Below are 72,089 nucleotides of genomic sequence, written 5' to 3'. Positions count from 1 at the left end.
GACACCATAACCTGGCCGAGCCTGGCCAGCTATCAGGACAGAGCATTCGGCTGCTATGAAGCGGCCTTCCAAGTTGGCCTCCGCTTCCCTCTCCATCCGGCCGTGGAGAGGATCTTGGACGGATACCAACTGGGTATCTGGCAACTTGTACCCAACTCCTGGATTAATATTCTGGGGTACGTTGCTGCTTGTGAGATGGTGCAGGTGGAGGCGAGATTTGAAGCGTTCGCCCACATGCACTATCTGAGCAGGGCGCCTGCTAGGGGCGGTGAGGGCTGGTACACTTTGACCACTTGCAAGGGGTACATGATGGCTGTTGGCAAAGAGAACAAGTGGAAATACTGGAGGACTAAGTTTTACATAGTCAAGTCTGCCGATAGCCGCCTGAACCAAAAGTACAACAGGTGGAATAAGAATCCACCTCTCCTAGCAGGCAGGAGCGCATTGCCGCCTATTCCCAGGCGGGTAAAGGAGGAGATCATGGACGCGGGGTTGTTTACCGTGTCCGTGTGGACGAATGATGAGGGGGATAAGGAGGTCACCCCTCAATGCTATCTCCCTTTGTACAAGTGGTTTGAAGAAGGAACATTCTTAGCCGCCTGTGGGCTAAGTTTTGAAATGCCGAGAGGTAGTCGACCGTCTGTTTTATATGCAATTTACTTTTGCTTTTCAGTACTTGTTTAATGGTGCTAACACTTGTTCATTTTTGCAGACAAAGCAATGGAGAAGCTCTCGGCCATAAGGAAGCCGGCTGTATCTGCTGCTCGATACAGGTCGAATATCCTTAACAGGGCAGAAGCAACCACCCACACCAAAGTGGATGAGCAGAAAACTGGCGGCACCCCCAAGGTAGGAAATTGTTATACTTTCATTTCTGACCAATATTAAATTTGCCCGCATGATTTCTAACTTGCGTTTATCTTGTGTTGATGTAGGGTACGCCTTCCAAATCTCCTTCAAAACCATCCGACCCTAAGGTCCAAAAGACAAGGGCGGGTGATGTGAGCGCATCCAGCAAGGGCGGCCGGAAGCACATTGCTCACAAGCCCAAGAAGGGCCCAGACGCCTCTTCTCTCGAAGCTGAAAAGGAGATCTGCAAACCGGATGCCCAGAGGGCATCAAAGGGTGGCTTCAAGCAACCCACCGCTGCTGTCGGCTCAGCAGGAGAGAGAAGGAGTCTGGGGAAAGAGGAGGAACCGAAGGACGACGGTAAAAACCATTCGTCTTTGTTGTTCTTCCATTTAGATATACTTGTGTTATTTTTCTAACTTTCTTTCCTTCTCAGTTCCTGTGAAGAGGCCGACTGTAATCCAGATGGCCAAGTCCATGCTGAGGGCGGTTGATCCTGACGACAAGGCGTCTGTCAGAGGAGTCGGCACCCTGGACTTGGATGGCATCTTGGGGAACCTCTGCGAGGTATGAGTCTTAACTTAAGCAATTCTTTTTTTTTTTTTTTTTTTTTTGTGCTCAAGTCTTTATCCGCCTGGTTTTAACCATTCGGCTCTTTTTGCAGGTCATGCTGCGCGTCCAAGGGCTCAGGCAACCCCTCAAGGAGAAGTCCAAAGAGGTAACAGCCGCTAAGGCTCGGGCCGAGTTCGCCTTGGATCGAGCTCAATTTGATATTGCTCAAAATGAGTTTCTGACGCTTGATATGATGTATTCGCAGGCGGAAGCCAATATGCAGGTGAAGAAGGACCTGGACTCGGCCCGCCTGCGCATCACTTCCCTTAAGAAAGAAATTACAAATCTTAAGGAGAAGCTCGAGCCTCTTCAGGATGCCAAAGAAGAGGCCGAGAGAGCCAAGCAGAAGGTGGGCCGCCTGGAGCAGCGCCTCAGCAACCAGGAGCATCAGCTGAAGTCCAAGTTTGAGTCCGTGGCTGAGCAAGAGAGAGAGGCTCTTGTTAAGCAAATGATGAGCGACTATGATGCCATCATGCGGGACACTTGGGCGGCTGTGCAGCCGGACTCAGACTATCAGACTTGGAAATCCAAGTTTGATGAAGCCAACAAAGCATTCGACGCTCGCCTTATTAAAGAGGCTGAGAATGCTGCGGCCGAGGAAGGCTCTAGGTCCAACTCTTCTGGGGAGTCGTCCTCTGGTGGCGAGGAGGAAGATCAGGCGGAGGACCAAGAGAAGAATGAGGAAGAGCAGCCGAAGGACAATAGGCCGGCTGCCAATGAAGAGGCTCTCCCCTGATCACTTAAGCTTTTTATGTTTTTTGCGGCCGAATGGCCATGTACTTTGCTTTTCCGGCCTGCGTGCCGAGTATGGATGTATCTTTACCGACCAAGGGGTCGGGTATTCTAACAATTTCTCTGGCTTTGCCAGAAAACAATCTTAACCAGTCGTCTGATGGCGATTGGTCTTTTAAATTTAAATCATTCGGCCATTTGGCTGAAGTTATTCATATTGTTGTCCTTTGTATTTTTGAATTTTTCATTGCATGTTTTTGGCTAAGTATTATAACCTGTATACCATACGAATGTTCTTGCCCCTGGACGGATGTCGAGTGGTTTTGGTTTATTGGATTGATTGACTTAGAAATTATTGATACTTAGAAGAGTATGTATGGTTTCCAAGTCAATCAATCACTATGGTGATTGCCCCAAACCACTCGGCAGACGTCCATCCAGAATAAGCAACTTAAAGTTTTCATTCGGCCATTGGCTCGAACAAAACTCAAATTTCCAACTTAGCAAATTTTGCTAGAGGAAAACTTCCGCCTGTTTTGCCCCGTGAGCTAAAAACAGGCGCATCCGGCCATAGGCCTCTTTGAGATAAGATAAGTTTATAACTTAGCAAATGTTCTTTTAAAAAGAATTGTTCGCCTGTCTTGCCCCAAAAGCAAAGAACAGGCGTCATCCGGCAAAAAGCCTTATTAGGTGCTTAAGCATTTAACTTAACTCGTATATTAACAAGAATGTTTTGCCGGTTTTGCCCCTGGGCAAAAACAGGCGCATCCGGCTTAATGCCTCATTAGTCTCTACTTATGAAACAGTGACCATTTTCGAGCTGTGCTAGAACAGTTAGAAAATTCAGGCCTTTTAGATTTCACTTTCGATTAAAACAAATGACTGCGAATGCTGCCTTAGCATTCGATAGGGCCGCTTGTTATATTTGTAGAGCAATGTGCCACCCAAATGGGAGATGCTTCTCCTCGACGAATTCGCCCGAATGGACGTCGCCGGTTATCTAACTCATGTTGGAGCAGACGATCATACTCATGTTGGAGCAGACTGTGACCATTCGGTCTCTTTTTGTTTATTAATATCCGGCCATTGGCCTCATCATTATTTTGTCTGGCCTTTGGCCTCTTAAATGGTTGAGTAAATATTTGTTGAGTGTCAATATTAACTTAGTGAATTTCGTAGGAACGACTGTTCTAAAACAATCGGCTCCTTCAGAAGGATTGGGGCGTCTGCTGTTGGTACAAACGCTTTCGAAACGCATTGTCCGTCTGTATTTTGTACAGGCGACACTAGGAAACTTAAAAAAGACAAGTTGGGAAATGAAGGCATATTCCAGGTGGTAGGTGCCGTCTCTTACTTCCTCATAGATTCGGTAGGGGCCTTCCCAATTTGGGGTTAGCTTCCCCTGCTCATTCGCCCTACCGACTGCCTCCATTTTCCGTAGCACAAAGTCCCCCACTTTGAGAGGACGCTTGTGTACTCTTTTGTTGTAAGCCCGAGTCATTCTCAGACGGTATATCTCATGACTCAAGGCAACATTGCCCCTGCGCTCTGGAAGTGAGTCCAATGCTAGGCGCATGTCCTCCCAGTTCGCCTGTTCATCATACAGCATGATTCGAAGAGTCGGCTCATAGTGCTCAATGGGCAGAACAGCTTCTGCTCCATACACCATAAGGAATGGGGTTTCTCCAGTTGCCCCTTTATTAGCAGTCGTTCTGATGGACCAGAGGACGTGTGGTAATTCATCCGCCCAAAGGCCACCAGCCCGCTCAACTTTCTTTTTAATCCCGTCTGAGATTAACTTGTTGAAGGCTTCGACCTGGCCGTTTGCTTGCGGTCGGCCGACTGATGCAAAGAAGCTTGAGACCCCCTGGTCTCCCAGCCAAGTCTTGAGCTGAGGCGTCTCAAATTGAGGACCATTGTCAAAAACCATAGACATGGGCACCCCGAAACGAGTGATTATGTTCCTCCAGATGAAGGAAATGACGTCTTTAGTCTTGATGTTTTTGACTGCCTCCGCCTCTATCCACTTGGTAAAGTAATCCACAGCCACCAATATATAGCGCTTGCCGCTTGGTGCAGTTGTATATGGGCCCAGAATGTCCATACCCCATTTGGCAAAAGGTATTGGGCTGTGGATGGCCGTCAGGTCTGTAGCCGGACGATGGATGAGCTTGCCAAATTTTTGGCACTTGTCACATTTTTTCACCATTTCCATGGCATCCGACTCCAGAGTTGGCCAGAAGTAAAGCCGCCCGGCCTTGGCCGCGAGGGATCTGCCGCCTATATGGGAGGCGCAGAATCCCGAATGCAACTCTTCGAGGACTTCCTTACCCTTCTCAGGGGTAACACACTTCAACAGGGGTTTCAAAAAGCCAGCCCTGAAGAGTTTGCCTTGTCGCAACTCGAAGTTAGCTGCTCGTTTTTTCAGAACAGCCGCCTCCTGTGGTGAGTCAGGGAGCGTGTCGTCTGCAAGATAGGCCCGGATGCTGTCCATCCAGGTTGAGCTTCGGTCAAGAATTCCAATGGGGTCTTCCTCAGATATACTTCTTTTTTCCATGACCTCCCAGAAAACTGACCGAGGCGTTTCACAGGAGGCGGATGATGCCAGTTTGGACAGAGCATCCGCTTGATTGTTTGAAGACCTGGGCACTTGAGTTAGATGAAATTCTTTAAGTGACCCAACTTCATTCTTGACCGCTTGCAAATATTTTATCATGGCCGGATGAGTGGCCTCGTACGTTCCATTAACCTGGAGTACGACTAGTTGAGAATCAGAGCAGGCGGATATCTTCTTTGCCCCTGCCGCCTTGCAGTACCGGATGCTGGCCAGCAGGGCCTCATACTCGGCCTCATTGTTAGAGACCTGAAACTTGAACCGTAGTGCGTATTCGTACTTATCTCCTTCAGGAGACTGACAGATAATCCCTGCACCACAGTCGCTCACAGTGGAGCTCCCATCCACATACACTTTCCAAACTTGGTCTGTATTGTCCGGTACAACTGGCCTTGTCATTTTGACAATAAAGTCAGCGAATGCTTGTCCCTTTATTGCCTTCCTTGGTTCATAAGTGATTTCTAGTCCTTGCATTTCAATCGCCCATTTGAGCATTCGTCCAGAAGACTAAGGTTGTGAGTGGCTGTTTGATCGGTTGGTCAGTATAGACCTCTACCGCATGCGCCAAGAAGTAGGGTTTAAGCTTCTTGATGGCCATGTAAAGGGCAAGGCCGAATTTCTCAACCATGGGGTACCGAAGCTCCGCGTTTCTCAGAACATGGCTAATGAAATACATCGGGAGCTGGATGCCGTCTCTTTCAGCTAAGAGAACGGCACTGAGGGCATGATCAGAGACGGCTAAGTACATGAAGAGTTTCTCTTTGGGCAAAGGGCTGACAAGCTTCGGCAAAGAGTGCAGATGAGTTTTCAGCTTTTGAAAGGCCGCCTCTGCATCATCCCCCCATTTAAAGTTTGTCTTCTTTTTGATTGCCTGGAAAAAGTAGAGGCACTTGTCGCCTGACCGACTGAGGAATCTCCCCAGGGCCGCCAGACAACCTGTTAGTTTTTGAACTTCCTTCACAGTACGGGGCGACTGCATGTCGATTACCGCCTGTATTTTCTCAGGGTTGGCCTCTATTCCCCTTTGGTCAATAAAAAATCCGAGAAACTTCCCAGACTCAACACCAAAGACACACTTTTTTGGGTTAAGCATGACCTTGTGCCGCCTGAGTGTGGCGAATGTTTCTCGGAGATCAGCAAGATGATCCGCCTGTAGTTTGGATTTGACTATCATGTCATCAATATACGCCTCTACATTCCTTTCGATTTGATTAATGAAGACCGTATTAATCATTCGTTGGAAAGTAGCAGGCGCATTCTTCAAACCAAACGAGATCACCGTATAACAGAACAACCCCTGATTAGTGACGAATGCCGTCTTTTCTTGATCTTTTTTCCACAGGGGGATCTGATGGAAACCTGAATAGGAGTCCATGAAACTCATCAGGGCATGTCCGGCTGTTGAGTCGATCAGACTATCGATCTTAGGCAATGGATAGCTATCCTTTGGACATGCCTTGTTGAGGTCTGTGTAGTCAACACACATTCGCCAAGTTCCATTCGGCTTTTTTACTAACACAACGTTAGCTACCCACTTAGGGAAATTGCACGGCCGAATGAACTTGGCGTCTAACAGCTTTTTTACTTCGGCAGCTGCCGCCTGACTTCTTTCTTCGCCGTGGTTTCTTTTCTTTTGCCGGATGGGCTTCTTTTTAGGATCCACGGCGAGTTTGTGGACAGCGAGATCCGGGCTGATGCCTAGCATCTCCTCCACTTCAAAGGTAAAGATGTCTTTGAATTCCCTCAGTAGCTGGTGAAGGCTTTCACCCAGCTTTGCAAAGGCAATCGTCCCCACCTTAACAGTCCGCTCTGGACGGCTGTCGTCCAGAGGGATATTAATGTGTTCACCAGCAGGCTGGGGACGAAGATCATCCGACCGTTCCCCGGTCAGTGATTGCTATTGCTTCTCTTTTTTGACCACCACCAGCTGATCAGTCTTTCTTTTCTTTCCGGCTGGTGGGGCCGACTGATCTTCCTCGACATCGTCGAGGTCGATTGTTTGCTTGCCTCGACCGGATGCTACGGCCGCGGGCTTGACATCCGAGAGGTAACACTCTCGAGCCGTCTTTTGGTCCCCATTAAGGGAACCGACTGTGCCATCATCCTTCTCATACTTGACTAGCATGAGAGCGGGGATGATGACGGCCTTACACTCATTAAGAGTGGGTCGGCCAAAGATAAGGTTGTAAGCTGTGAGCTCTTCAACCACTAGGAAACGGATGGTCATGTGCCGATCGTCTCCCCTGCTTCCCAGGCGGACAGGTAGATCAATTCGTCCGACTGGGTGCACAAGTCCTCCCCCAAACCCAACAAGGGTGTGGGAGACCTCCATCATGCTATCCGGTTTGTATTTGAGATTGGATAAGCATTTGAGGCTGATGAGGTCAGAGGAGCTTCCTGTGTCAATTAGAATTCGGCCAACCAGCTGGTTGGCGACCTTGCACTCAATGACAACAGGGTCATCATGCGGCTGACGGACTTTGCCTCTGTCCTGCTCGGTGATGACAACTTTAGGGAAGATGGATGCGCTTGCTGCATCCCCCTCCTCAACAGAGTTGACCATCTTTCTCAGATGGTCCTTGGTACCCCGAATGGTCGGGCCACCACCGGCAAATCTGCCTGCTATGGTGTACACCGGTTCTTCATCAGTTTCGGCACTCACAACAGGCTGGGGAGTCTTTTTCTTGGACTGCCCCGGATTTGCTTTTGAAGTTACTTTGGACTTCACATAGGACTTTAGCTGTCCTTTGTCGGCCAGACGGTCGAGCTCCCGCTTGAGACTAAAGAAGTCGTTCGTGTCATGGCCAACATCCTCATGGAAATGGCAATGCTTGTTTTTGTTCCGATTTTCAGCGGAACCTTTCATAGGAGTCGGCTTTTCAAGAGTCAGCCGATCCTTAATTTCCAAGATGATGGAGCAGCAGTCCTTGTGGAATTCGTACCTTGGGACGTACGGTTTCCACTCCTTTTTCTTCTTCTGGGCCGGTTGATCAGAGTTATCAATGGTCCAGACTTGCTTTTTTCTTTTTGCTCTCTTCTGGCTTGGGAGCCGGCTGAGCAGGCCGACTCTCCTTCTGTCGGTCGGACTTCTTATGGTCCGACTGCTTATTGGAGGAGCAGAGTTCAGTCGCCTGTATGTAGGCTTCCGCCTCTCGCAAGGCTCCTTGCATAGTAAAGATTTGTTTGCGGACGAGTTCTTTGAAAGCGACCTCATCAGACAGCCCATGAATCTGGATTCGGACCAGATTGAACCGCCTGACGTAGGAATGCAAGCCTTCTCTATCTCCCTGCTGTACATTGCCCAAGTCAAGACTTGTCTTTTTGGCAGGGATGTTCATAGAGAAGTTTGAAGCAAACAAGAACGTAAGCGTCTTGAAGCTATTTATGCAACCAGCCGACAGATTGACAAACCACTGCTGGGCTATGCCCTTCAGGGTGGCTGGAAAGCAACGACACCATGCGGCATCATCCAACCCCTGTAAATACATGAGGTGGGTGTATGCTAGCAGGTGGTCTTCTGGGTTGGAGGTCCCGTCATAGGCTCCAACCAGAACGTTTTTAACTTTAGCCGGCTGTACGGCTTCAGTTATTTCCCTGGAGAAAGCAGAGGGTTGATCTCCAAGGTGTTGCAGCCTAAGCTGCCAGTCCATCGGCTGATAGCCGTATGCCGCTTGTCCTCCATAGAGGGTAGGTTGCATGTAAGGTAAAACTGGCGCCTGGTACAATGGCTGTGCCATGTACTAGGCGGACTGAATCATATGAGGCCTAGACTGAACCCGTTAGCTGCTTGCTGGGGTCTCATGTACAGACTGGGAACACCTCACAGAGGTATTCCGAAAGCTATCATGATAAGTCGACGTTGAAGCCGACTCTGATTGCTGGGTTCTCCTCTCCTCAATGTATTGCCGAGCGTCAGAGAACGTTTTCTTGCTACCATCCGGCTGTATGTGCCGGATGGGTTTTCTTGCACCCGTTTCTGGGAAACGGAGCCGAGTAAGGTCAAATTGGGGCCTGACCTTCTCCTTAGGAGCAGGATGAGGAGTCGGCTGACGGTCCCTGACCGACTTCTGTTTGCCAGCTTGGACTGGCTTCTTGGCCGACTGCTCCTTTCTAGGAGCAGGCAACTTCTTTGAGGCGAGCTGCTTGATTTCACCCCTGAGGCTGCTCAGGAGTGACATTAGCTCATCCCGAGTGACGGGAGTTGATCCTGCCGCATGGCCCTGCCTGGTCATGGTGGCGCTCCCGCCTCTCCTTACTGCGGATGCGCTTAGAGATGAGGGATCCATTTGGATCCACATAGGTTTCGACGTCAGCGTCGTCCCCTAAGTCATGATCCGTTTGGACCTCTACGTCTTCTGGAGGCCGATTGGCCTCTTGGTTCGGTACAGGTACTTGTGAAGCCATTTCAGAGGTACTCTCCCCACAGACGGCGCCAAATGTTTCGGGGGTTTTTGTCCCTTGGGAAAGTTACAACACTGAAACTGGATTCAACTGAGGATGCCTGTACTTGCAAAGCAAACGGACCGCCGGATGGTCGGGGGTCCGCCTCCGAAGATTAAGTTAGTAAACGTTCGGTAATAAAACGTGCGGAAATAAAGTTATCTGCTCGGATTCCAAGCTCAGGTAAAGTGTGATAAGTGACGTATTGTCTCGTATTGCGTGTAAAAATTCTCTCCCTGTCATATATGCCAGAATGTCCCTATTTATAGGGTCCTTTTGAAAAGTGTGCCCCTCCTAGGATCTGGTGACCTAGGAATTAGGTCATGCCGTTTTGCGGCGCCTCGGGATTTGGGCCTTTGAAGGCCGCCATCCCAGGGCCAATGCCTGAGTGACACGTGTCACTGAGCCCAAAAGGATTCTGAGGCACCTTTTGAGTGACACGTGTCGCCACCTGAATGGTCCCTGCTGGATCTTCAGTCCGCGTAGGACAGAGAAGAGTCCACCCTCCACGTGTCATCATTCCATAGGCCCGGATGACACCTATATGGAGGACACGTGGCGCTTTCTGATTGGGCCACCTGGCCGGGTATAAAATACCCAAATCAAATATAAACAAGGCCCTTCAAAAACCAAGTTAAAATAAAATATAAAAATGATAATTATGTTAGTCCAAAATAAATCCTTAATTAATTAAAACTATAAGTCCAAGAAATCATAACAAGTAACTCTATGCACTCATCCCGACCATTATGTTCTTCATGCTTCGAGTACATATATAAAGCCAAAAAATAATAAAACATGTTTTTTTTAAATAAATTTTTATTTCCTAGAATGTATGAAGTAAAAAGGAAGAAGATGAAAATTTTGGTATGATTTGATTTTCTTTTGAAAAAACGAATTTAAAACGATGTGGTTTGGTTCGGTTCCAATAGTAATATGGTGCGGTGTTTTTTGAAAAATCCCAAAACCGAATTAATTTGGTTTGATTTTGGTTTGGGCTATAAACCACACCGCAAATCGAACATTCACCCCTAGATACTGGCGGCAGTGGCCAGCCGGTGGGAAGTGGTGGTGACGGTCGGCCACCTTGAGGTGTGTGCGTGTGTGAGTAAAATAATAGGGAATGGGGAAACTTAAGGGAGAGAGAAAATAAGAGGAGAGAGAGAGAGAGTTTACCTTTGGGTATTCTCCACCTTAGGTAAGATCTAACTTTCTCATAAGATGACTATTTATAGTTTTATACCCCTAATCTTAAATTCCCTTTCTACCCTTAATGATCCATTCTCCTATTTAAGCTATTCATTTGACTTATTTAAAATTTCATTGACTTTGAAACTTTCTTTCATAAAATAATATGCCTTAAAGTTTCTAAAAAATAAAATAAAATATTTTTGAAACCATTTAATAAATAAAATCGACCTTTAATTAAAATAAATCCTCTTTAAATTAATAAAATACCATAAATAAATCATTTTGAATTATTTAAATATGTTATAAAATAATGATTTATATCAAAATACATATAAAACTATGGGGTATTACATGAAAATCCTTGAGATTTTGGGTATTTATATCACTTTAAAAAAAAAATCATTATTTACAAATTTGCTAAAACTAAATTATTTATATTTTATTTTAAAATCTCATTTGTTGGATCTTTAAAATTCTCTTTATTCCCATAAAGCTAGTCCAATTTTTCAAATCATGTTTACACGATTTTTGAAACACTTTATCTCCCTAATTAATTGCTTATATTAATTTAAACATACTAGTTTAATAATTAAATAATTAATTCATTAAATAAAATAAATAATTTTATTTTATAAATAAGATATATAACTTATGTACGTAAAATATAGTAAAAATATATAATGTATGATGAGGATAAAGACATAAGGACGACAAAAAAAAGGAAAAAAAAAATGCTCCTTAATTAATTCTCTTAAGTATGCAGCTTTGTATGACCGAAGAGATGAATGAGCAGCTTTGTATTAAACCGACTCCGGAAGAAATCAAGTCTGCCTTGTTCCAAATGCACCCTAACAAAACCCCGGGACCTGATGGTATGCATGCTTTATTTTTTCAAAAATTCTGGCATATTGTTGGTAATGATATAATTGGTTTTGTGAAGTGTTGGTGGAGAGGTGATGTGGGGTTGAATGATATAAATAAAACATGTGTGGTTCTTATTCCGAAATGTGATGACCCTAAACGCATTACGGAATTCAGACCTATTAGCTGTTGCAATGTTATTTACAAAATAATCTCAAATGTAATGTCCAATAAGGTAAAACCTTTCCTGGAAAATATTATTTCTATCAATCAGAGTGCTTTTGTCCCGAAAAGGTTAATCACGGATAATGCTCTAGTTGCTTTTGAGATATTCCATGCTATGAAGAGAGAAGGTGAAGGAAAAGACGGCACTGTTGCTCTGAAACTTGATATGAGCAAAGCTTATGATAGAGTGGAGTGGGGCTCTCTGGAGAGAGTTATGATGAAAATGGGTTTTTGTGATGGGTGGGTTCGGAGAATTTTGGATTGCCTCTCAAGTGTCTCATTTGCTTTCAAAATAAATGGGAAAATTTCTGGGTCGGTTATACCTTCCAGGGGCCTTCGATAGGGGGATCCGATATCTCCATATCTTTTTCTCATTGTAGCAGATGCCTTCTCGACATTACTGTCAAAAGCGGCTAATGATCGTTTGATTCATGGTGCGAGAATTTGTAGGGATGCCTCCAGAGTGTCACATTTATTTTTTGCCGATGATAGCCTTCTTTTTGCTAAAGCTACTTGTAGGGAATAGTTTCAAGCCTTTAAAATCCCACTAGCTTGAACCCCACTGTGATCATACACTAAAGTACGGTGGCGTCCAAAAGGGAAGAAGATAGAGCAAAAGAGTCGCCAACAAGTTTTTAAAGAACTTGTAAACCATTCACGAGGTGAAGGTTACACCCCTTAACGATCCAAGAGATCGTCAACTCCATAAGGTCATGAACCAAATAAGGGTTCGGGGATGATGGTACAAATCCAACCTAAAAGGGATTGAACCTGCCCTAATATTAGGCCTCTACTTTATTCTGCTCGTATTCATGTGCGCTTCCTGACTAACATACAATCAATATGATTAACCCTAAACCTGTTTAATCTATGTTGGTTGAATATTAATGCACAAATAAACTATTATTGGCGATCACTTGAATTATAATCACAATTAACCTAACAAGATTATTAATTATCTTATTAAGCGCGGTTACAAGTACAAATTCCCTTTAAACATGCATAAAAAGGTGTGATCAAGAAATAACAATAAATAATAATACATATCAAGCAACATAATAAATAATCAACATCATTAATAATAATAATATCAATCATAATCATAATCATGATCATGTTAAAGCATAGCAAGATCCTAGGCATGATACTAACAAGATTAATAACAAACCCTAGCATGTCACTAAGCAATAAAAATCAAATCTTTAGCCCTAAAATGATACTAACATGAATTAAAATTAGAAAGAAGATAGGAAGCATCGTACTTTTAATCATACTTGATATTAAAGTTACCCTAGACATGATATATACTAGGAATTAAAATAACACTCTAAGCATGATTTCTACATCATAAATCAATTAAACCATTAAAGTACTTACTTGGATGCCTCGTACCTCTTTCCTCAGAAATTAAAACTTTCACATCTAGGGCGAAGGCAACTTCGAATATGGCTAGGTGTTTCTAAGTCTTGCGAATGCGGAATTATTTATTTGAGAAAAGGCTAGTTTAGAAAAAGAGAGAGAGAGAATAATCAAGAAAATCTTGATGAGAGTTGGTGATTGAAAAAGGGAGTTTTTGATACGATATTTATAGAGAAAATCATCCAAAAAAAGATAATTTAACAAAACAGAGTCTGAAGATCGCAAAAACACATTGGCGCCAGCCCTGGCTAGTTGGCGCCAGCACCAGTGGCTAGCGCCAGGCGCCAATGGCTAGCGCCTGGCGCCAATCCTGGTTCCAGGCGCCAAGGCCTGGGGTTGGACGCCAAAGTGGTTTTCAACGCGTTTTCGAAAATCTGATAAATTTCCTGTACTGGAAGATAAAATAATATAATTCCAATCGAAAATGCTATTTGATCTTGATTAAAACTCTGAAGAGTCCTAATTGAATTAGGAATGATAAGAACCTTCTAGAATGTTCTAGAAGACTAAAACCATTCCTAATTGCATTAGGAATGATAAATTATATTAGGCCCTCCCCTAGATCATTAGGCCGTACATAAAGCTCAAACCGGGCCCAGTTTAGTAAATTGGCCATAACTTCCTCAATATTCATCGGAATTGGGCTTATAATATATCGTTAGAAAAGTCTTTGCAAACCCCATCCAACTACACCACTATTGGACCCATATCATGGACCAACCAAACTGGATTGGCTGTTTTCTTAAAATAAAGTTTTCAAAAACAGGGAGAAGAGAAAAGAAATAAAACTTTCCGCAACGCTAGACCTTTCCACACTTTCGTTTCATTCGAGTATGATTCGACGTGAAAGGCACTCATCACTGGGTTTGGTTTTGGGGAGACACAAATGGGTGTCTACACTACTGTTAGTGAATGCTCGGTGATAGCTGACATTATCAGCAGATATGAGAGAGCATCCGGTCAAAGTGTCAATCTGACAAAAACAGATGTTGTTTTTAGCAAAATTGTGAGTGAAGATCGTCGGGGGGAGATTGTTGGTATTTTGGGGGTGAGGGAAGTAGAGAGACATGAAAAATACTTAGGTTTACCAACGATTATTGGTAAATCTAAGAAAGCTATTTTTGCCAGTTTAAAAGAGAGAATTTGGTGGAAAATTCAAGGGTGGAAGGAAAAGCTCCTCTCTAGACCCGGGAAGGAAATTCTAATTAAGGCAGTAGCTCAGGCAATCCCGACTTATATGATGAGTATCTTTAGGATTCCGGAGACTTTGATTGATGAGATCCACGCTCTATTAGCCCGGTTTTGGTGGGGTTCATCGGACACCTCTAGGAAGATGCATTGGCATAATTGGGACTTTATGTGTAAACCGAAATCCCAAGGAGGTATGGGTTTCCGAGATCTCAAGGTTTTTAATCAAGCCTTGTTGGCCAAACAAATGTGGAGATTGTACAATTCACCGAATCCTTTGCTCTATGCTATCCTCAAGGCTCGGAATTTCAAGCATAGCTCTATTCTTGAAGCTTACAGAGGGTATGAACCTAGTTATTCTTGGAGGAGTTTGTGGGGGGCAAAGTCTCTGCTAATCGAGGGGCTAAAGTGGAAAATAGGGAATGGAAAAGATATTCGTGTGTGGCTTGATTCGTGGATCCCTGGAGATACTATCCCTGCTCATGGTACTTATTTCGATCCTGATCTTCGTGTTGCATCTCTCATAGACCAGCAATGTGGTGAGTGGAATACAGAGGCTATCCAACAGCTTTTTCCCAACGAGGTTAGTGCACTCATTCTTCAGATTCCTCTATCAACTAATTTGCCAAATGATACGAGGTATTGGGGTCATACAAAGAATGGTGTCTTTAGTGTTAGAACAACTTATTGGCTTGGGAAATTGGGGGTGGCTCCTTCTGGTAACACAGCAGGTAACTACATTGATGAGAGGGTATGGTGTATTACTTGGAATGCTGGTGGTCCACCAAAACTAGGACACTTTGTTTAGCGCTCTTGTAAAGGGAGTATGGCAGTCAAGAAAGAATTATATAGAAGGCAGATGGCTCCTGATAAGGTATGTGGGGGATGCGGATCAGAGGTCGAGTCTATTGGCCATGTCCTTTTTTATTGTAGAGTGATATACAATGTTTGGCGGAAGTATGAGCTTGACTCCATAATCGCAGACTCGCCAAGACATGCATCTTTCCCTGAGTGGCTGCTTTGGATATCTGAAAAGGTGGTGGACAAGAGGAAGCTACTGACCATCTTAACCATCGCGTGGGCTCTGTGGTTCTGCAGAAATAAAAGGGTACATGACAATGCTATGATTGACGCTGAATTTATTACAGCGGGCTTCCTTCGAATGGTTCATGATTACAACATCTACGCTGCCAAAGTTCACCAACATCCTGTTGTGACTCGTGCTGCTGCTGTAAGCAGGTGGGTACGCCCATCTGATGGTGTCATCAAAATTAATGTGGATGCCCACATTGGCTCGAATGTGAGTGGGGGGTTGGGGGTGGTTGCTAGAAATGGGGAAGGCAACATACTTTGGGCTGCTGTCAAGAAAACCCCTGCCAATTGGGATGTGGAAATGGCAGAGGCATCTGTTGTAAGATTCGGGTGTCAAATGACAAAACGTTTGGGTGTTCAACACATATGGGTCGAATGCGATGCTGAGCGTGTGGTTCATAATATCAACCTGGCAAAATCTGGCCTTTCTCCTTTGTGGCTTGTCTATGATGATGTAGATCGTCTTGCTAAGTCCTTTCATGTCTTTAAAATTTCTCATGTACGTAGAGCAGGAAACACGGTTGCCCATCTTGTTGCTCGATGGGATACCCGTGGTAATGATGAACTTGTATGTTTGAGTAACTTTCCGCAAAGCATTTTAGCTCTTGCGAACCTCGACCTGGAATAAAATTCCTGCTAACGTCTTCCCTCAAAAAAGTGTGTAGATAACTATATTAAATTTCATTGACTTAATTTAGGGTTGTTAACTTGATATTAAATAAGAGAACTGAATTTCTAATGGTTAAAAAATTTGGACTATTTATTTACATATGTGACACTCTATTTTTTAATTCTAAAATTACAATAACGATATAAACTCTTACATGAACAAAGTATATTAAAATTATATATTAATTAACAAATTACGTGAAACTAAAAAAAACTTTAATATTAAATAATTATTGATAAATGCTATATTAACAAACTTGACTTTACTTTATTAAATATTAGATTAAACCCCGTGCAATGCACGGATATTAAATAATTATATATATAATGACAATATAATTATTTAAAATAATATAAATATAACGAACTAATTCAGTTGATATTAAAATGCATGGAATATATTAAACGATAAAAACAAATGAGATAAAATATTTAATTACTTGTATGTAATAATTTAATTTATTAAATAATGATTTATTTGATGCTAGATTACTTAATACTTACAAAAAATTAAGTGGGAAATTAAAATATTATCTAGGATCCCACTCCTATAATAATAATAATAATAATAATAATAATAATAATAATAATAATAATAATAATAATAATAATGGATTATAATAATAATAATAATAATAATAATAATAATAATAATAATAATAATAATAATAATAATAATAATAATAATAATCCATTATTATTATTATTATTATTATTATTATTATTATTATTATTATTATTATTATTATTATTATTATTATTATTATTATTATTATTATTATGTTTCATGTGCGATGTTCGGGTAGTTTATTGAATTTAAGATAATTTCTTTATTTGAATTATGTAGTAGACATGTAATGACAACTAAAAATAATATTGTGAAAATGTGTGGTTTATAAAATTATTAAAATAAAATAGCAAAGTAAACTTGAAATATTAGAAAATTCTAAAAATTAGCCAAAATAATTTAAAAAATTGTTTAAATCTTGTTTGGTTAATCCAAAATCGAAACTTTAGGCTAGAGTTGACCGACTCGAAATGACCCGTGACCCGACCCGATTGACAGGTCTACACCAATTTAATTGTGAATTATTTTATTTCAATTGATTAGAATAAATTATAAAAGAATATTGTACGTTTTGACTACGTAGTACTTTTTTTTGCTCCAAAAAAATTATAACAAATTTATATGATATATTATTTAATTGTAGTCTATGTAGCGCAATATTTGGTGTAAAGTTGAAATGCAAGGTGTTGCTATCTCGTGGTTTAGCCAAACTTATAATTTATTTTTGTATTTATTTTTTATCGGAAATAAAACTCTAAACCAACGATTTTATCCTTTAAATCTATCCAAATTTTAATGAAAATAAAATTCTAAACTTAGATTTTTTATCCTATAAAATTTATCCATGTTTTTATTCTAATAAAAAAATACAATTTTTTATTTATAAAAAATATATCCAAATAAATCTTATGTGTCATACTATTTTAAATGTTGTCTACGTGTCGCGACACTTGGCGAAAAGTTAGACAACCATGTGTTACTGTCTTGTGACCTGACTAAAAGTTTAGCTTTATATATTAGTTATATGATATGATATAATTATGGGACTCAAAATATTACGGAGTAGAATACTTAAGAGAAATTATTTTTTAAGGATAAATTAAGACAAGAAAATGGGATACCAACAAGAAATATAAGGTGAGAAAATTAAGATGAATGAATAGAGTAATTAATATTATCACTAATATTAGTTTAATTTAATTCAACTCTATTGAATCAAGTTTAAGATTCATTCATCCTAAAAAACAAGAGCTAATTGTCCTAATTAATGGGTTTGATATAAAACCTAACAAGTACATATGATAGTAAATTAGATGTGACTATTTTAATTAATTCTAGTTTCAATGGTTTGTAGGAAATCAATCATTTGTCTTTTCCCATGAGGTGATCTTTATTCAATTACTCACACAACATAATCATTGTGTTAAAAAAACCCCAAGTATAATTAAATCAAGCATCAAAACAATCCAATCAAATTTAACTTATAACTCGACAAAATACGTATTCAACAAGAAGATTATAACCTAATAAAAAATACATATTAAAAAAAATTAGGGGATGTTATAACGATATCAATATAAATGTTTGCATATCTTAACTAGGTATTTTCTAGTGATTGTCATTGTGTGTCAAACATTTTATACATATACAATTTTATCTGTATGCAAAAAAATCAAGAAAATATAAATTCTCAAGTTTATTTGTAAGTTTAAGATCTCATAAAAGGATTGAGATTGTCGTCTCAGCTATAAATATCCAAACATCCATATTGATTGTGAATGATTTTAAAACCTAATTTAAACATGTATACATGACAACATGAAACAAAGAGTAATTAATCAATTCAATACTCACAAACTATTGGTTGCGGGCACCCGCACCCAACAGTTTGTGCAGCTGCCGCACAACTCTCCTCCTTTCTCTTTCTCTCTCCTTCTTCTCTTCCCTTCTCTTTCTCTCTCCTCTACTCCTTTTTTGTGATCAAAATTAAAATCAAAACCAAAAATTCACATTAATTATATTGCATAAAACTAATCAAAATTGATAATTTGCTCTGTTTGAAAGCAAAGGAGGATAGAATATCTGGTTTGCAATTCGCCGATTTTTGTTCGAAATTTGTTGAACTGCGATTTTCGGGTGATTGGCTGAATTTGTGCGATTTACGGGTGGTTGGTTGTGGTGGTGTGAATTTGGATGTGGTTGGCTGCGAGCCTGCGGTGGTTTGAGTTTAGAGGTGGTGGTTGCGGTGACAGGCTAAAGTCTTATCACCTAATCAAAAGTAATTCCTAAAACCACTAACTAAAATAAATAGGGAAGTAGGGTCGAATCCACAGGGAAACTGGTCTTTCTATTCCTAATTAATTAAAGTAATCTAAATTATCAAGTAACCAATATATTATAATTAACAGAAACTAAACTACGAAGATTAAGAATAAGGAGAAAACAATGAATAAAAGGTCCAGGGCATAGGTTCACCAATAAATAATATTCCAGGGTAAAACATAATAATCAATCATCAATGCATACATTAATCAGATCATAAAGGGCTTTCGCTACGTATTACAATCACACAATTAATTTACCGGTATTAAATCTTATCTCTCGAATCTCGACTTAACCATTTATAAATTAACCTGCCTATTGAAATTAGACCTAAACATCAATTCTCATCTCTCGAATCTCGAATCAATATTGTCAAACTCATGCATAAAAGATCTGCGCAAATCTAGTCACAGAGCATTAAATCAATCAATAGGAAATTAATCTAGCATTGACAATTAACAACAATAAATTACCCCTTCATATTATTTATGGATCCCTACAAACCCTAGAAATAGAACTACTCACACATAATTAAATCTAAACAAATTGAAGTAATAAAACAAGACATGATCAAAGGAATAAAACAAATAACTAAGATTAAGAGAAGAGAAATCGTTACCAAAGAAATCTAAAATTAAGAATAGAGTCAAGAACAAAGTATATGAGAGAGAGAAACTAATCTAAAAGCTAAGTAGAGAGAGAGAATCTAAGAAAGAATTAAGAAAGAGTAAAAGAAGATGCTAAACTCGCTTAACGGAAAAGTATTTATACTATGCAAGAATCCTAAACTAAAACAAACTTAAACGACGACAATTGATATGTCCAATTTATATAGTGTTTTACCTCCGTCCCATGGTCATAATTAGTGGTGTTTTTGTCTCTTTAGAGCCACTTTTATTACTAATTTGTGTTTTCTAGTGTTTTTTGTAGCTTTGCTTGAGTTTTGTAGGAAATTGCACATTTGGAGCGTTTTCCGGGTTTTTCATGAAGCAACTACGAGCATTAGGAGGACACGACCGTCTTTGAATCCCAGGACCAGTTGAGAGCCGGTGATTAAGGGCTAGGTATGTAATACCGGGGCATATGGATTGAGTATTTAAGACCCGAAGAGGAAATCCGGATTGGGCCGAAGAATCGAGCCCAATCGAAGTCCAAGCCTCGAAGAAGAAGCCGAGCCTGATCGGGCAAGCTTGCGCCCGATCGGGCAGGCGCGCACAAAGAAGCATCACCAAGAAGGCGCGCCCGATCGGGTGAGCGTAAGCTTGATCGGGCGCGGCGCATCAGGAAGGGCGGAGGAAAAAAAGGCGGGTCCGATCGGGCGACCCTTCGCCTGATCGGGCGCGTGTTTTTGGAAGACCTGATCGTCGAGATTTTTAGTTTTCAATTAGGATTTGTTTTAGGGAAGTTTAAGTACGATTTTTGTACGTAATTTTGATTACCTTCTCCTTTAGATTTTCTCTCTCTACTTAGAATATTTTCTCTCTCTTAAATTCTCTCAACTTTGTTCTTAACTCCATTCCTTAATCCAGATTTCTTTTGGTTACAATTTCTTCTCTTTTAATTTTAGTTATTTTCTTTAATTCTTTCATCATGTCTTGATTTATTGTTTTGATTAGTTTAGATTTAATTATGCTTGAGTAGTTTTATTTCTAGGGTTTATGGGGATCTAACAAATAATATGAAGGGGTAATTTGTGATTGTTGATTATCAATGCTTGATTAATTTCCTATTGATTGATTTAATGCTATGCAATTAGGTTTGTCCAGATTTAATTGTATGAGTTTAACAATATTAATTCGAGATTCGATAGATGAGAATTGATGTTTATGCTTAGTTTCAATAGGCGGATTAATTTATAAATGGTTAACACTACAAGAAATAGGCCGATTTCCGACGGAAGTGTTCCGACGGACACGAAAATCCGTCGCAAATCACAGAATTTCCGATGGAATTTTTTTCTGTCGCAAATTCCCGACGGAATTTTATTCCGTCGGAAAGTATATTTCGACGGAAAAATCCGTCGGAAATAAAATAATTTCCGACGGAAATTTCCGTCACAAAAGGCAGTGACTAAATTTATTTAAAAAAAAGAAAACTTTGTATAAATAACTAACCCTAACCCTTTACCCCTCATTTTAGACCTTCCGTCGTTTCATCTCCCCTTTCTCTCTCTTCTCTTTATCTCTCCTCTCTCACTCCTCTCCTTCGCTCTCTTCAGTCTCCCTCATCACTCCATTTCTACGTACTCCCTCTCCTCTTTGTCCGATCCTTTTGATGTTGAATTCCGGCCAAGCTAGCCCACAAAGCAACCCCAATTTATTTTCCGACCAATCTCCCGGCGTTTTTTTCGTATCTAATTTATGGTTCTAATGTCAAGTTCGACCATGGAAATGCTAGATCTAGCGTTTTCATGGTCGAATTTGGCCTTATATAACCAATTTCAAGACTTTGAATCGTTGTGGTAAGTTATTTGGTTTGAATTTCAAATTTTTTTGTTCTGTTTTCATTTTTTTTTCGGGTTTAAGTTTACTAGATCGAATATATGTGGTTATGGTGGCTGTTGGAGTTCGGGTTTAGGGTGTTGGGATTTTAATTTTTTTCTTTGTTTTTTGTTAATTTTTTCGGGTTTGGTGGTAGATCTGGTGGTTGTGGGTGGTGGGGTGGTTCTGGACTGCTGATACGAGTTAGGGGTTGGTGGTTGTGGCGGTGTCTGATGTTGGGTTCTTTGGTGGTTGGAGGTGGTGATACGCCGTGTCGGTGGTGGCGCGGCGTATTTTTTTTTTTAAATTTCAGAAAAGCAATTTACGACGGAAATTCCGTCGTAAATTTTCGACGGAATTGAATCCGTCGGAATTTTCCGACGGATTGTTGCAGTACCTGAAAAGTATTTTCGGCGGAAAATTCCGTCGGAAATTCCGTCGGAATAGTGTTTCCGACGGAATTTTTTTCGGAAAAGTTCATTTTTCCTACAAATGCTTTTCCGACAACCTCTTCCGACGGAATTCCGTCGGAAACCCTATTTCCGACGGATTTCAGGGTGTTTCCGACGGAATTTTTCCGTCGGAATTTAGCCTATTTCTAGTAGTGTTAAGTTGAGATTCGAGAGATGAGATTTAATACCGGTAAATTAACTCTGTGATTATAATACGTAGCAAAAGCCCTTTGTAATCTGATTAATTGATGCTTGATGATTGCTTATTATGATTTGCCCTGGAATATTGTTTATTAGTGAACCTATGCCCTAGGTTTTCCCTTCATTGATTTATACCCTTTTTATTCCCTTCCTACTCTTACCTTTTAGTATTTAATTACCTTTTTACAACAATTTGTTACTTGATAATTTATATTGCATTTAATTAATTTGGAGTAAATTGACTTGTTTCCCTGTGGTTCGACCCTTCTTCCCTATCTACATAGTTAGTGGATTTAGGTTTTATTTTTGATTAGGTGAATACGACTTGAGCCTGTCAATAATTAACTCCTAAAAATAACACGCGCCCGATCGGGCGCGCCTTTTTTCTCATCAGGTACATTCCTCGCGCCCGGCCAGGCGCGAGTTCGGGCGCCGACCTTGCTTCCCCCGCCTAGCCGGGCGCGCCTTCGGGCGGTAGCTTCTTTGGCCGGGCGGCACTCTTGGGCCACTATTTGGACTTCGATTGGGCTCCAATTCATCGGGCCAATCTGGATTTCCTCTTCGGGTCTTGAATACTTGGTCTAAATGCCCCGGTATCACATATACCGAGCCCTTAATCACCGGTTCGATGGCTCTAATCGGCCTTGGGCTATAAAAAATGGTCGTGTTTCTCCAATGCTCGTAGTTGCTCCATAATATCTCGGGAAAATGCTCCAAAAGCGCAAATCCCTACAAAACTCAACCAAATCTACGAAAACACTAGAAAACACCAATTAGTAATAAAAGTGGCTCAAAAGAGCCAAAAACACTACTAATTATGACCAAGGGACAGGGGTAAAATACTATATAAAATAGACATATCATGCGGCTGAGCTCCAATGTGGCTGTCGTGGCTACGACAGGAAGAAGGGAGTGTGTGGTGGTCGGTCGGGGTTGCGAAAGGAAGGAGAGAAAGGGGTTGGTTGTGGTGGTGGTGGGTGGGGACTACGACAGAAAGGATAATGGTGGTGTCGTGGTGGTTGTGTTGGTGGTGATAGGATTAGAAGAGAGAGAAACAAATCTAGGGCTCTTGAGTCTTGGCTGATATGGTGAGTTTCTAATAGGAAAGAGGAGAAAGAATGAAAAAAATAATTGTACTTGTATATATTTTGTACATTAGCTGATACAAACAATATATCAGCCAATTGATATTTCATATAAATCAACATTCAAGACATTTATAAAAACGTATCAGCCTACAAATGGATTATATATGCCTACAAAAGATGCATATAAGCCAACAAGAGCAAAAATATCAGCCAGCAAACGCTACTTATCAGCCAACATATAGACCATATCAGCCAACAAATAAATAAATCAGCCAATTTAAGAAATATATAAGCCAAATAATGTCTGATATCAACCAAAAAAAAGGACTTATCAAAAATTAAAAAAAAAAAATATCAGCCAACACAAAAATCATATTAGCTAACAAATAATACATATCAGCTAACACATGAAACATATAAGCCAATAAGTAAAATATATCAGCCAAGCCAGATGCACGGAAATTTGTGTGCGGGCATCTGCACGCGTTTCTCATCAATAATACTATAGTATAACGAGTTTCATTAGTATTAATAAATCTTATTATTATTTTCCATAACATTCTTATACTACTAATTAATAAATCAACAAACTTTTATCTCTATTCTCTCACAATTAAGCTAGCTAGCAAGTACAAAACCCATGCTGGCCTGGCTATATATCGTCCTATTCCTAAAGTACGTAGTTTAGGTAGTTGTCTACCTTCACTCTTTAATTTCTTCTTCTCTCAAACAAATTGAACAAAAAACAATGAAAATAAAAATAAATAAACACCACTCAAAATTTCTTAGGAAATGCACTACTTAATAATCCTTAAAACTTAATAACTTCTATAGAGAGCAAGCTAATCCACAAGAAAGTGCCATTAAGAGTATGGCTCCTTCTTCTTCGTCGCGAGGAAAGGATCTCTTAGAATTAGCCTTAAGATAATCCATGTTTGAGCTCAAGGCAAAATCTTCAAAACAAAGCTTCTTTGCATTATTAGAGGTGTTATTATGAGTATAATTATTGTTATTTCTTGCAGCATCAATAACTTTGCTTCTTTTCTTGAGAGGTAATGTATGGCTTTTATCATGATGATTGTTATCATCTAAGCCTTTTTCTGTTTTTATCACTTGAACCTTTGGCTTGGGAGTTTCCACAGGCGGTGGCGAAATCGATGGCACAACTGCATTATCATTGCCAAATCCTGCTGCTGCTGCAGCTGCCATAGCTGCCCTTCTAGCTTTCCTTTGTCTTATTCCACATGCATTGCAAAGAGACTGTAACAATAACATTCGACATGTATTTATGTCATTAAATCATAAACATTGACAGATTTAATAAGAGACTATAACAAAAACATTCGACATGTATTTATGTTATTAAATCATAATCACATACAGATCTAATAAGGGGCTTGGGTGACACGTGTCCCACTATTTAGAAAAAAAATAAAATTGAGATAACAAAAATTAGGATAGAAATGCATGAGACATGTATTGAGTTAACAATTACTTATTACCCCTCTAATTCAATAATTGTAGATCCAATTCTAACCATTAATTTTTAAAAAATGTTTATAGATCTCATTGAAAGGAACACATGATCTAAGGAAAGGATTTCGCGGCAAAATCCTCTTTTTCAAGGAAAAAACCCTACTCGTGGATGGGTGATTGGGTGGTCCTTGAGAATTTTCAATTGAAATTGTTTGTTGTTTTATTAGAAAATATATACTTGTTCCTTTTTTTTTTCTTGATAAAATTAACTTAGATGGTCCTTATGATCCAACCAAATTAAGATAATTGAACTAATTAGTGATCACAAATTTTGAACCTTAAACTAATGCTAAACTCTAACTTATTCTTGGCTTGACAACTACCTTCTTATCCCAAATTTAGATTATCCCCTCCCCATCATTTTGATCCAAAACTAGCATTAGCATACATACAAAAAAACCCTAATTCAATCACTCAAGTGTAACCATATAAACCATTATCCTTCATTAATTAAGTACCGGGATCAAAGTTTAAAAATGTACACCGTGCTTGTTAGAAACTTTGATCCCGGTACTTAATGAAGAATTGAATATCATAATATCTGATTATAAGCATATACACAAAAAACACCTAACTCAAACACAAGCGAATGGTTAATTATAAGCACTTAAAACGTATTTACCCCTTAGATAGTTTTGCTAATAGATAATTTGAACGATTAATATGACAATTGAATCTCAGTATAGCTAGTAGCAAAGCAACAAGTATAATTTGAACCAGTAATATGGCAATTAAATCTCGACAGAGCTAGTAGTAAAACAATAAGTGTAATTTGAACCAGTAATATGACAGCTAAATCTGTAGAGCTAGCAACAAAAGTAGTGTATGAACATCAGATCACATGATCTTAACATATAGTGTTGTTAAATTCGAGGCGAAAATTGAAAATACCTTAGGGCCTTGAGGTCCACTTCTCCAAAGTGGGGTTGTAGTAGTATGACAATCTGAGCACACTCTTATCCCATCATTGTTTTGGCGTTTGGCAAGATCATGATCAAGCTGCTTCTTGCTATCTCTGGAGTCTTTAGAGGTTGCTATTTTTTGCATTATTCTCACCTTTGAGGGCTTCCATTTTGATCTAGAGTACTTATTTTGATCGTTATTATAGTTCACTGGAGTTTCGATTTTCGCCTCCTCTCGAATCTTTAATGAATAGCCATAACTACATCCACTATCATCTCCAATGGTGTTTTGAAGCCATGGTGAGCATGGTTGTCCAAGATCATTTGCTTTATTTTCATGGGACAAAACTAGCTTTCCAACCTGAGATCATATGATCATAACATATATTAGAATCAAAGTATGACATATTACAAAATAATCTAAGTATGACATTTTTACAAGGAAAAAGTTTGCTTAGCATAATTTTCACACTATGAAGTATAATGCTCTAATTCCCCCCTTTCTAACTTTTTCTTTTTCCAAATTACTCTTAAACTATACTAACAAGATCACAAAAGTTGCATCATAAATATATCAATAAACAAAAACTATGCAAGATAGTTTATAATTTTTTTTTTTTTTGAACAATGATAGTTTATAAATAAGATCACAAAAGTTGTATATTATAAATAAGAAATTAAAAAGCTTGCATAACAAGATAGTTTATATAGGATTTGTACACTTAAAACTTGCATAATTTTTTTTTAATATTATTATATTATGATCATATTACAAATTTTGAAGTTGATCTGAATCCGTCACTTATTTAGAGACAGAGGGAGCATACACGACCATAAGAAACAAATACATAGATAATTGGGACTCGCCTTTTTTTGTTCATGCCTTGAATAATCAAGGGATAAGATTTCATCGCGGTTGTGGGATTCTTCATGATGTAAATGACCAAAGACTTGGAAACTATGTTGTGTATGATCTCCTTTTAACTCAAAGAAAGGTATAGGAGATGAAGTTTGAGGGTGATTCAAGTAAACCGGACTCATATTTTAGAGAGAGAAAGATCAAACCTAGAGAGAGAGAGATCAAAAGGGTTGGAAAAAAAATGAGAAAGGCGGCATATGCTAAGGTTTGATGATATTAATGTTGTTATATATATATACACATCAAAATGATCAAATTAAATAATTATATTGGTAAATTTGGTAAGTTATATTATAAGGGTAATAAAGGTAAGTGATCATATATGAATATACTTTGATCAAGGGTAATATATATTAGCCATTCACGTGACTTCATGTCATCCAAGAGACACAAAATGCTAAAAGAAGACAAAACCTAAAGAAGGCGTTGAGTGCTACAACTCGATCCTATAATGACAAAATTTCTCAGTCCATATCTTTCTATTAACCTCTAACATCAACTCTACAATAAGGCACAAACCATGTTTATTATTTTACATTATGTTTTATGTAGGTCAAGTTGAAGGGATTATAGATTTTAGTTGTTTGGAATGGAGGAGAGATAACGAGTAGTAAAAGCGCTACTAGTTTAAACACGGTTTCATTCTGTAATTGATCCGATTACTTGCTTAGGTCATGAACTAATTTGACGCTATTGACCATTTTTTAATATGTGGAACTATATATACATACTTGTACCTAACAGTTTATCCATTAATGTGAGTCTGTTTAATTAAAGCATCTAAATCATGCCGAGCATTATTAATATTATTGTCATTCTGAAAATTAGAATGATGATCCTATTAGCCAAGATTTTGAGGAGATCATCGATAATTGGGGTCTAACAACACAAAGTCTAAGATGAATGGTGATTATGTTATAGCGAGACTAAATGAACCATTATCTAATATCATTTGTTAGGTTTGGAGAAAGATAATTAATGAAAGCACATGAACATATTCAAGAAAAGTTTCATCTTAAAATTAATTTTCAATTAGAGGGCTAAAATATTATTGGTTATTGATGACTAACAATCACGTAGGCAAGCTTGGATTTAGGTCAAATTATCACTATCTTAATGATTGTGAAAAATCGAGTTTTTAAACCTGTTTTATGCTAATAAGTGACTGTAAAAGGTAGGTCGAATCCTAATAAAATTGATTGTCCAGTTGAAACAAAGTAATCTAAATTGCACTATCTTGTTAGGTCGTTATAGCCTCAAAAATAGCTGACAATTCTAGCTATTAAGTGAAGGCCCAATTAAATCCGACCTAAATCATTACTGAGTTAGTAAAAAAAAAACCCTAAATCTTTAAAAATAAAGGCTAAGGGGCTGAATTTCTAAAGATAAAGTTTTGATTTTTTTTATCGTGTTTATAAATCATTGCTCTCTATGATAAACGGACCTAAAGGAGGTTGCACCTCAAAATCATATGGCAATAAGAGGAGTTGTCTCTTAAAATAGCCTTAAAAATTGGACACAACTTTCTCTTTTCTTCAATGTGGGATACATATCTCTATATTCATCTGCACTTTTACACTTTTTCAATGTGGGACAATATTTCTACTCACATGTGGGTTTGCTCGTGGGTTCAACACTCTACTTATTACATTATATGAATAATTGTCGAATTAGATCAACCAACAGCCAACCTATTCAAACATAAAATCAAACAAAAATTTCCAAGTTAGGGTTAAAATCACATTTCATGTTGAATAATCTAATTTGAAACTCTAAAAATACTAGGTCAAATTTAAATTGAGATCAGAGGTATAGTACAACTCACGCAGTCTTAAGCACCTAACATGCTAAAGGTACTTAAAGAAGAAATTCCCAAAAATTACCCTACTGTAATAATTCAACCTCTAGTACTTCGAAAATCATGGGTGAAGAAGCTCCAAACACCCAAGCAATTGTAGCTAAATCATCACATTTTCTGCTATTGACTTGCATGTTCACTCCGACAACCACAGGAAATAAAGAGTACAACCAGATTATTATTATTTAGCTTTACATACATACTATGGACTACTGTCTTACATTCCTTTGTCCTTCTTCTCACGGGAGTTTTTTTTATCAGATCATCACCATTTGCCATTTGGTTCCTCAAATAGTAGGATATAGATAATGTATGTACTATATGAACCCGAACGACTTTTTGCATCACACACTTAACTCTAGTCTTGTTTCACTATAATTTCTAAAGTTGTATTAAAACGAAATCAGTTTAAACCACGCCAATATCTGTAATGTATCCAATGGACGTTAGCTTAGTTATCTAAGTGCATGATACACTAGAGATCGAATCATGTCTATGTTATAGTTTTTGTGACTCCTAAAAAATAAAATATATATATTTTTGAATAAGATGCTTTATTCCTTTGTTTCACACCATGAAACCTACAAATATGTTTGCCTTTTATCATATGGAAAGCATAATAATATAAATAGTCACTTAGAAACCTACCAATCATGTATGCACTATACGAACCCAAATGACTTTTTGCATCACACACTTAACTTTATTCTTGTTTCATTAGAATTATTAACTCGTGTAAAAGCAAAATCTGTTTAAATCATGTCAATATCTCTAATTTATCCAATCGACGTTAACTTAGTTATTCATGTGCATGATACACTAGAGATCAAATCACGTCTATGTTATTGGTCTTGTAACTCCCTTAAAAATATAGAAAGAAAAATTTTGAATAAGATGATTTATTCCTTTATTTCAAATTTTCACACTATAAAACGTACATGTATAGCCTTTTATCTTATGAAAAGTATAATAATATGAATAGTCACAAAGTAATTTAAAACGGCCAAAATGCCTAATATTATTGGTGTCAAATGAAGTAGTATTATAAATTGTTTGAGGTAGATATGAACTAAACTTTGCTCATTCTTAGATCTTAGCCCTAAGATGACATAAAAGAGATGGAAGATTTAATAATATCTTCATCACCTTTATCATTTTTAAAAAAAAAAATTAATTAACTAATTTGTTAAACTACATACAAACAAGTACATTCTCTTCATCTTAAAAAGATAAGTTTAATTTAACCACCTGATAAGTGATAACCACGTAAAAGATAAACACTAAAGTGATACATACTTGCACGTGTACATACGCGTCTAACAAACTTGGTCTTCACGCCTGGTATTTTACAAGGTTAACCGTACCAACTGAACCAAGTCTTGCTTTAGCGCCTTAGAGTATACAATTACAATACTCATCAATACCCTATGTATATATGTGCATGATCATATACAAACAGCAGCAAAAGTTTAGATTATAATAATGTCACCATCCAAGATATATTATAACGGACCCCAATAAAAATATGATCACCAAACTTAATGACAAAGCATATATGAAAATTAGAGAGGGCAGTCACACTCTTTCTGAGCTTGCCAAATCTTTTGTTCCAATAATTCAACCTTACCACAATCCTCAAGAAATCGAAAGGCCATCTTTTGGTTCTCTTTGCTGTATTTTGGGCTGTTTTTTTTACCCCCTTTCCTTTAAATTGTTCACATGTCTTCCCACTTGTTTAATTTTTGCAGGAAAAAAATTATACTATAGGGTATATATGTATACTTATAAAATACCATTAATGCACTGGGACTTTTTTGGGACCATAGATCATGGCATGAAAATAAAAAATTATGTCCTCATATTGTTTATATATGATCGTCCATGCTTTAATTTATCAAATATCTTATATATATACATACATACATACTCTGATATATATATTGATATACACCCTTTGATTTTTTTTAGATTCGATAGTTGAGTTTTATGCTTTCAACGTACAACTTTTTCTAAAATTATCATCAATCATCTATGAGTACACTATAAATCACAACACTTGGTTTAGGGACTAAGGTGCTCAATGTAATGTGCATACGTTTTGAAATGGCATTCCAGTTGACGTAAAACACGTGATATTCACGGCCTAGGGACATAAGGGCGAGATAAAGAACACACATTTCAAACCTATAACACGTAGTGTAAAAAAAACGTACGTAGTAATTTATTCTCAAAAAGTTAAAAGTAAAATGTTGAAACTTACAGGTTTTGATGATGATGAACACAAACTAGCAAATTTTAGCTAATAAGTATTTTCTAGTTGGAATAAGAACAGGTTGTTTTATGAAGACTCAAGGAAAATCAAGAGGAAAGTTAAAGTCAATAATAGAAGAAGAGTTCCAACCAGGAACTAACTGAATTCCCTGACAGGAACATGAAGACAGCAAGTTAAGAAAACTAACTTGGTCCGCGTTGAAGACAACAAGTTTCACAAGAACTTGGTCTGCGAGGTTCCAATTGAGAACTGGAAATCAAGTAACAGCAGGAACTTAGTCCTGGACTGCGTGAAGTCCAAGTATCTTGGAATGCAATAATAGACGAAGCAATTTAGTTTTGTTAAGTTTTTATTCTTTAGAATTGTTGTAAATATGAATGTCAAGTTTACATATGAGATCTATTAGAAACGTGACCAAAAGCTTGGCAAGCTTAAATTACGAAAGTTTTAAATAAGATAAGTTTTATGAAAAGATTCATTCAAAAGATTTATTTCATAAAATCCGGATTTACTAAAAGATATTATTCTTTTCATAATTTATCTTTGATAGTTCTTCTAAAAAGATTTTCTTCAACAAGATTTACATAAAATCGTGTTTTGTGATTTTGATAAAAATAACAAAACCCTACTTTATATACGATCGAGCTAGTCTTGTATAAATTGTATAAATCACATTTCACATTTTCTTGTGAGTTTATGCGTGAAGAATTCAAAGAGTGCTTATTAATAGTGTAAGTTTTCCAAGTTCAATCTTTGTCATATTAGTTTCGGATTTCATGTGTAGCGTACCTTTCATATACTGGAGTTCAATTGTTTGTATTGGTTGGGATCTTGGGTGTGTGTGTGAGATTTATATCTTTGCATACAATTTTATAAGCTTCAAGGTTGAAGTTGAGTGTGAGAGTACTCAAGGAGTACGAGTGAATCTAAGTCAGGGACGACTTAGGTTGGGTAGAATAGGGTTCTATTGTGTCGCAAATTTAGTCTGGAACTTGTGAGTAAAGGTCTGAGTATAATAGGTTGTAAATTGTGAGTTTGCCCTATTATACTGAATTGGTTTGGTTTTGGAAATTCCTTAAAGGGTCGAGGTTTTACTTCTAGTTGGGCCCTGCAAGGGTTCTTCGTAAAATATTGTGTGCATTGCAAGTTCCTTTACATTCTGTTTTATATTCCGCAAAAGTAGTCACTAGGATCAGAATTCACATACAATTCACCCCCCTCTTGTAGTGTTCGTCTCAACTTACGATCTCAAATTCCAAAACATACGGATTATAACCAAAGAATACTTGAATGAGTGCATCATAAGTGTTGTGCATTTAGCCATTTAGTACACCATCTAATTATTTAAGCTACAAATTTTTTTCTTCCATCACATTATAATATTTCTAGTTGAAGTCTTGCAATTATTCACAATATAAGAGAATCTTCTAAACTATTTCCAATACATATTTTCACAGAAGCTTTAGCTTATGCTTTTTTTTTTTTTTTGAAGGTTTTTTTCTCAAATGATTAGGGTTTTTTTATTTAATCTCTATAAATTTGGTACAACTGTACTTTCTCATTTCAAGGGTTAGTAAATTATGCAATAAAAATTATATACTACTTCCGTTTCTAAAAGTTCGGCTCACTTACTATTCATGTGATACTGGTTAAATAAATTAGAATGTGAGATCTTATTAGATTCCCCTTATTATAAATAATTGAACTATCAACTTTTTTATAATTTTCACTTATGCACAGCCGGAGTTATTCATAGTCAAAGATGAGACCGTGCAATTGCAAAGTGATGAGTTGAAATTTCAGGAGTGGAGGGAGTATAAGCTATATGGATTAGATTGGGTTAAGATTAATAATTCTTGTAAATGAGAAGGAGATATTGGGGGGGGTGGGGGGGGGGAAGGTTTTAGTGAAAAGAACTAAAATAATGAGAATATCACATGCATGTAAAATAGAGGTACTCATAAACCGTTATATAAAGGGTGAGCCCCATAAACAAACAAAAAAAAAAAGTGGACAAAAAACATTTATTAGCCAATAGTAGTGTTTCCAAACATTCAATTAAAGTTTGTTTTTGAAAAAATTACCTTAATTAAATCATCGATTAGTGTAAACTGATAAAGAAGGTGAAAATCGATAACTCTTGTTATACATTCATCGATTTTGTGTAATATGAAATAACAAATTTTGGCAAGGTAAATTATGTTATATTCAAGAGATCAAATATGTCCAAATTTTTTTTTAAAAATGTCCAAAATGAGTTCAAATTGCAAAATATCTAATTCCAACGCCAATATGTTTGCGTATAGACAAAAAAATTGATTTTCAACTTGCAAATTGATCTAGTAGGAAAAGTAAGCTTTCAGATTTTGGGGGAGAAACGAGGCCCTATTCTCTGTAATTTATTATTACTGAAAATAAATTAAATTATTTTTTGGTGAGCTTACATTTTTAGTGAAATTAAATTATTTTTACCGTTTAAGAATTTATTATACACTAGCTTAAAATCCCGTGCAATGCACGGTTAATAAATAATTATATTACACTAACTTCTACAAAAAAAAAATGTATAAAATAAATATATAAAAAAGAAAGTAATTAAATATGATGTAATAGCTTAGTTATAATAGGCAATTTGATAGTTAAGGAAGTTTATTTTAGATTTTGTACAAAGTATAAATTATAATTTAGATACAAACCTTATTTTAATGTAAAAATAGTTTTTTTTTAGTAAGTAATTTTGGAGGGAAAAATTTTTACATTATGTTGCCAAGTGTCCCTCTAAGTTTCGCTTTTAGTATAATGTAATTTTGGGGGAGAAACGGGGCCCTATTCTCTGTAATTTATTATTACTGAAAATAAATTAAATTATTTTTTGGTGAGCTTACATTTTTAGTGAAATTAAATTATTTTTACCGTTTAAGAATTTATTATACACTAGCTTAAAATCCCGTGCAATGCACGGTTAATAAATAATTATATTACACTAACTTCTACAAAAAAAAAATGTATAAAATAAATATATAAAAAAGAAAGTAATTAAATATGATGTAATAGCTTAGTTATAATAGGCAATTTGATAGTTAAGGAAGTTTATTTTAGATTTTGTACAAAGTATAAATTATAATTTAGATAAAAACCTTATTTTAATGTAAAAATAGTTTTTTTTAGTAAGTAATTTTGGAGGGAAAAATTTTTACATTATGTTGCCAAGTGTCCCTCTAAGTTTCGCTTTTAGTATAATGTAATTGATGATTACCGATTTTTTCTTTAAAATGATAGATTTTTATTGATTAAATTTTTTTTACTAAGCTAAAATTATTAATTTTTTTTGAAAGAACTAAAATTATTATTTTATTGAACTTAACTTATTTTTACTAAATATTATTTAAATAGGGTATGACTATCCTTGTGAACGATTTCCATGGAACAACCGCATGATCGAATTTGATACTTCTAATATGGAGATTACGTAGAGAGAAATAATGGTCGTAGAATGAAAGTAACTTAAATACTTAATTTAATATGTGTGTCGTTAACTCCTTGAAAAGAACCCATATATAGATTCCTGGACAAATTGCAATTTTTAGTCTTGATATATGATGATCGATGATATGGACTTGTCCCATTTTAGTAACACGGATTTCATAGCTTCTTTTGATCACCATTATTGGGAACAAATGAGGCCATTGTTTATTTGGGCCAAGCATTGGCATCGTCGTCTCTCCCATCTTTAAAGTTCGACATTTTTGTATTCCCTCCATTTCATATTAGTTTACAGGATTATACTTTGTCAAATAATCAAATTAAACTTCATAAAAATACAATATATATATATATATATATATATATATATATATATATATATATATATATATATATATATATATATGTATTTTTGTAAAACATAGGCATGATGTGTGATCCTCATAGTGACAATTAATTTTCATCTTCGAAATATCAACCCTTTATAAAAAAAATTTGTATTAAAAGATATTATAGGTCAATGCATCTTTGCTTAGAGACTGTGAAAGCTAAGACAGCAAGACTCGTTTGAACTAACAATGTGGGATGGAAGAAGTACAAATTTTGTTTCTCTTCAGTGGACCCAGCTAGGTTAATTGCTCTAGATTAAAAAAAAAAAAAAAAAAAAAAAAGCTCTCATAGACCGAGATGACAAATTAAATATGATCTTATTTTGGTTTAGATAGAGTCACAAATGACACTGATATTATTACTAATTCAATTTCTAATTTAGGGTAAAACCATTTAATACTTTAAGCAATGGGATGTTAATATGATTTTTATTTATCCGATCTTATCTGAAATTATTAGACCTTATTAAAACTTATTTTAGTTGTAATTTGAACTTAGACAACCCTTATCAGTTACTTTTTCTAATCTGAATTTATCTAAACTTAATTAAGCTTATTTGAACTTATTAAAACTGAAATAAGTGAAAATAAGATGAACATAGCAGATCCTTACTTTCATACATGCCAGGTGCTACTTGACAATCGTTAGCTCGTGTCGTGTCGTTAATTGTTTGGTAAATTAGTTGGCCTCGACAAAGAATAATACTGCCTCCGTTTCTTATTTTATGCAACGATTTTGTGAGATATGAATATAAAATATTCTTTTGTTGCATATAATAAGAGACGGAGATAATAGATAGGTACTTACTAGATAGGTATTTACTAAGCCTACTTAATGCATGACCAAAAGAAGGAAATTCCTATTTCATGTTACACATAAAATCACAATTTGATGAAATTTGCAGTAACGGTGGTAGATCAGGAAATCAGACTAACAGAAATCAGAAGTTAGAATGATAAAATGATGAGAAAAAATAAAGCTGATGAATATGGAATTAAGTGACACGAAGGGTATGTTGTAATTGGTCCAAAGAATGGCGAAGAGCCATCTGGTACAGGCAGGAAAGACATTGACAACCCATTTTCTTGGTCCCCTTTTACTCTCTTTTACCTCTATCACTCTACCCTTCTCTTTCAATTCCACCTCACTTTTTGGAAACAAACAAATGCTTCGTGACAAATTTTGAGATCAATAATAGTAATAATAACATTAATGTTAACTATATATCATGTGATACTATATTATCATTATGTAAGTTATATGTTTATTTCAAAATTTGAAGTTGATTCATTAGTTATTTCTTGTACAAGTATGATCCTACCAATGAGGTCTAGTCTTAGGAGTTAAGATCGAGAGACTGTGTGTCAGTGTGTGAGCGATTGCATGTTCAAAAGATCTCTTTATATATACGGATATACCCCATATGTAATTTGTATCGCCCTTGTGTTTCATTTAATTTCAAACCAAAAATGATGTATTATCTCCAATTTTTATTATTTGCAAATTTGGAGTATTATTTGTGAGATATAAAATATTCCAAAGTCATAAATAATAAAAATCGGAGGTAGTACATTGATCCCATAGAAAAGGAATAGCTAGATTTGAGATTGGATCGGATGTTCTTCAAATAGGGATGACACTGGGTCGAGTTAGCATGTGACAAGACATAACCTAACACGAAACGAATTAGCTCATGCATGAAGCTAATATGCATGGCACACCTTGGTATTGTACTTGTTGGGTTGTGACTCCTTGGGAGTCATGCCAATTCAAGGCCGTAATTTTGGATGGGCAAAGCATGAAGTTGACATGGCACGCTTTGCCACTGTTCTTACAACCTAATGGCCATCCATGGCGTGCAATGTGAGAGTAGCAGAGAACCAATGCAATATGAAGATTGCTAGCGGCTAGCCATGGGATCGGAGAAATTGGGTCTTTGATCGAATCTGGTGAATGTAGTGGTATGCAACCCCAGGACCCCTTGTTTGTTCAAACTATAGGAAAAGAGAAAACTTTAGGGTCTGTTTTGTTATCCTTATATTCATTTATTTTAGTTTTAATAAGTTCATACTAGGGTTTCAAACTTTAAATTACAACTAAGTTTTACTCTCTTATTTTTTTTCTTTTTTTGTAGGTAATATAAGGAGAATTCCCTTGCAAGTAAGGGGGGGGGGGGGGAATTGGGGATCTTACTTATTTGGGGTGAGAATCGAATCTGTCTCACAGGGATGGAAGGAGAGTCTTCAACTAACTAGCTAACCTTAATTTAAATAAGTTCAGATAAGTAAAAATCAGGTGAATATAACACACACTCATCCCTTCGATTGTTTTTTTGATTGTTTCAGACTGACTATTGCATAATACACATGCTCGGTTTGACCATGCAATGTATTCATAATAATATATACAATAAAAAAAAAAAAAAATTGACACAAATAATATATACAATAAAAATAAATGTAGCTTAACATACTTCCTTTATTTCAAAACAAAATGTCCTTATATGACCGGCACATTAATAATTATATTAATGATCAAACACATGTATTAGTATATGATGAATCAATAAATAAATAAATAAAAGTAATGGACAAAAACAAAGGACTCCAAAGCAATCTCAATAATAACTTAATGCTATCTAAATAACTTAATGCTATCCTAATCAACCATCATTTTTTATTTTATTTTTTTTAGGAAAAGTGAGCCAACAATTTGTTGATTATGCAATACTTTAGTTAGGCGTACATCTAAGATCTATAACTCAAGTAAATCCAAGTATTCTGTATTTCTTTTTCGATGTAATATTCTACTTTTGCAAATCATAAATTATAAATATCTTATGTAAAAAAAAAATTATAAATTAACTTTTTTTACCACTATATTTTTTATATACTCGTACTCCGTAATTCCAATTTTTTTTTAACAATATAAATTTTTAAATATTGAGGTAATGAAAATTCTAAGAACATAGCTAGCTATGATCAAAATTATTCATTAGCAAACATAACACTGAAATGTTATAACTATACAGAAATGGAGAAATATGAACAAAATTATTCTAATAATGAGCCAAACATAGACAAATAAACTTGATCACCTATTTCAAGATATAATTAGTCCTTAATATCAACAAAATTATACGAAGTATTAAGATTATATTCAATAATAATTGCATAGGTGACCAACACATACACAACTTTTAGAATGTAAATTATGGAAAATATTTAAATTCGACTAGTACAACAAAGGCGTGTGTATGACATGCTCCTTACGCACATTTTGAATCATTGTGGGGCATTCATGCATAAATTGTTGTATATCACTATATTGTTTATGTAAAGGTACCACTGTACGCCATTAACGCCAAGGTGTATTATAAATCGATTAGATAACTATAATCGAAGAGTTAGACAATAACTTAGCTTAAAGATTTGCATAATATTAATGAGGGCATATTTGTTTGTAAATTATGGTATACAAAACACTCAAGACTTTAAACAATTTAAGTTGTATTAGTTGCTACTTGCTAGTAATTATAGTGGAAAAAGAATATAATAACCCGTCAATATACTTCTAAGAGTCTTAATAAGATTGACTTATGCCTTTATTTTTATTATTTATGTATAAAAGATATTTATTTTATCACTTTAGTAAGAAGATTGATCGATATAAATAGAAGGTATCTAGATCAAAAAATGATTATTTGGAATTATCTTATAATCTACCACAAAAAAATTTCTTCCATACAAAGGAGATAAGTGTTGTTATTACTAATGAATACTTACTTAAAAGACCAAATTTGGCCGTTATATAAAACCAAGTGGTTTGAAATTATAGACAATCAAATCAAGTTGATTCATCACTCCCAAATGGTCTCCTAAAGTGACCTCCAAATGTGATCTTCCATGTGCTAAGACAAATTTCATTCTGATTATTGTAGCAAAATTTTGGATCACATAAAAAATAAATTATTATTATTATTATCTTAGATAACCACGAATTAATTCTAGTGATGCATATAACTTGTTAAAATATGTCAACGTGGAAATGTGTATATTCAATCATTATGGAAAACACACGAACACACAAAAAAATAAACTATAAATTGAGAAATTATGTATAATAAGGACAATAAACTTAGGATGATTGTTTGTTGTCCTCAATTCTAGCAACGAAATCTTATCTGACATTTGTATAATTCATTGGTCATGCCAGATTTGTACTCTCTAATCATACATTTCATCATTAACGCATGATGATTTCATATAATGAGATAAGTCTTCCACCTCTATTTTGTTTGTAGCTTTATTAATTAATTTCTCCTAAGTACGACAACAATTAATTTATCCTAAGTACGACAGTACGAGTAACACAAACTAATAAATAATCTTAAACCACTCTTTGTAAGTATCGCTTTTGACAACCATAAATTCTTAAGGGAGTGTTTGGTTTACATACTTTAGGTATAAGGTATGCGTTTAGAATTGGTTAAACTCATATCTTACATTTGTTTTAAAGATTTTAAGAGTAGAAATCTAGGGGGAAGGTGGATTGGCTCATTCCCATACTTTTGGGTAGAGCTGGGCATGGACCAGGTCGGCCCGCGGGCGGCATGGCACGATGACCGAGGGATGGGTTGTGGGTCGTGAATAAGATTCCAAAAACTCGGCACGGGCACGGCACCAACCCGCGGGCGGCACGGTAGTTAGGCCTGCAGCACGACAAGCGGCACGCCGGACACAGTTCGACACAGTTTAGCTCGGCCCGTGCAAAATAACTACTCATTCACTGCTTCAAATAAATTAATAATAAAAATAACATAAATAATAAAGAACTATAATAATAAAAATAAGAATAATAAAATAATAATAATAATAATAATAATAATAATAATAATAATAATAATAACAGCAGCAGCAGCATAAGCATAAGCATAAGCATAAATTTTAAAAAAAATAATTAAATAATATATCCATTTTAAAAGTTGTTTAAACAAATTTATCGATTTTTTTTTAAAAAAATATGGGCGGCACGGCGACCGGCCTGGCACGGCACGCCAGGCACGTAGGCCGTGCCATGTCGTGCCTGGCGTACCGTGGGTGGGGTTTGTCAAATGGTGGCCGACACGACACGGCTCGCCAAAATGCAAGCGCGGCACGACATGAGCCACCACTAGGCACGACACGATGCCCACCTCTACTTTTGGGTATAAACTTTATTCAATTCCATAATCATACATTCATACCAAACATGTGGTATTAAAAATCAAGCTCCAAATAAACTCATATTACTATGATTTCGTTCTTAATTCCAACTACATACCAGTTTGCGAACCAAACGCCTCCTATAAATCATTCTAGAGTTAGACATAAGCAGGCTGCAAGCTAGAGATTAGTCGAAAAGCAAAACACTTTGATCAGATTAAAAGACTCGGGTTAGATCATTTTGATTTGAACAATCACTTAATAAGAAAGCTAAGGATCTTACTCAAAGATAACAATCTAATATAATTCCTAAAATGATATCAATTTTAAAACGCATGTCAAAAACATGTGCTATTCAGTGTAATTAGTGTTTATTTTAAATTAATATTTCTATTTTAAGTCTTTTTATCCAACGTCCTGAGATGTTCCTTAATTTTTCCAATTAAAAACTTAAATTTTTTTATTCATATTCACCATTGGATAGGGATCTATCCCAGATTAGATTGTGGTTCAAAAGGTGTTCGACTCTGTCTTCCTCCTACAAACACAAATCAGAACTCTGCAATTCATGAATTTCTTAACCTAATGTAGCTACATATGGCAAGCATTTATATCTCCAACCCTTTTTTTTTTTTGGAAGGAATAATATATCTCTAACCCTCATAAATTGGCTAAAAAATTTATTTCCTTTACTTAAAATAAAACAAAGAATCTTGATAAAAGGCACGGCGTTAGATAAGCATTTAAAATACTTCCTAAACCAGTATTAATTTGAGAATGCATGTCAAAATCACTCGTCGATTAGTGTAAATAATATTTATTTTAATTTAATATTTCTACTTTTAGTTAGCTTACCCAATGTTCTGGTGGCGTTCATTAGCTTTTGCCATAAAGAAACTAAGAAAAGCTCTAGTTTGCGAAAGAATGTTATATACACCCGAGTGTATGGTACACCGTACCCAAGGGTATTTGTTTGTTTATTTGATGATAAAATGAGCAATAATCATCAAAATAACAAAATATACTCTTGGATCCACCGTGCACCCGGGTGTATAAAGCAATTTCTACTAGTTTACTAGGAAATAAGCTGGAACACGATAATTAAGAGACATAAAGTCATCATAGTATTAAAAAGAACTTTTAAAGAGATTAAAAACACATTAGTTATTTAAAGGTGAGGTATATTCTTGGAAAAAAGATGTAAATTTATCTTCCAACAAGTAATTATGTACGTAATATAACTCAGTTAACAGATGTACATCAAAACAATTCTTATATCTTGGAAATTTTCATTATTCTAGTTTTAAAGTTATTTTTCACGTTATTCTTTAGATCTTCTAGGGTATGAACTTTCTTCAAAAGTTTCACAATATTTAATTTACTTATGCAATATAAATGTTACACCTAAATAGTTAAAACATCCATTTTCTAAATCACTACAACCCAAAACATCCATTTCTTCTCCTTGTAGTATGTGATCCTATAAGGCATTTTGAGAGAGCAGAAAAGCAAGAGATGGCGCAAAAAACCAAAGAGAATGAAAAATAGTTAAATATGAAACGAAGAGAAAATGAAAAAGGAAGAGTAATTTCGAGAGTGAATAGCGAATTTCTTTGTAAAACACTTTAAAAAACATAAAAAAATTTAAATATTATTTTAAAAAAAACGAAGACATAAAATCACGACAAAAAGAATATACGTATATTATTACTTTCGGAAGTAAGGGAGAATTAAAACATGGGACAAGATTATTTGCAAATATAAGTATTGAAAAGAAAGGGAAAAAAAAGTGTATATATGTCATAGCTATCAAAATAATACAAAAAAATGACTCTTACACTTATATTTTGGTACCAAAGTAAAAGTTAAATTCCAAAATAACAAAAAAGAAAAATAAATGAGTATTTTGAGATATTATGAATTAAGTAAATCTAGAAAACTCTGAGAAATTGGGACAAACAGAATTTAATGAGTAACAAAGTGGTGTAAGATGTAGAAATAACGATGACTATAATCATCATCAGCATTGATGTATCAACTAGAAGTCCAATAATTATAATAATAAAAAATTATATTATAAGATATATTCAATATTTTATGCAATTTGAAATTAAAGATATGTATGGTATGAATACATGCAAAAATACGTCCAATAAATAAAAATTGGCGTTATTACTGGCAAAAACATGCAATTTGTTGTTTGTTTATACCACCAAAAAAGGGTGTTGGCCAAATTAAGACCACACATTATATAAGAAGAGCTCGATTGCACAATCCTCAAAAATAAAACTGCAATGTTAAATGTTTCTGTATACTCAAGGCTCAACCTTCACTTCATCCCCTGGAATCCAAACAACTCAGTGACAGGAAGTGGTCCAATTATGTATATGTATATATATCAATATACACACGCATCTCAAATAAATATACATGTAAGAAAAATCTTATAAAAATAAATAATTACGGAAAATATAATAATTATAATAAAAACCTAGATCCTTTTTACTAAGTTCTTTACTATGTACTAGGGTGGTTAACCGGTTGAACCAAACCAAACGGACATGGACCAGATCGATAAATTTGATAAAACTAAACCAGAGACCGGACCAGATATATGCGTGGATTGAATCTGGATTGGACCGCTAAAACTGGCCTAAATTTGGACAAACTTTGGCCAATTTTAGAAATTTTTCTATACTTTTTTTTTCCCAATAATAATATGGATAGATAAAATCATATAAAAGAGAAATGAAATTAACTGTTCAGCACCTTATTTGAAAGCTAAATACAAAGTAGAACAGTTACATAATATGGATAATTTTTTCAATATATTTAAATAAAAAATTCAAAAAATTTACACAAGGTTTTACTAAATAAAAATGGTCTGGCTCAAAACCATTTCCATAGAGTTTTGAACTGGACATGACATAGGAAATTATATTTTTCAACCTAAAGATCGAGCCAATTGTCTTTAATTCGGTCTGTGAGTTCCCAACCAACTAAAGGAATACATATCAGCAACAACGAGGCTGAATATTTGAAGTGGGATTAGTTACAGCAAACTGAAAGGTAAATCTCTCAGTTGTCAAAAAGAGCACATGTTTTAATTGAATATTAACACACAACATAGTTTCCTCCTAATACCTGTAAAGAGTAGTTCTACACCTCTGTGATAGTTAACTATACCCTAAATACAATGATCACCTGGGAAAAGAATGCCTAGTGTACATTACAACAAATTTTAGGACTTCAAGGGCTTATTCCTTCTGTAAATATACTCAACCTTGAGATTTATATCGATTCCAATTGCATTTCGAGTAACAGGAACAAAGCCGTGCTTGAAATGAAAAGGTTAATAGAACATATGAAGTGCAAGAGAACACTTATCTATCATCATCCTCCTCTGGTGGAAGCGTTGGACTCTTAGAACACATGTTAGTATCATGAAGTTCCTTTAGTCTTGCGGGCGGATTGCATAAGCCTGTTCAGCAAATCCCAACTTTTATCATTAGTATTTTAAAAGAGCACTAATACAAAAGTGCTATTCGAGACAGATCAGCATCATTCATGAGCTCAAAAGTAGTACTTCAGGAAAATTAAATACAAAAGTATATGGGATGATCAGTAGAGAATCCTACTATTATTATTATTATTACTCATTTAATTATTTTCAGGAAAAGTTCGTCAGTGTCAAAGAAAATGTACGATCTGTTTCCTCTTTTCTCACTCTTCACGCATGCAAAATGCCCCAATCCCAAAAGCTAACGTCTTAATGGAACTACAATGTGCAACACGTTCGAAGTTGGACTCATAATAATATCCACTAAAGCACAAAATAGATGTGCATAGCTTGAATAATCAGCAGTAAAATCTAAAGAAAAGGTTTATCTTCAGGGGAAAAAAAGGTTAGGCTTCAAGCAAGTAACAGATATACAATCAGTTCTTTTCCCGTTACCAATGCTTCAAAATGCTAAAATTCATTTTGGGACCAAGGCTTTGTTGTTGATGATGATGAATCCCATGGCACAACTTACTGAAGAAAACAAGGTTTTGGTACGAGATACTTCAACAATGATATTACGCAGTACCACAAGTATTAACTCATACTGAGTATCTGAGTACTTCCTTTACAACATGAAATCCTACAAACTAATCTCAGACAGTTTCCTACTTTCCAGAAACCTGCTGACATGACAAATATATCTCTACAGGCTTCCTGATGGATTTCAATAGTACTTTTCAGGGAGGGAGTTAGAAAACTACAGTACCTACAGGGTTCACTGCCATAAAAGATCAATCAACATGAAAACAAAGCATCTGCATCACTGAAAAAGGTGTCTTAATCGTAATTTCAATCGTTTGTGAGTCTCTTTAGAAGATAGAATCTAGCAAAAAAAAAAAAAGACTTGACAATTCGGAACAAAACCATGAAATTTTCAAAAAGGGACAATTCTTCACTTGGTCTTGTATCTGTGTGAAACAAGAAAATGCTGATAAAAGCCAGCTTTTCAAAGAACCTCTTCATAGAAATAAGCATATATAGCCTGGTAATTAATTGCAGAGTTTCTACCGCACAGCCCATATCCACACTAGAACCCAAGAAGAAAGCAACAAAGAAAAGGACTTTAATTATATTGTGTGGCTAAAAGGTTTGAGGAGATTCAGTTTAGAGTTCAAAACTATCTGTTACTCCTTTTGAAACAGTTGACCATTTCTCAACTATTTCCTCTTACCCTGGCATCTCTTGTTTGGACTTTGGATCAAATTAAACAAATCATTGGTAAGTAACTATGGCCTTGTATCTTTATAAGTTCACACAATGACTTTCTCCATTTATGTAGGTTGAGGTCAAAAAAAGATAGTAATATATGTCCAAACAACTGTGCTGTGGCAAGAAAAGGAAGTATGCTGTCAAAAATATAGATCCAAATTGGCAAGAGCAAAGCTTTATGGCTTCAAAGATGTCAGAGGTTCAAACCTGTAAGCCTCTAAACGATAGGGCAAGGCAGCATATACCTGACCTCCTTAGAACCCTTGTTCGCACTAGCATCAAACATTTGTGCTAAGTGAAATTCAAGAAACACGGAGATTAACACTGTGTTTGGATAAATAAAGGGGAAGGAAAAGAAGGTGAGGGAGGAGAAGAGGAGGGGAGGGAAAGGGAGGGGAAGGAAGAAGGGTGAGTTTTCCTTCCAAATCTCTCCTTTGTTGGAGGGATAAATTTCTTGCAATTTAATCCCTCCATTTCTCTCCCCTCCAATTCCCTTCCTTCCTCATTTGTTATCCGAATGAAAGATATTTCATCTCTCCATTTCCTTCCTTTCCCTCCATTTCCTTCAATCCAAACACACCGTAAGAGAAGAAGATGGAGTTCAACGATAATTTTCTGGAAATCAGCAACAATAGACGATAGTTAACCATTCTAGTGGCTCGTTCTCTCCCAAAACATCTAACAAATTAATAGAAAATCTCATCAATATGCAACATCTCTCTAATATGTTCTATTTACAGAGCTTCTACCCTAACTAACTATATTCTTCCTCAAGGCACTGATAGTAAAATCATTATGCCACTACCTAAATTGCCCATCTCCTTAGATCGATGCTTAGCAACTTGAAATCCATGTGTTCAAAGCTAGTCAACTTCTCAATGATGAGGCTAGATATTAACAGGTAGGGTAAGATTGTCAGCCATTATTTTAGTAAATTTACAATCAGATAAAGCCACAAGGAAGCAATCAGTTACTGATGGGACATACTGGTTTGTCTATTGTCTGTATAGTGCTGTAAGTCTCTTATGCACAACCAAAAGTTCATGGCTCCAGCCTAGTCTTTGAGCTTCCTAAGGACATTTTTTGCTTCCAAATGTTTAATTCCTAAATGATGTTAAAAGTATCGAAGCATTAAGTAACCAGCACATAGTACACACACCATAACAGCATCTTGCAAATTTTGTAAATAGCTCTACTGCCTAGAGGCTAAAAAGCAGGAAGTAATGGGCTATCACAAAGAGACAATCAATCAATTAATAATAACAGTTAAAGCATGATTTGATCAGACAGCAAGAAATAAAAGAGAGAAAGACGATACGCACCAGAACATTTAGGGATGTCCCACACACCAATCGATGTTGGCGTGCAACGAGGATCACACATAGCCCGATTATCTTCATGATGAACATTCATGGCAAGCATCCATGAGCCAATGGTTACATCTTCATTACTAAAAATTCTCAAACTGCACAGGAAAAGCATTTTATGAACAAAACAAGACTGAAAACAAAATGGCAAGGTGTTCAAAGTTTAGACTTGGTATAGCAAGTAACAAATAATGGCATGCCGCACAATTTAATAAAAAAGGAGTCTTAAAAGAACCATGCAATATAAAGGGACAAAATTAGTTAATCAATTCTCATTATTTTGAATCAAAATCTTCACAACTAAGACTATAATCTTTAGAATGTTTAATACTAGCTCTGAGAATGAAGCAATATACATATAGCTGCACTGGCTTACCACAAAAAAAAAACAAAAAAAAAAAAACCTCAAAGTTTAATTCAGTATGTTCAATGAAGAGGATTGGATCACAAAGTCCAAAAATAAGTCACTTGGGTATCCCCTAAGTTTTATACAATATGATCAAAAAAAGGGGACCAGGTCACCAAGTCCTGAATAAAATCATCCTCATATTACTCCCCTTACCCTTAGTGCCCACCAACATACTTCGATTAGCCAATTTTTATTATCGTCTTTGGAGTTTTTAAGAACAACCTAAGAATTGAACCTAATCTCAAACTACAACCTTCAATACAAACCTCATAACATTACTTCTTTTTTTTTTAAAACTTCACTTGGTCTTATTGAAATGCATCTTTCTTCCAAACCTTTTTACATATTCTTTTCATGTTCAACTTTCAAAACCTTACTTGAACCAAATTACACATCTTTCTTGTTCATATCCAACACTCTCAAAACTCAAACCTCACAAGCCAATGCTTCACTAACTACAAGGGTCGGTATAACATAGGCTGATAGGTTTGTAACATGGTTAAGTCAAGAAAGGGAAATAAGGCTCAAATTGGTTAGCAAATAAGTTGATGCAAAATTGAAAACCAAATTTGTAACAAAACACCAAGAAAACAAAGAAAAATGAGAAGAAGTGCCCTTTTCCTCCTCTAGAGTCGTTTGGTCACGATCTTCGGAGCTAGAGGCCAACACAAAGATTACGATATGCATAGTTAAGGATCCTAAATGCCGCTCACAAGAATGATGAAGGCTAGAACAAATGAAGCTCACAAGGGATAGGAAATAAGCAAATACCAACTAAAGGGATTCATATCCACTATAGAGAGCAACCCCATCTTACCACTTTCCCGTGAACTAGGGGTTCAAATGTCCTCAAAAGTTCTAAACCGTGCTACCTTAGCTTAAAATGTGTCTAACTCAACCCTAAGCATTCTCAAACCGTGTAAACTCTCATCAACTAGGAAGATAAGCATTCAAAGACACATCATCATGAAAGGCACACCAATCCAACTGAATGAGCAAATTCCAAATCAAAATCATTTCAACTTGTCATAGTCATATTTGTCACACAAAAGGGAAAACAACACAAAAACCCGATTTTCAACAAGATATGGCAAGGATGAGAGCTCAAATGGAGAACATGCAACTTTGCATGCAAGGTATGTTTGCCTCTCACCAACATAATGCTTTTCAAACTAACGCCCTTTACGATACGAGTGTACATAGGGGGGAGGTCACTCCTCCGGTTAACTACCCTTATGCACCGGCCCAACAAGGGCCCGTGGCTTCATGGGGTGGTGACAACCTCCCTACGTACCCCTATTGGTCAGGTGTCGAGAACCCCGACGAGTCTAGGAGTGAGTTTCCTGACGAGTTGGCCACTATGACTACCGGATCTCGGATGGGAGTGACTGTAGGGGTGACCCAAACTACCCCTACGTTCACCCCGATCACCCCACTCTTTGTATGCAACCCGAGCCTTTTGACTAGATAACCCCCTCCCAACTTGACCTTTTCAAAGGTCACTATGGGTGGCCCCCCAGTTACATCGGAGGGTGGGAGCCCTATGGCCCCCATAGGGATGATGATGGTGCCGGCCCTAGCGGCCACTAGTTCCCCCCCTTGGTATGCATGTTCCCCCCCCCCCCCCCCCTTGGTCCCTCCCTTATGTTTTTATTTGCATGTGAAGCATCGAGGACGATGCTCTTATCTAGTGTGGGGGGTGTTTGAATCAAAAGGCAGTAGTTTTGAGTAAGTGTGGGGGAAGGCAAGGACTCGTGGGAACGTTTGAGAAGCTTATGTTGGGTATTGTTGTTATGCATCGGGTTGGTTAGCTTTTGGATTGTTTTAGCTTGTTGTTTGTTAGTGTCTTTGATGATGATGTCTTTGATTATGATGTAGGTAGTTGGTTATGTCCATAGGCCAAGTTTGTTATCTTTTTGTTTTTCTTTCCCGTTTTGCTAACCTTTTTTCTTTGTTTAGTGTTATTTTTTTGCTTTTTCTTTCTCTCTCTTTTGTAGCTTTGAAAAACGATAGAAGCAATATTTGGAGCTTTGGCGCTTTGGTAAATGGTTTGGTTGCTTTATTTTTCTTTAAGAGACATTTGGGTGACATCTTTCCTTTTCCCTTTTTTTTATCCTTTTTCTTTGGGTGCTTAGTTTAGGCTTAAGCTTAGGAAGAAGTTGAATGGTTCGAGGTTGCTTGAATTTGGTTCTAAGGAACCTAGGATCGTTGATGTTATTATCAACGATCACTTGTATGACGATTGGGATTTACTTGGATTATATGCCTTGTTTGTGAACCTTTTAATTTTCTTCCTCTTTTTTTTGTGTTGTTTTCCCTTTTGTGTGACAAATATGACTATGACAAGTTGAAATGATTTTGATTTGGAATTTGCTCATTCATTTGAATTGGTGTGCCTCTCATGATGATGTGTCTTTGAATGCTTATCTTCCTAGTTGATGAGGGTTTACACGGTTTGAGAATGCTTAGGGTTGAGTTAGACACATTTTAAGCTAAGGTAGCACGGTTTAAAACTTTTGAGGACATTTGAACCCCTAGTTCACGGGAAAGTGGTAAGATGGGGTTGCTCTCTATAGTGGATATGAATCCCTTTAGTTGGTATTTGCTTATTTCCTATCCCTTGTGAGCTTCATTTGTTCTAGCCTTCATCATCCTTGTGAGCGGCATTTAGGATCCTTAACTATGCATATCGTAATCTTTGTGTTGGCCTCTAGCTCCGAAGATCGTGACCAAACTACTCTAGAGGAGGAAAAGGGCACTTCTTCTCATTTTTCTTTGTTTTCTTTGAGTTTTGTTACAAATTTGGTTTTTAATTTTGCATCAACTTACTTGCTAACCAATTTGAGCTTTATTTCCCTTTCTTGACTTAACCATGTTACAAACCTATCGGCCTATGTTCTACCGACCCTTGTAGTTAGTGAAGCATTGGCTTGTGAGGTTTGAGTTTTGAGAGTGTTGGATATGAGCAAGAAAGATGTGTAAATTTGTTCAAGCAAGGTTTTGAAAGTTAACATGAAAAGAATATGCAAAAAGGTTTGGAAGAAAGACGCATTTCAAGAAGACCAAGTGAAGTTTCAAAAAAAAAAAAAAGTAATGTTATAAGGTTTGTGTTGAAGGTTGCAGTTTGAGATTAGGTTTAATACTTAGGTTGTTCGTGAGAGATGGCCACTCTTTTGCTTCACTTAGGAATTGCCACCAAAATTTTCAAATTGATTCCCAACCTTAACCCCTAGCCATGATATTACAACCCTAGTTAAGACCATTGGACTTTAGAGGAGCGAGGTCAAAGACCGATGGAGGGAGATAGATTTCAACCCTATGAAAAGAGTATGCATAGTTGAGATGTCGGGATGACCTTATGATTCCGCATAAAATTTCTTTTTCCGGTTCCCTCGAGGAATCATGAGGAGCTAACTGAGGGATGATTTGAAGCTAGTGGAGAGAACGTGGACCATCTTGGTTGAGGCTGGGGCGGAGAATGAAATCATTAGTTCTCTATGCTTAGCTTAAGTTTGTCTCTTTCAACCATGAGCATCTTAGAACGTGTTTTACCTCTTTGAATTGAGAAAGGTAAGTATTCTTTGATGCATGTCTCTACGTTTGAGTCCAAATGGAGCATTTCCTACCTTGAGACTTGATTGGTTTTCATAAACCTTGTCATGTTATGTTTGTTGTGTTTGTCTCTTTGTTTTAGTTTTCCTTGCTTGAGGACAAGCAAGAGGCAAGTGTGGGGGATTTTGATGAGTGGCATTTATGCCACTCTTTTATCCTTTTTCTTTAAGGATTCTCCCCTCATTTGCACTTGTTTGAGCCTTTTCTAAGCATTCTACCTTAGTTTTGCTTTCTTTTATCCCTTCTAGTGTTTCCTTTCCTTTTTCCCCTTTTTCTTTGGTTTTCTTAGTGTTTCTTCGTTGTTTTGTAGGTTGTTGGCCCTTTTGGATGAACCTATGGATGCATGTCAAGCTATGGAAGGGAAATGAGATGCTTAAGGAAGGTGTAATGGCCATGCAGGAGCCGCGGGCGCGAAGTCAAGGGTCGCGGGCGCGGAGCTTTATGTTGAAGATTTACTTGACTTTCGGTAGATGTCGTGCCGCGCCTTGGAAGAGGTCTCTCCTCCTTGACCCGCGGGCGCGGCACCTGGAGCCGCGGGCGCGGCATATCGAGGATGCCTTTTTCCCCTCATTCCAGACTGCGGCCTCTCCTCAGCACGAGAGGCGGCCGCGGCGCGGGATGCTGGGTTAGGCAGCTCCGTACCCAGATTGGAGATGGCGCGGCTGCTTGCTAGAGAACTCTCCTTGGTGTTTTATTTCCGTCTTTTGTGATGCATATAAATAGCCCCTTTATTCAAGTTTGTAATCATCTTTTATCTTATCAACATTTAGCCCTAATCTTAGAGTGAAAAAGTGGATTATTACTCAAGTTTCCTTTATTGTATTCAACTTTGATCAAGTTTAATCTTCAATCAAGCAACACTTCAAGCTTTCATCTTTCATTAATCCTCTCTTTAGTAATCTCTAATCCTTTCTTTTAGCTTTATTTATTTGCCTTTTTGTTGCTTATTTTCATTAATCTTATTAGTTCATCTAGTTATTATTGTTTTCATTGTTCTTAATCATGTTTTGTTTTGTGTTTCTTGAGTTTATTTCTAGTTTTGATATTATGTTTAATCCCTCTTCTCTAGGCTAATTTCTTAGCTAGGGGAAGGGGGTGGAAAATATGTGTTGATATTGGATGAATGATGATGGTTGGATTGAACTCATGCCATAAATTAATGAAAGACATGATTTTTGATAGCTTGAGATTATTGTGGCACTTTATTTGATGTTCTCTAGTTTAAATGCATGAAAATGATATGAACTAGATTAAGATCATCTCTATTCTAACGATTGCATGAGAATGAGTTGTTAAAGTAGAGTTTTATGGATTGTGCTTCTTTATTCTCTTGATTTGATTGTAACTAATAGGATGTATGAGAATGATCCAAATTAGTAAAGACCTATTTCATTGATTTGTCTAGACTATTGCATGAGAATGAATTGTTTAGGTAAAACCTTGTGTTCTTTGGCATGTTCATCTTGATAACCATCGTTGTTCTCCTCTCTCTAATCATGTTTGACACCCCCGCACCCCTAGCGTCGTTCTCTTTTGATTTAATCATCTTTATCTTTGCTTGTTTGTAGTTTTAGAGCTTTTTATCCAAAAACCAACAAAAACATTCCCCTTTTTACTCTTGCAATAGTGATATTGATGTTGGACGAGTGAGCTTCCTTAGTGGTTCGACCCTTTACATGCCCCTATACTTGTATTAGGGTGGTTTAGGAATATAAATGATTAATTTGATTAGGGTAGTAGTTTAACGACCTATCCAGCCCCTATCAAATTTTGGTTGCCGGATCGGACACATGGACATGTGTCCGTGTCCGACACCCGTTAACGAGTCCATATAACATAGCCTAGAAGTTGTCGTTGCCCATTCACCCTTTCAAAATTTCCTTAATTCTGTATAGAGGAAGGATAATAAGGAAATAGGGAAATTCTTCAATTATTATCCAAGATTTAGTCCAGGACTTGGACAAATGAGGACAAGAATCAGTGTTCATCCTTGGATGAAGAGCCATGGTTACCTTTCGCTACTTCTCATCCCAATAAGACACTCCCAACAAGATTGGCACATCGAGACTTTCATTGGGAGGTTGCTCGTTGAACACCCTTATGTAAGCTTCACAGCTAGGACACTTAGAGCAAAGCACTGGTTTGCTTGTTTTAGGCAAATGAGTCATTTGATGGTCGTTTATTATGTAGGCATTAAGATCCAAATCAATCAGATGTAACCTAACTAAGGGTCTAAGGCAAAGATTGTCCCTTCTACAAAAAAACAAGTCCACAACCAGGTATTGCTGCGACAAAAATATTGCAGTATAAGAGTGGGTAAAATAAGTCATGTCTAAACAGATAAAGCCAAGGCACAGATTGTCACTCTAACCAGGTGGTGTATATATATTTTATTATCTGACGAGAGCAAAAACCTAGGACAATCAGTGAGATGCTGGTTAGCATTAAAATTGAGTAACTGCAAGCCTTCAAAACCTCATGACCAATGGAAAGAAGAACTTCTCATTATACTCCAACCCAATAGTCGGATAAATGAGACGAACATGGTTTTAATTAGGGAGAAACAAAACCCTAAGAATGAGATTCATTATCTGAAGATCCTAACTTAGACATGGATGAGAAATTGTGGGGCCAAGTAGGGCAGAGATGGCTTTATTCATCTTGTGTTATCTAAGTGAGATGAGGTTTTTGAGTAGTATCTAAGGACACCTTCAGTACTCTTGCAGACATATTCTGGTTTATTTTTTTAAAAAAAAAAAGGAAAATAAACTGGTGCAAAAAAGAAACTTATGGGCAAATTTTGTAAAACATAACACTATGTTGGACAGAAAGAAATGGAGGGAAAGGAAGAGAAGAGAAAAGGAAGGATGCATCATCCTTTGTTTGGATATCTAATGCAAGGAGAGGACGGGAAGGAACTGGAAGTTTTAATAAACCAAACCCTCCATTGTTGGAGAGATTTGAAAGGAAAATCAAAATTAACTTTTTTCCTCCCCTCAACCTCTTTTTCCTTCCCCTACTTTTCCCTTCACTAATGTCATCCAAACATAGTGTAAGTGAAAAACTCGACACAAGAATTAGTGGCTTTGGGGAAAGCACCTTGATGGTACTTAGTTACTCTCCATTTTAAATTTCTCTTTATGCCTCTCACTGTATTCTTTCTCTATTGTCACAATACGTATAACATTATAGATACTGCTCATACCTAGAGTCCAGTCCATAACATAAATTATCGATATTCAGTCTTTCACCATTAAAATTACAAGCTAAATCTCAAAAGCCTCTTAAGAATTTCTGTACAATTTTTATCCAATGTTCAACAACTCGATCATACCTAAGTACCAACTATTCATGTTCACAACTAGCCATTTGCAATGTGAGGGATCTTTGCATTGCTTCATGTAAACCATGAGTATACATGCCAAATATGGTTAAAGAGGGGGAAATTAAATCAAAGCCACAGAGAAGTATTTTCCCAATCAGGCAAACCAATACGCAACATCATTCAGCAAGTGAAAAATAGAAGATTGAGTGACTCTTAAAATTTAAAAGGATGCAAGGTTAAAAGCGAGAAGGGGAGCCACACCTGTTGTTCTTGGCAGAAGCCAATGAAGAAACTACCTCAGCGGATAGAATATACAAAGGAGCATAAGCATGCAAAAAGTATTCATTTCCAATAAGGTGTCCTTGACTTTCATACCTGAAAATCAAATTCAAGATACACAAAAGAAGCAGTTTATGAATTTCAAGTCTAATCTAACATTTAATGACATGATAGAACGTGATTTTCTCTTACCATTTCATTTTAAGGTCAGTGATGACAGGTCCTTTCTTCATGCAGCCAATATAAGTTCTAGTTTCAGTTCTCTCCTTGGCTAAAAGTGTGGCAAGCCTGTCTGACAAAGTCAAGATGGAGAGTTATATTGTACCATGGAAATTTACAGTCTGTAAGAAGTATGTTACTTAGATGGAATTCCAAGTCGAGTCCAGAAAAGATCTAGACTAGACTAGACTCTAAAATTTGAGGACTTCATTTTGACTCAATTTTTGAGAATTTTGGACTAGTATAGATTCAAGTCATTCAACCCTTCAGTCCAAATTTTTAAATCAATAATTAAACAATTAAGTACATATGTCAATTTCATTATATCTCGAATTGGAACGATATTAGCTGAAATGAAGTTGTGCGATTATTGATAGTTTTATTTTTAGTATTAAAATGGAAGTGCAAAACTGCAAAGGATATTATTACCTTTTTGGACTTAGCGTCTCTGTAAATTACAAATATACAAAATTACATACCTGGACGTAAATATATGTCATCACCGGCTTTGACATAATAATCAGCTTCAAAAAGTTCAAATGCTGCTATGAAAAATGCCAGGCTGCAAAGGAAGAGAATTAGACACAATGAAATAGGAGTTGAGGTGTTGCTTGGGTTAAAGATATTGTCAAACCACATAGCCTACGACTTACGTTTTGTGTGGAGGGCTAGCATGATCTTCATCAACATCTATACGCAAAAAATCTTTATACTTATCCACCTCTTGGTTGAGAGCAGCCATCTTTTTAGCATCTTTTGACCGTCCAATCACAAATCTGAAGGCTAAACCAGTAGAATGCTCCAACCTATAGAAGGAAAAGTCAACAGTGAACATAACACACAGGAGTACACAATATGAATTTCGAAGTGAAGAGTTTAGCATCTCAAACAATCCCTGGACTTGCACCAGGTCATCTCAAAGAAAGAGAAAAAAAAAACAGTAGGGTACCATGCATAAATCCAATCTCTTTCTAGAAAGTATTAGTCAGCAGGGAAATAGGGACAACAGGATGAAAACCTTGTGATAGTCCACACTCCACATAGCACTTTCTGGAATTCTGCTTCTGATTTGTCTACACATAATGCCGGTTATAAATTTTATCCCCTCAGTTTTCATCTTTCCTAGAGAGTTTATAAAACTAATTTTTTTCTAGTCTTTTAAAATGATATGACCCTACTTTTTATTTCATTTCTTGAGCATACCCTTTCTGAACTATTTCAACCACAGCGTGACAATATTCTGCTTCAAACTTGTCTACATATATCTTTTATACTTTCAATATTGTTTCTAAGAAAAAATGAATTGTTTAGGTTGAAAGTTTCAAAGCATTCCTTAATTCTCCTCACCTAACTCTACTAACACATCCAGGCTATGTTTAGTTCTAATTGCATGACATAATTTATTTTGTCGGATCAAAACATAAGACCAGATCATATCAAAAGCATCAAAACATAATGATAATGGAGATATATAGGACCCTTAAAACCACCCAAACAAGATACTGACACTTTTATCATACTAAAACCACCGAGTCGATACAGTGTTCATACAATCTCACACCTCCTCCTTTGGCTCCTTACGTGCTCTACACACGAGCATGTGGCAATGACTCAAAATTTCCCCCAGATGTAGGATAAATAGTTCCCTGATTGAAAAAGCCAATGCCAATATGAAATCACCTGCTTCTCTTATCCTCTCTTTACCCTTCTTAGGATCCCAAAAACAATAGTGAATAATGCAACAATGACCTCACCAAAAAATATATTCTAGTGATCTCATAATAGTAGCTTAGTTTATAATAACACTCCATTACATGTAAAGTACACTGTACCAACGATTGTATGTCAACTAACTTAGTTGGTTAAAATCTAGTGGGGAGAACACGATTAACCAAAACTTGAGATCGAATCATGTAATCAATGTTCCAAATGCATCATAAATCCCCTATGATCACACAATTTAGATGCATTATAAAAATATAAATCACACAAATTCCGCAACAAAATCAAACAAAACCCAACAAAAATCACGCAATCATAATTGCATTGAAATCGTATGTCAACTAGCTAAGTGTGGAAACCCAGTTAACCAAAACCCGAGATCGAATCCCGTAATCAATGTTCCAACGCAATGATGCATTATAATCCCCTATGATCACGCATTTTAGATGCATCATGAATCACAAAAATTCCGCAACAAAATCTAACAATACCCATCAAAAAACACGCAATTCTAATTGCATTAAAACATAAATCAGCTAAAAATAGTATAAAATCATACTCTACAACATAAAAATTAAAAATGCGGCGAACCTCAAAAGACCTTCAGGATCAGAAGGAAACCAAGTACTCCTCAAACCCTCTCTTCGATCAAACGAATCAAACCCAGTCAAAATTCCAACAAACCCTAAAAACTTAGGACGATCAAGAGCATTCCCGCCATCACTGATCTTGGAAGATTGATGATTTTCAGCCGTCGATAAGTAATGCCCACGAAATGAATCCTGCACCCGACCACACCGGAAAATTGGCGGCGATTGAGAGCGAGTGAAAGTGAGGAGAGAGAAAATGGTGCCGGAGATTCCGACAAGAAGGCAAACAATGGAAAAGACGATAAAGGGTATTGGAGGGCGGGAAGAATGGGAAGAAGGGATGAATGGCTTTTTGGTCTTTTCGGATTTGGAGTATGGTTGGTTGTCGGAAGTTGGTATGAGTGGGGATGAAGTTCGCGGCATTTTCGAGGGAGGAGAGAGAATTTGGGAGAGATCTGAGGGAAGAAGATGATGATCTGAGGAGAAGAGTGTCAATGGTGGTCTAGTTGTAGTCAAGTGTGTTCTTGCTGCTTTACTGTACACTCTGTAGTGTGTCGATACTGTCGATTGTAGTTTTGTCCAAAGTGTAAGAATATACAATACAAAAACTTTTGCATGTCCCCGGTTTATAATAATTTTATTGTACATCGAACATTTTTGCGAAAAGTGACTATTTTTCTTTACAAAAGTAACCCTTTTTATTATAAAAGCGACCCATATTTTCACAAAAATGACCTTGTTTTTTTTACAAAAGTTACCCTTTTATTTCACAAAAGTAATCCTTTTTATTCAAAAAAGTGACCCTTTTTTTTTTTTACAAAACAAAACAGAGAAGTAACATAGGAATTTTCATCAATAACCACTATCATTCGCTTTAAATTCGAGAAGCAAAAAATTCCAGATTCACCGGAACAATCATTGTAAATGTTTGTGGGAAACACCATAATGAAGACTAACACCGTAGCGAAAAGAAACGTAGATTAAATTGCCATACCAAATAGCCATTTTTGTGCCGCTTTGATAATAATTTGAGATGAAGCCAATCATCTATTTTTGTGTGTGGAGGTTCATAAATGTTGATAGAAACAATCGATTGAATTTCAATTATATAAATCAAAAACTCAATTTAAACAAAATTTTGAGAAAAAATCGTCATTTGAGAAATTGGTTTTACGGTCAAAATTTTTGATCAATAAAAGATTAATTGTAGGTTGAAAATTTCTGAATAGAGGAAGTGATTTCTTAGGCATGGAAGATGAAGAGAAAATGAAAGAGTAATGAAGGAGAGAGAGGAAAGTAAGAGTAGAGAGAGAAACTGAAAGAAGAAAGAAAGATCCAGAAAATGAAAAATAAGGAAGAAGGTGCAAACAGACAGATGATAACTTACTTTATTTGAACTGATTTACAATAATGCTATTGTATACCGGGTGTTTTATAATATTTGTATATACAATATACTCCCTCCGTATTAGTGTACATTGAATGTATATAAAAGTTACTCTATTTTATTACTGTACTTGTTTTACTTTTTTTTTACGGCCGTATAACGTTTAAAGTAATAAGATTTGTTGTCACGTGTTGCATGGGTCTAAAAACAGGAGAAATGATCTAATTTGTTATAAAGTACTCAAGTCCGTATCTGACCAGGGCAACCGGGGCGGCTAATTGTTATTACCTACACCTAGAGCTGTCAGTTTCTGACTCGAACCGTTAAACCCGACTGTTTTGAACTGATCCGAAAAGGAACTGAACCGTTAAAAACCTGTTTTTTGGAAATCGAAAACCGATCCGACCCAATTTTTTTTAACCCGAAACTGAACCGAACCGAATTTGTGCGAACCGTTACTAACCCGACCCGTTGTCAAGCCAAACCGTTACAACCCAAAACTGAAAACAATCCGAACCGATTACGTCTGAACTCGATGGTAACCCAACCTATTCTAAACCGAAAACCATTTAAACCCGGCAAAAATCCGATAAACCTGAACCAGTCCAGCCCGTAACCCGTTATGACTGAGCCGTTTCCAACCCGTAACCCGTTGAGACCGAACTGTTTACGACCTGTAACCCATTGAGACCGAACCGTTTACGACCAGTAACCCGTTATGACTGAGTCGTTTACAACCCGTAACCCAATATGTTTATGATCTGATCCGTTTCAACCACTACTCGATAAACCCAAACTTATTTATGACTTAACTTGATTATAACATAACTCGTTCCTACCCATTATCTGACTAACTTGACTCGATAATGATCCGACTCGGATTTAACCCAATATGATTTGGACTGAAACCCGCTTCAAATTTGGCAAACCCATTTTCAAACCGACCAAGTTCAATCTAAACCGATTATGACCTGAACCGATAATGATTGGACCCCCGATTTCACCCGATCTGTTTTGAACCGAAACCCATTTTCAAACCGACTCGGTTTTGTAATCCCCCATATTTTAAAATATATTATAAATGAAATTATATATTATTTATAATATTTACTTGTATTTTTCCGGAATTTAATTTCAAAAGTTTCAAATTATTTTTGGGGTTGATAAACGATTTTATTACAAAGAACTTTTTATGAACCTTCCTTCTATAATTTATGTCCAACAAACAAACCAAACCCAGTTTACTTTCTTAATTGACCCATTAATTTAATGAGGCCCAATATCCCTACTTACCCTACTACCCTCTCTCCTATAAATACCCCATACATCCCCAAAAATTTCCCCACACAAAGGTTAGTCTTATTTTCTTTCTCCTTTGTTTTATTAATTTGTGTAATTATAATTATTGATTATGGGTTTTGATTTTATTGTTTGAAATTAATTTAATTAGTATCAAATTGTATTTTGATGATTAAACTTTATAATTTCAGATTTTATAAATGTTATAATTTTCAGATTTTGTAAATTTAATAACCTAGGGTTTTTAATCATTGAAAATCATGATTTTAGGGTTTTTATGAACAACCGATTTAGGGCTTTTATAGTAATGATGTTTTGAAATTTTGGTGATTATACTACTAATTAGTTTAACTTAATTCCAGATTTTTTTGAACACGTAAATTCGTGTTTTAATGTTTAGATTTTGGTTCGTTAATATTAATCCCGTTTTAATCCCGATCAGGTTCTGAACTCATCCGATTTTGACAAAAAAGTAGTGTTTTCCATGTGGAAACAATGTTTTAAGAAATACACACTACCTTTGGTAGTGACTACCACCCTCTCGTGGCCAAATTCAGCCTCTAAATATGATTTTCGGGCAGTTTTTGATTTTTAACGAAGTTTTTTTTTATGCTTAATGTTTATGATTAGTTTTGGGTTTTGATTTTATAGTATAAAGTTTATATTTTTAGTATCAAAATCATGTTTTTATGTTTTAAACTAATAATTTCAGATTATAATTGTTGTTATAATTTTCAGATTTTATAAGTTTAAAAACCTAGGGTTTCAATTTATTTAAATTGGGATTTTAGGGTTCTTATGACTAATTAAATTGGGGCTTTTGTTCCTATTGTATTTCTAATGCATAATTAACCATAAAAACATGTTTTTAATGAATTTTTAAGGAGTTTTAATCTAAATTATATTGCTGGAAATTTGGTTAAGTATTAATTTATTATTGTTGCTTGTTTTCTAGGAAGTGATTATTTCTTAGGAGACTTGTAAGTGATTAAAAGTGGCACAAGGGATTGTTTATACGAGGTACGTACATGTCTACTTCGTTGTAAGTAGTATCATGTTTAGGTACCAAAGAAAAGAACTTAGTTTCATGATTAGAGAACACTTGGATGAAAATTGTTTGGTTATACATTTAACTAATTCATGTGCTTATGTTTATGAGACGAGTTTTGGTGAATTGATTATGTTTGTATGGAATTATGGATGCAAACATGTTGAATTATATTGGATTAATTGTTTGTATGGAATGTTGATACAGGCATATTTTTATTGGATCGGTTTGTTAACCACATTTGGATTATTAAAGGATTGAAATTGAATGGTTTAAGTGGAGTGAATTTATTAATTATTCCACAAGGTTGTTATTTATTTTATTACTCGAGCATGACTTGTTAGTATGTTGAGTAAAAGTGGATTAAGCCGAAATGGCTAGGTGGGTTGACTATGTTCAACAATTTTGAATAATTTGGAAGTTTAATGGAATTAAAGGTCAACTTGTGATGTGATCACCATTGTCCTAAATAAGATTAAAAGTGAATTGATGTATGATTGTTATGTATGGTCTTCTTGAATGAGTCGGCTATTAATTAAAATTGTAATCACGTAAAGTGAAACATGGATGAGCAATAAAACTCTGGAAAGCGTGCACTTCTAGAGTATTGACAATTATGGGTTGGGGTACACGGTGGTAGCCCGTGGCTTTTCGAGGCTTGTTTGATCAACATGTCCTCTTTTCTTTTGGTATTTACATTTTTATTTTATAATGAAAGTTAGATGGGATCCTAGACTAACTTTGTGAGAATGGAGTCGCGCCCATTCTTGCATCGCGCTAAACTTTTATTTTAAATGGTCATTTGGGACCAAAATGATTTGGTGGATTGGACAACCTCGTCTATTGCTTACTCCAACTAAATTAATTAAATTAAATATAAAGAGTCAAGTGTTTGGAATTGATTAGCAAGTATGTTGAGTCGATTGAATTGTTTAAGTGTGGAGTCTTGATTAATGAATTTATGTTGTATGTTTATTTACTTTAATTAGTTGAGCATGCTAGGCTTGGTACGTTGTAGCTTGTATGTACTCAGCTTTGCTGATTGCGTGCTTTTGTGTGTTTTCTTTTGGTCATGGCCTTCGCCTTTCAATGACCCTGTGATGATCCAATTATTACACTTGTATTATTGGGGAGCAGTATTGCACAGGTTAGCTTGATGATGTGAAGTTCGGGGATTTGACATACGCATTGTCAAGGGATTGATGTGATTGAGAGTATTCGTTCTTTGTGTTGAACTTATTTATGTTTTACTATTTTAATTATGTTTTGGGATTTTGGAATATTGGTTTGGTTTTAATAAGGGCCTTTATGGTTCCAATTTGTAAGCTTTGACTTATTGGTTTTCTAAATTATATTATTTTAATATTTAAGTTGGATTTCCGCTGCAATACTTTGATAAAGCCTTAACGTTTTAACACGTGGCGGTAACATGCCAATGGTTCTCCTCTATTTTTATTTAAAGTAAGTGGTTCGGAAAAGGGAGAATTATTGGGGTGTTACAATAACCCAAACTGATTATGACCCGAACCGATTACAACCCGACCCGATTAAAACCTGAACTGTTTTGAACCGAAACCCACTTTAAACTGGCTAAATCCGTTATCAAACCGATCCGGTTCAACCCAAACTGATTATGACCCGAACCAACTACAACCCTACCCGATTAGGACCCGATCCGAATAGAAACCGCAATAACAAAAAAAAACCAAACCAAACTGACCCGATGATTTTCAAAATCAACCCAAACCGACCCACTAATTATTTCAATCCGTTATAAATCGATCCGTTATAACCTGAAACTGATCCAACCCAAACCCGAACTGTTTACCCGAAATGACACGCATAGATGATAGTAATCCTATTGTGCTGGTAAATATATATCTTTAGACTGCATTTCCATATGACAGTATTGCAGTGCCTGCAATGTGGTCTCCTGTGTTCGTATCCTGCCAAACGCCTCCTAGGGGACTGACCAGTATTAATATATATGTACTTTTTAACTTTTTAACATTGACCATTTTCCTTTGTTTATAATTTATTAAACAAGAATGTAAGGGTGTCTATACATATAATTTATAAAATTCACAATAAAGCCTACAATGGACCATAATATTGAAAGTTAGGATAATTTTACTATAACCACTCTAAAATTATAGTCATTATAACTATTTTTAATCTATACCGTTTATTGTTAATATATTCAATCACAGTATAACCGTTCATGAAGTCATTATATTAAATATAACCGTTCATGAAGTCATGATATTTAATACAAGTATACCATAGAGTCAAACGTACCAATGGTTGAGATTGTTTATTGAATTTTGATGGTTATGATCCTTGAATGTTAAGAGGGGGAAAAATTAGGAGTAAGGGTCTTGAGGGTGGTTGCTTTTTAATACGGTGTTAATAAAGCAACACTCTTATTTGTAGATACTGCGAGTATTTTGTTTTCAATATTTATAATGCATAATAAGATAAACACAAGCATAATCGTTATTTGATGGAAGAACATTATAATTAAATAAATAAGTAAATAATTTCATTTGTCAATGTATAATAATTTTGAGTATATCATCAATTTGTGTATATCAAATTTAATAAAGACTCCGTATGATATAATATAGCCATTATTTAAATATATATATATATATATATATATATATATATATATATATATATATATATATATATATATATATATATATATATATATATATATATATATATATAAAAGTACAAGTTCATGAGCCGAAGTGGAATATGCCCAATATGGGTTTGATTTAAGTCTAAAATTGTTAGACGCTTTTAAACAACATATCATAATTAAACTTACAAGTATTAATTAATATATATTTTCGATTTATTGAACTTACATTCTGATTACCTTCACTTATTTTTGCATCGGTTTCTATAATCTTAATTTTATTTCCCTTTATTAGTCTCACAATTATTTTTGCACATAATTACTCATTAAATTAGCACTTTGCTTTGTAAAGTAAAAAATGTAAATTGTGTTATGTTATTATCAAATTTCATCTTTAACATACTAGGATCAACAATTGGGCCCGAAAACTTAGCCCGTGAAATAAACACAATCATATACACAAATGTAAAAAGAAATTGTCATAATTAAATGGATAATTTGACTTTTGGTATCACGAAAAGACCCTACTTTAATTTTTGGTACCTGTTTAAATTTATTTTGCTACCTATCAAATTCTACAAGTATAGTTTTTGGTACCACCAAATGGATTACGTTAGGGTTCCGTTAGTGGTCAGTAAATTAATTTTTTTTCTCGTTTTGCGTGTCGAAAAATATTTCGTTAAAGTTTTGGAGATCATTTTAGCCCTCGAAAATTGTTCGGGTAAGGTGCATGTCTCTTGGTACATGTACCTATCAAAAAATTCTACAAGTATAGTTTTTGGTACATGTCTCGATTTGCGTGTCCAATAATGTCGATTCTGACCTCCCAAAATGAGACATTTACATGACCCCCAAACTGAGCTAAATTTGAACCTTGAAGGACTAAAATGACCCCCCAAAATCTTAACGGAACAATTTTTCAACGCTCAAAACGAGAAAAAAAAATTAACGAAAACCGCTAAGTGGTACCAAAAGCTATAATTTTAGAATTTAATAGGTAGTAAAATAAAAATAAATTTTGTATAGGTATCAAAAATGAAAGTGAAAATGCCTTCAAAAAAAAGGTATCAAAAATGAAAGTAGGGTCTTTTGTGATACCAAATGTCAAAACGTATTTGAGGGGTTACTTATTGGTTCAATACCAAAAAAAAAAAAAAAAAAAAAAAAAAAAAAACTTTTAATGTGCAAAAATATTCAAAAAAAAAAAAAAAAAAAAAAGAGTTTCCTCAACCTTATTATAGGTTTCCTTTATTAGTCCCAAGCTAAATTTTACACGTTCAAATTCATTAATAATTACTTCTTTTTGATGTACAATGTGTCAATGTGTTATGTTATCCAATTTTATCTTTAAAATACTTAGATCGGTAAATGGGACCAAAAATAGGGCCCATAAGATACACACAATAAGCACAAGAATTTACTATTTAAGCTGGGCTATTAACATTGGCTTCTAGTTATACGGGTTAGCAATTTAAGTTTAATACAAGCCACCAAAAAAATATGGTAACACAATGGAATGTTAGTATTTTACGCTGGAGAAATGCAACTATTCAAGATGGCTTACTTATATTGCTTTCCCATTATACTTCCGAGCTAGAAATCTAAGTCTTATACGGGCCACCAACATTATTCGGCAAACACATTTTTGGTTTTCGAATCATCACTTTTTTCCCCTTATTAGATCCTCAATCATTAAAAAATATTCATAAATTTCTCATTTATATATTCCTATTTACAAAAACCAAAAGTAAATGTACCACAATATATGTTCGCTAAATGTTTAATAACCGAGTAAGCATGAACTTACACGCGAAGTGCACCCTCACTAGTCTCCAATAAACATATATTGTCCCCATATAAACAAAATTAATACGTAGTAAATAAATAAACTTAAAAAAAAAAAAAATTGAAACAAAAAGAGAATTGAAAAAAAAAAAGATTGAAAATTGTAATATAGATCTCTAATTTTGAAGTAACGAATTAGTATTTGACATGATCGGTAAAAAGCAAAATCATCAAATGAAATAAAGTATACTAATCTTCAACAAATAGAGTTTCAAGTATTTAAAATTGAGAAAAAGTTTCATAAGTTTTTTTTTTGAAAGAAAGAAAAAGTTTCATAAGTATGTGCAGATTGTAGCATGAGAGTAGCAAGACTACTTTGGTATCCAAATAAAACAAAAAAAAAATTAATGCAAATTTTAGTCTAAAACTAGCCTAACATCCTATAGCCCTACATACTTTATAGCTAGAATCAGTCACCAAGGAAAACAAAGAAAGGGTGCTCAACCGAGTGATTTCGGGCCAAGTGTCAACCAAATCTGGCCTTTTTGGGATTCAATATTATACTCGTATCTTTTTGTATCACATGACCTCTTCCTTTTTTTTTTTTTTTTTTTTTTTTTTTTTTTTTTTTTTTAAATTTATGAAGCCTCATGACCTCTTCCTCAATTAACGAGAATTACTTTTTTTTTTTCTTCTTTTTTTGTTAAATTTACTCCATACTCCGTAATAATTATTTTTCTCTCACATTGGTAATTTTTCAATAAAATATTTTATGAGTATAATTTTTTAATACTCTAATTATCCACACTTACCTCTTATTTTTTTAAATCAATTAAATTGTCTAAATCTATACATTGATAATGTAAAACTTTTTTAGAAAGATGGAGTGATCATGAGTAAGTATTATTAACTATAACTATAGATTATAAATGAGCAATGACGTATTAAAAATAACATTTTTTCATTAAACATGTATTGATATCATTATACTCCCTCCGTCCCTTAATTAGATTCCTACTTCTAGCATTTATTCCTCACATAATAGAGAGAAATAGGAATCTAATTAAGGGACGGATGGAGTACCATCTAGTAAAACTAAGTAACACCTTTGTTGTTACTCCATGAGACTATGGATTGAGGAGGCACCTCGTGAAATACAAAGCTTTGTAATGAATTAATGACTGAAGTTGTTGTTAGCTTAATAAATTTTGCTTTTGCGTCAAAAAAATATACCCTGTATATACTTCCTCTATTAAATATACTCTCTCCGTCCCTTATTGATAGTCCCTTATGGCCAATTTTAAGTCCCAAAATGATAGTCCCATTAATATTAATATTTTATCAAAATTCTCTCCAATTTGCAACAATATTTGTGTCAATTTAACTTTCCCATGTAAATTTTGCTTTTCCATATACTTTTATTCTTTTCTCTCTCTACTTTTTTGCATACCCAACGTAAATTTACCTTTTCAATGTACTTTTACTACTTCTTATTTATGTTTATTAATTCCCGAGAAAATTGCCCATAAGGGATTATCAATAAGGGATGGAGGGAGTAAATTGCAACAATTACTATATTTGGATGCCAAGTATTAATTGCAACATTTTTTTTTAAAAAAAAAAATACAATATTGTGGATAATATAATATGTGAAGAAAGCAAATTACTATGTGCACTCGAGTGTGATGCGCATCATAGTTCGGTACAAAACACATATAATCGTAGTAAACATACAACTCAATATAAAATAGGAATTATGCAAGTATGATAAGACACATATACTCGTAGTAAACATACAACTCAATATAAAATGTTATGCAAGTATGATAAAATATTATGTAAGAAATTATTATAGTCAAAACAACATTACTTTGGAGCATGATACTCAGATGCACAATATAACGATATCATTTTTTCAAGACAAATTAGACAATGCATTGAAATGAATGATCTAAGCATCATTTAAAAGTATCTCCACACTGATCACATTGATATCGTTGCTTCGGGTGGGGGTTTAATCTGTGGATTTCAAACACTGGCTTTAAGTCTTTCTAACCCCATAGTTGTATGGAACCCCTTCTTAAGAAAGCACTTGACCATTGATATTCCATCCCACTCTTTTCACAGTCGAAAAGAGCGTGCACATTTATTAATCGGATGTGGGTTTCACTCTGTGATTGCAGTTGTACAAATTGAGGGGTTGGGATTGGAATGGGGAAAAGGGAGGGGGATGGATTATAGAGGAAACGAGCGTGATGAAAATACCAGATTCTCTACTCGAGTTCACCATTTTGGTAATATGCAATGGGAATCTTTTCAAGGTTATTACAGTAAATTGATTTTTACAAATTTCTGTGTGAGGGGAGAATTTGTAGAGAATAATTTTCATGTGTTGATGGCCTTGATGCTAATTCGAGGAGAAGTATCATTCTCACCCTTAGTTTGGAAGGGAACGGAATTTTGAAAATGGATAACATTGTGTTTTTTGAAAAAAAAAATTGTCATTATAAATTCTGTGATGGAGGGTTGGCTCTTATGGAATTCTGATTATGGAGTGTTAACTAAACTTGAGTTAGGTCCTTGTATAGAATATATTGATGCTTTGTCAGACACTAATGCTCTATACGGAGGTGAGAAGAAAGGTGAGAAGAAAGATGAGAAGAAGAAAATTGTAAAAGGAAAAGGTAAAGAAAAAGTTTAGGAAGAAGAAAAAGTAGTGCTTCTAATTGCGTATTAATTTTTTGTAAAGAATAGCTTAGTAAAAAATGTAAATGGGACTTGGAAGTTTCATACTCCGTATTAGACTTTTGTAATGCTATGTAGTACTTTTAATATTATATTTTTAAGTATGAAACTTTTATTTAACGTTAATGATTGATTTCGATATTTAACGCTCTTTCTATCCCTTTTAATTTTTTGACAAAGAGACCAAAGAAGATTATAGTACATTCGTGCAGAATTGATTTAATTTTTTTTTTTGAAGCTACGCTTTGTTTAAACAGTATATTATTTTGAAATGTCACACTTGTTATATATCATTATCATATGGACAAGCAATGCACTTGCAAACTAACAACCTTGTTATATAATATGCTTTCTTAATCAGTAAATTAAAAGATACTTACTCTAACTAGATGTTATAGCGTTTCTGATCTAAAGTATAATTAAATCACGTGACTTGGTAATAGGCGCATCCCGACGCCACTATAAGAGGAAGGAAGCCATTGCTCATGATTGGCAATGATAGATGGACGGAAGCATAGACCACTAACCACAACTCCATTATGATACACTACACCTATTTAAGTTTGAATCAATCCCCTATGAGCTATGACCCATTTAATAACATATTTGTTAGCCTTGGACCAGTGGCGGACCTAGAAATTTGACAATGGGGGGACAATTTCGATAATTCAACTAACATCAACCTATTTTAAAAAAAATGGGTATACAATACAAGTAATTTGGGTTTGGTTGGGAAATAGGAATAAGAGAGTAGTCGAGTGGTATGGTTGAAATAAAATACCCAAAAAAAAAAGGAATGATGTTACAAGGGGGATTCGAATGCCATATTATCTTGTGATGTTAATTTCTTAGCAAACATTTGTCGAAGATGCTCGTTGCAGTCCGTGACTCGTGGCCGCGTGGGTGGTGGTTCGTGCCTCGTGGTTGGGAAATAGGAATAAGGGAGTAGTCGAGTGGTTTGGTTAAAATAAAGGAATTTTTTTTATTTTTACCACCTCTAAAAAACAACTTAATTGCTTTTACCACCTCCATAAAAAAAAAGTTTTATTTTATCACCACATAAAAAAATGAAAATTGACTTTTACCACCATCACCGCCAACTAACGGATTCTGTCCATAAATTCGTTAGTGGGGCCTATCATATCCACGTGTCACCATATTATTGGGTAAAAAAAATAAATTAACAAATAAAAAAACAAACCCAATAAATAATAAAACAATGAACATATATATCAGCACACTCTACAAAATGGACCAATGCACACAACAAATATCCTAGATAGCAAAAAAAAAAAAAAATCACCCCAAATACCAAACTCAAGTAATTAATTCACAAAGTCAAAATTGTTAGCACTTACAAGAAGGCAATCAGGATCAGGATGAAACATGATGGAAGTGAAAACCCCTTTAACACCCCTAAAAAAAAAAACTTAATGTTACAAGGGGGATTCGAACCTTGATTCTGTCCATAAATTCGTTAGTGGGGCCTATCATATCCACGTGTCACCATATTATTGGGTAAAAAAAAAATAAATTAACAAATAAAAAAACAAACCCAATAAATAATAAAACAATGAACATATATATCAGCACACTCTACAAAATGGACCAATGCACACAACAAATATCCTAGATAGCAAAAAAAAAAAAAAAAAAAAATCACCCCAAATACCAAACTCAAGTAATTAATTCACAAAGTCAAAATTGTTAGCACTTACAAGAAGGCAATCAGGATCAGGATGAAACATGATGGAAGTGAAAACCCCTTTAACACCCCTAAAAAAAAAACTTAATGTTACAAGGGGGATTCGAACCTTGATTCTGTCCATAAATTCGTTAGTGGGGCCTATCATATCCACGTGTCACCATATTATTGGGTAAAAAAAAAAAAATTAACAAATAAAAAAACAAACCCAATAAATAATAAAACAATGAACATATATATCAGCACACTCTACAAAATGGACCAATGCACACAACAAATATCCTAGATAGCAAAAAAAAAATAAAATCACCCCAAATACCAAATTCAAGTAATTAATTCACAAAGTCAAAATTGTTAGCACTTACAAGAAGGCAATCAGGATCAGGATGAAACATGATGGAAGTGAAAACCCCTTTAACACCCCTAAAAAAAAAAATTAATGTTACAAGGGGGATTCGAACCTTGATCTAGGTGAACCTGAAATTGGGCCCCTTATATATTGTTTCTAGCCCACTACCAACTTAGCTAAGGCAAACTTCTTGATAATTCTTACACTCAATTTTATATAACTATTTTCCCAGTTTTATTTTTTTTTCCTAAATTTTTTTTTCCTCTGTTTTTTTTTTCCGAAAGTGGGGGGACAATGGTCCCCCCTTGTTCCTTCGTGGGTCCGCCCCTGCCTTGGACACGAACAAACATGTATGGTTTTTTTTTTTTACTCCGTAGTGGATAGTAGCCTAGGGAAATAAGAATATATGAAGTGCAAATTGATTAAAATATCAATAATTAGACTGTGAGAATGAGGGATATCTCAAATGGTTAATTTCCCTCTCAAGTTCAGGAGATTTTAAGTTCAATTCTCATCATAAGTCCTTATATTTTAGAAATTAATTATTAAAAATTCTCCACACTCTTAATTATAAAGATATTACATACAGAGGGAGTAACATAATTATCATTAAAGTATAGATATTGAAACTATAATTCATTAAACAGTGAATTGATGAGTAGACAATCACCCCATATAATAGTCATAATGTTTCAAGTATACTTGGACAAAGGGAGGATATTTTGTGAATGCATGTTAACCTTGCATTTTACATAAATTATAAAGGCTACTTCTAATTAACAATTGCTTTGCTATGCAACAGTCATATCCTGAATCACAAAAGTAAGAAGTGCAAAATATTTCATTTTCATTCTAATTTTTTTTTAATTTTCTTTTCGAAGAGTAAATATTAACTCCACTAGGTGTGATCAGTGTGGAGATTGTTCTAAATGATGCTTAGATCATTCTTTTTTTTTGATGCAATGCTTAGATCATTCATTTCAATGCATTGTCTAATTTGTCTTGAAAAAATGATATCGTTATTTTGTGCATCTGAGTATCATGCTCCAAAGTAATGTTGTTTTCACTATAATATTTTCTTACATAATATTTTATCATACTTGCATAATATTTTATATTGAGTTGTATGTTTACTAGGAGTATATGTGTCTTATCATACTTGCATAATTCCTAGTATTTTATATTGAGTTGTATGTTTACTACGATTACATGTGTTTTGTACCGAATTATGATGCGCATCACTCCCGAGTGCACATAATAATTTGCTTTCTTCACATATTATATTATCCACAGTATTGTATTTTTTTTTATAAAAAATGTTGTAATTAATACTTAGCATCCAAATATAGTAATTGTTGCAATTTATATTTAATAGAGGAAGTATATGCAGGGTATATTTTTTTGATGTAAAACCAAATTTTATTAAGCTAACAACAACTTCAGTCATTAATTCATTACAAAGCTTTATATTTCACGAGGTACCTCCTCAATCCATAGTCTCATGGAGTAACATCAAAGGTGTTACTTAGTTTTACTAGATGGTATAATGAGTATCAATACATGTTTAATGAAAATGTTATTTTTAATACGTCATTGCTCAGTTATAATTAATAATACTCACTCGTGATCACTCCATCTTTCTAAAAAAGTTTTACACTTTTACATTTTTATCAATGTATAGATTTAGATAATTTAATTGATTTTAAAAAATAAGAGGTAAGTGTGGATAATTAGAATATTAAAAAATTATACTCATAAAATATTTTATTGAAAAATTACCAATGTGAGGGAAAAATAATTATTACGGAGTATGGAGTAAATTAAAAAAAAAAAAAAAAGTAATACTCGTTAATTGAGGAAGAGGTCATGAGATAAAAAAAAAAAAAAAGATACGAGTATAATATTGAATCCCAAAAAGGTAAGATTTGGCTGACATTTGGCCCGAAATCACTTGGTTGAGCACCCTTTCTTTGTTTTCCTTGGTGACTGATTCTAGCTATAAAGTATCCTATAGGACTATAGGATGTTAGGCTAGTTTTAGACTAAAACTTGTATTAATTTTTTTTTTTTTGGATACCAATGTAGTCTTGCTACTCTCATAGTCCCATGCCACAATCTGACATACTTATAAACTTTTAATACTGGAAAGTGGAAACTCTATTTGTTGAAGAACCGAGTAATTACATGTTCTCTTCAACTTATTTCAGATACTTATTACTTATTTTTTAATAAATTCATATCAGATTAGACCAGATAAAAAAGATTCAGATCAGACCAGATCAGAACTTTTTATTATCAATTACTTATCGATAATTGCGTATTAAAAAAATTTATAAAAAATACATATTTGAAAAGTTCATAATGAGACGAATCTAACAAGATCTATTTTGATAATGTTTTTCTTTATAGATTAGTATTAAAATGCGGTCAAAGTTTAGTCAAATTGTTAAATCAGATCGGACCAGACCAGATAATAAAAATTCAGATCTCATTTGATGATTTTGCTTTTTACCCATCATGTCAAATACTAATTCGTTACTTCAAAATTAGAGATCTATATTACAGTTTTCCATTTTTTTTTTTCAATTCTTTTTTTTTTTTCAAATTTTTTAAAAGTTTATTTTTTATTTATTTATTTTGTTTATATGGGAACAATCTTCAATAAATTTGATGGAATAACCATAGACCTACAACACTACTATCGTACTTTATTTGTTATTGGAGACTTAGCTAGAGAGGGAGCACTTCGCGTGAAAGTGGAAACTCTATTTGTTGAAGATTAATAACCGAGTAAGTATACTTGTGAATTTTGTAAACAGGAATATATAAATGAGAAATTTAAGAATAATTTCTAATGATTGAGGGTCTAATAAGGGGAAAAAAGTGATGATTTGAAAACAAAAAGTGTTTGCCGAATAATGTTGGTGGCCCATATAAGACTTAGATTTCTAGCTCGAAAGTATAATGGGAAGGCAATATTAGTAAGTCATCTTGAATAGTTGCATTTCTAAAGCGTAACATTCCGTTGTGTTTGCCTTTGCCATATTATTTTAGTGTCACTTAAATAAATTGCTCACTCCTCAATAGTCTACTCACCTAAAAATAACATACAAATTACCTCACTCCAAAATAATTTACTCACCCCTATATAGTTTGCTCACCCTTAAGGAATTTGCTCACCAATATTATAGTTTGTTCACCCTTAAAAATCATATACAATTAGTTTACCCTAAATAATTTGCTCATCTCTTTAAGTAATTTGT

General features: G+C 35.3%; 3 protein-coding genes and 1 long non-coding RNA gene across 4 annotated transcripts; 2 read left to right on the top strand and 2 right to left on the bottom strand.

Annotated features, from left to right (window-relative positions):
- Window positions 1-14,957: 14,957 nt before the first annotated feature.
- On the top strand, window positions 14,958-15,851 carry LOC145555381 (uncharacterized). Its single transcript, XM_081617127.1, has one exon. The coding sequence runs from the start codon at window positions 14,958-14,960 to the stop codon at window positions 15,849-15,851; it is 894 nt and encodes a 297-aa protein (XP_081473253.1).
- Window positions 15,852-23,529: 7,678 nt separating this feature from the next.
- On the bottom strand, window positions 23,530-26,660 carry LOC145642064 (uncharacterized). The gene is made up of 3 exons (XM_081693142.1): window positions 26,309-26,660; window positions 25,431-25,802; window positions 23,530-24,263 (listed from the first exon to the last, which is right to left on the bottom strand). The coding sequence occupies exons 1-3, from the start codon at window positions 26,480-26,482 to the stop codon at window positions 23,832-23,834; spliced, it is 978 nt and encodes a 325-aa protein (XP_081549268.1). The 5' UTR covers window positions 26,483-26,660; the 3' UTR covers window positions 23,530-23,831.
- A 15,714-nt stretch (window positions 26,661-42,374) lies between these two features.
- LOC145556349 (putative beta-1,3-galactosyltransferase 12) lies at window positions 42,375-56,421 on the bottom strand. The gene is made up of 7 exons (XM_081618001.1): window positions 55,863-56,421; window positions 54,203-54,355; window positions 54,029-54,111; window positions 53,523-53,622; window positions 53,313-53,426; window positions 45,661-45,803; window positions 42,375-43,048 (listed from the first exon to the last, which is right to left on the bottom strand). Exons 1-7 carry the CDS (start codon window positions 56,282-56,284, stop codon window positions 42,951-42,953), a joined length of 1,113 nt encoding a protein of 370 aa, XP_081474127.1. The 5' UTR covers window positions 56,285-56,421; the 3' UTR covers window positions 42,375-42,950.
- Window positions 56,422-59,358: 2,937 nt separating this feature from the next.
- On the top strand, window positions 59,359-60,975 carry LOC145556348 (uncharacterized). Its single transcript, XR_014091837.1, has 2 exons — window positions 59,359-59,567; window positions 60,733-60,975. It is a non-coding gene; the product is annotated as an uncharacterized LOC145556348 (long non-coding RNA).
- The last annotated feature ends 11,114 nt before the right edge of the window (window positions 60,976-72,089 follow it).

Source organism: Chenopodium album, chromosome 8 (genome assembly GCF_948465745.1).
Source record: "Chenopodium album chromosome 8, dcCheAlbu1.1, whole genome shotgun sequence".
Lineage (NCBI taxonomy): Eukaryota > Viridiplantae > Streptophyta > Magnoliopsida > Caryophyllales > Amaranthaceae > Chenopodium > Chenopodium album.
Note: the sequence above shows the minus strand (reverse complement) of the source record. Positions and strands in the feature narration are given on the sequence as shown.

Excerpts from the sequence above, each read along its gene's own strand:
- LOC145555381 (XM_081617127.1), top strand. The coding sequence starts at position 14,958 with ATGGCAGTCAAGAAAGAATTATATAGAAGGCAGATGGCTCCTGATAAG.
- LOC145642064 (XM_081693142.1), bottom strand. The coding sequence starts at position 26,482 with ATGAGTCCGGTTTACTTGAATCACCCTCAAACTTCATCTCCTATACCT. Across the intron at positions 25,803-26,308 it reads CAAGGCATGAACAAAAAAAG|GTTGGAAAGCTAGTTTTGTC; the intron begins GCGAGTCCCAAT and ends ATATGATCTCAG. Across the intron at positions 24,264-25,430 it reads GTGGACCTCAAGGCCCTAAG|TCTCTTTGCAATGCATGTGG; the intron begins GTATTTTCAATT and ends TTATTGTTACAG.
- LOC145556349 (XM_081618001.1), bottom strand. The coding sequence starts at position 56,284 with ATGCCGCGAACTTCATCCCCACTCATACCAACTTCCGACAACCAACCA. Across the intron at positions 54,356-55,862 it reads GATCCTGAAGGTCTTTTGAG|GTTGGAGCATTCTACTGGTT; the intron begins GTTCGCCGCATT and ends TTCCTTCTATAG. Across the intron at positions 43,049-45,660 it reads GGACATCCCTAAATGTTCTG|GCTTATGCAATCCGCCCGCA; the intron begins GTGCGTATCGTC and ends TTTGCTGAACAG.